This window comes from Salvelinus namaycush, chromosome 16 (assembly GCF_016432855.1).
Source record: "Salvelinus namaycush isolate Seneca chromosome 16, SaNama_1.0, whole genome shotgun sequence".
Taxonomy (NCBI): domain Eukaryota; kingdom Metazoa; phylum Chordata; class Actinopteri; order Salmoniformes; family Salmonidae; genus Salvelinus; species Salvelinus namaycush.
The window spans coordinates 35,405,565-35,477,653 of record NC_052322.1 but is presented as its reverse complement, the minus strand read 5'-3'; the positions used below and the strand labels follow the sequence as shown (position 1 = coordinate 35,477,653).

General features: G+C 43.3%; 1 protein-coding gene across 1 annotated transcript; it reads left to right on the top strand.

Annotated features, from left to right (window-relative positions):
- Positions 1 to 12,122: 12,122 nt before the first annotated feature.
- LOC120061649 (dedicator of cytokinesis protein 3-like) lies at positions 12,123 to 64,449 on the top strand. Its single transcript, XM_039011548.1, is given in 53 exon segments — positions 12,123 to 12,132; positions 13,014 to 13,097; positions 13,275 to 13,315; positions 23,482 to 23,537; positions 25,581 to 25,677; positions 28,517 to 28,665; positions 29,612 to 29,696; positions 34,648 to 34,689; positions 35,062 to 35,216; positions 39,413 to 39,494; positions 39,678 to 39,738; positions 39,840 to 39,987; positions 41,728 to 41,816; positions 43,017 to 43,142; positions 45,040 to 45,164; positions 45,324 to 45,486; positions 45,638 to 45,744; positions 45,851 to 46,022; positions 46,156 to 46,253; positions 46,598 to 46,681; positions 46,950 to 47,050; positions 49,299 to 49,380; positions 50,251 to 50,421; positions 52,071 to 52,263; positions 52,517 to 52,644; positions 53,203 to 53,349; positions 53,443 to 53,541; positions 53,641 to 53,735; positions 53,908 to 53,983; positions 54,388 to 54,488; positions 54,729 to 54,787; positions 54,892 to 55,040; positions 55,357 to 55,442; positions 55,818 to 55,844; positions 55,977 to 56,072; positions 56,184 to 56,244; positions 56,393 to 56,486; positions 56,603 to 56,751; positions 57,207 to 57,293; positions 58,317 to 58,421; positions 58,906 to 59,047; positions 59,143 to 59,309; positions 59,442 to 59,528; positions 60,302 to 60,481; positions 61,639 to 61,722; positions 61,844 to 61,967; positions 62,114 to 62,204; positions 62,312 to 62,465; positions 62,468 to 62,612; positions 62,776 to 62,888; positions 63,110 to 63,194; positions 63,595 to 63,677; positions 63,781 to 64,449. Coding segments are annotated over 53 exon segments (6,204 nt in total).
- Positions 64,450 to 72,089: the final 7,640 nt, after the last annotated feature.

Here is a 72,089-nt window from a genome sequence, read left to right as displayed (position 1 = left end):
GTTAGGGGTAAAGATAGCTGTTGATATGTTAGGGGTAAGATAGCTGTTGATATGGTAGGGGTAAAGATAGCTGTTGATATGGTAGGGGTAAAGATAGCTGTTGATATGTTAGGGGTAAAGAAAGCTGTTGATATGGTAGGGGTAAATAAAGCTGTTGATATGTTAGGGGTAAAGAAAGCTGTTGATATGGTAAGGGTAAATATAGCTGTTCATATGGTAGGGGTAAAGGTAGCTGTTGATATGGTAGGAGTAAATAAATGTGTTGATATGTTAGGGGTAAAGATAGCTGTTGATATGTTAGCGGTAAAGAGAGCTGAAGATATGGTAGGGGTAAAGATAGCTGTTCATATGGTAGGGGTAAAGATAGCTGTTGATATGGTAGGGGTAAATAAAGCTGTTGATATGTTAGGGGTAAAGATAGCTGTTGATATGGTAGGGGTAAAGATAGCTGTTCATATGGTAGGGGTAAAGGTAGCTGTTGATATGGTAGGGGATAAGATAGCTGTTGATATGGTAGGGGTAAAGATAGCTGTTCATATGGTAGGGGTAAAGATAGCTGTTGATATGGTAGGGGTAAAGATAGCTGTTGATATGGTAGGGGTAAAGATAGCTGTTGATATGGTAGGGGATAGGATAGCTGTTTATATGGTAGGGGTAAAGATAGCTGTTGATATGGTAGGGGTAAAGATAGCTGTTGATATGGTAGGGGATAAGATAGCTGTTTATATGGTAGGGGTAAAGATAGCTGTTGATATGGTAGGGGTAAAGATAGCTGTTGATATGGTAGGGGTAAAGATAGCTGTTGATATGGTAGGGGTAAAGATAGCTGTTGATATGGTAGGGGTAAAGAAAGCTGTTCATATGGTAGGGGTAAAGAAAGCTGTTTATATGGTAGGGGTAAAGAAAGCTGTTTATATGGTAGGGGTAAAGAAAGCTGTTTATATGGTAGGGGTAAAGATAGCTGTTTATATGGTAGGGGTAAAGAAAGCTGTTTATATGGTAGGGGTAAAGAAAGCTGTTTATATGGTTGGGATAAAGAAAGCTGTTTATATGGTAGGGGTAAAGATAGTTGTTCATATGGTAGGGGTAAAGATAGCTGTTGATATGGTAGGGGTAAAGAAAGCTGCTTATATGGTAGGGGTAAAGATAGCTGTTTATATGGTAGGGGTAAAGAAAGCTGTTTATATGGTAGGGGTAAAGATAGCTGTTGATATGGTAGGGGTAAAGAAAGCTGTTTATATGGTAGGGGTAAAGATAGCTGTTTATATGGTAGGGGTAAAGATAGCTGTTGATATGGTAGGGGTAAAGCTAGCTGTTGATATGGTAGGGGTAAAGATAGCTGTTGATATGGTAGGGGTAAAGAAAGCTGTTCATATGGTAGGGGTAAAGAAAGCTGTTTATATGGTAGGGGTAAAGAAAGCTGTTTATATGGTAGGGGTAAAGAAAGCTGTTTATATGGTAGGGGTAAAGATAGCTGTTTATATGGTAGGGATAAAGAAAGCTGTTTATATGGTAGGGGTAAAGAAAGCTGTTTATATGGTTGGGATAAAGAAAGCTGTTTATATGGTAGGGGTAAAGATAGCTGTTTATATGGTAGGGGTAAAGAAAGCTGTTTATATGGTAGGGGTAAAGATAGCTGTTGATATGGTAGGGGTAAAGAAAGCTGTTTATATGGTAGGGGTAAAGAAAGCTGTTTATATGGTAGGGGTAAAGATAGCTGTACACATACTGTACTGTATGACTGCCACTTCTCACTCTGCCTCAGAAACATCTGCCCCTCGTGGCTCTGACATTGGCCTGCCCTTGCACCTCCACATGTAATGGCTCAAGTGCAACACAATACAGCAATAAACTTGAAAGTCATGGAAATTTGGAGCAATGCCATCTTGGACAATGATGTGGATGGACAGCCATAAGCAAGTACATAATGCAGGACATACAGCTACTGTTCCATTGTGAGGGGGATTACAGAGATTAGAGTACCCTAAGCACCATTTTTTCATGGTTTTAACCCCCTGAGGACACAACCATTGATGCTCTCCACCGCTGCAGGTTGGCCGAGCAGCCTTGTGGTCATCTAAAAAGTAATGAAAGGTAATGAGGTCATCATCAAGTAGTCATGTGACCTCCACTGCAGATGGGTGCCATGCTCACTCAGATAGCTGTGGCTGCTGTTCTGGAATCAGATCTGACAGAAGCGCTAGGGCACTCCTGTGGCACAAGGTTAGCTTAGCAGAACCTGCGAACAGCGATACAATGTGTGTCTGAGTGAGTGAGCGTTCATTCAGGTCATGCTGAACAACATGACTCATTGGCGACCAAACAGAAAAGGCCCATTTGTAATTTTTAACTGAGCCATGTGGATCTGGGAAAGGGTTTCTCAAACTAGGAAAGAAGTAGAACTGGAAATTACCAGTATGTGATACAAGGAGCTGATATGATATGTATTGCAATTCTCACGATTCTATATTGCGATTTTATATTGCTCACTATATGTCTTCTGCAGAGAGACGAGAGAGCATGAGAAAACAAGTTTTGATCAGTCAGGGAAATAGAAGTGCTGAAAACATGTTGGCTCACTATTTAAAAAGAAGATGGTGAACAAGCTATAGAATGAAAAATACCAGAGTTTTGGCGCAGGTACAGCTGAAAAACTCTAGCTAAGGTTACCTACAGTAGCAAACATTTTAAAATAAAATTTAAAAAAATCTGTATATATACACTATAAATACAAAAGTATGTGGACATCCCTTCAAATTAGTGGATTCGGCTATTTCAGCCACACCCGTTGCTGACAGGTGTATAAAATCGAGCTAACAGCCATGCAATCTCCATAGACAAACAATGGCAGAAGAATGGCCTTACTGAAGAGTTCAGTGACTTTGGCACCATCATAGGATGCCACCTTTCCAACAAGTCAGTTTGTCAAATTTCTGCCTTGCAAGAGCTGTCCCGGTCTGTCCTCGGTTGCAACACTCACTACCGAGTTCCAAGCATGCCTCTGGAAGCAAAGCATCATCAGCACAAGAACTGTTCGTTGGTAGCTTCATGAAATGGGTCTCCATGGCTAAATAGCTGCATACAAGCCTAAGATTACCATGCGTAATGTCAAGCGTCGGCTGGAGTGGTGTAAAGCTCGTCGCCATTGGACTCTGGAGCAGTGGAAACACATTCTCTGGAGTGATGAATCACCCTTCGCCATGACTGGTACTGTGTGTATGTATATATATATATACACACAGTACCAATATATACATACACACAGTACCAGTCTCAACCAGCTTCATGAGGTCCCTACCTTGTCACCTGGAATGCATTTCAATTAATAGGTGTGCCTTATCAAAAGTTAATTTGTGGAATTTCTGTCCTTAATGCATTTCAGACAATCAGTTGTGTTGTGACAAGGTAGGGATGGTACACAGAAGATAGCCTTGTTTGGTAAAAGACCAACTTCATATTATGGCAAGAACAGCTCAAATAAGCAAAGAGAAACGACAGTCCATCATGACTTTAAGACATGAAGGTCAGTCAATCCGGAAAATGTCAAGAACTTTTAACGTTTCTTCAAGTGCAGTCACAAAAACCATTAAGTGCTATGATGTTACTGGCTCTCATGACAACCACCATAGGAAAGGAAGGCCCAGAGTTACCTTTGCTGCAGAGGATAAGTTCATTCGAGTTACCAGCCTCAGAAATTGCAGCCCAAATAAATGCTTCACAGAGTTCAAGTAGCAGACACAGCTCAACATCAACTGTTCAGAGGAAACCACTACTAAAGGACACCAATAATAAGAAGAGACTTGCTTGGGCCAAGAAACACGTGCAATGGACATTAGACCGGTGGAAATCTGTCCTTTGGTCTGATGAGTCCAAATTTGAGATATCTTGTTCCAACCGCCATGTCTTTGTGAGACGCAGAGTAGGTGAACGGATGATCTCCGCATGTGTGGTTCATGGAGGAGGAGGAGCATGGAGGAGGAGGAGGTGTGATGGGGTGCTTTGCTGGTGACACTGTCAGTGATTTATTTCGAATTAAAGGCACACTTAACCAGCATGGCTATCACAGCATTCTGCATCGATACGCCATCACATCTGGTTTGCACTTAGTGGGACTATCATTTGTTTTTCAACATGACAATGACCCAAAACACACCTCCAGGCTGTGTAAGGGCTATTTGACCAGCAAGGAGAGTGATGGAGTGCTGCATCAGATGACCTGGCCTCCACAATCACCTGACCTCAAACCAATTGGGATGGTTTGGAATGAGTTGGACCGCAGAGTGAAGGAAAAGCAGGCAACAAGTGCTCATCATATGTGGGAACTCATTCAAGACTGTTGGAAAAGCATTCCAGGTGAAGCTGGTTGAGAGAATGCCAAGAGTGTGCAAAGCTGTCATCAAGGCAAAGGGTGGCTACTTTGAAGAATCTAAAATATGTTTTGATTTGTTTCACACTTTTATGCATACTACATGATTCCATGTGTTATTTCGTAGTGTTGATGTCTTCACTATTATTCTACAATGTAGAAAATAGTAAACATAAAGAAAAACCCTTGAATGAGTAGGTGTACAAACTTTTGACTGGTACTCTATATACTGTATATAAACAAAGCAAAAAAAGAAACGTCCTCACACTGTCAACTGTGTTTATTTTCTGCAAACTTAACATGTGTAAATATTTGTATGAACAAAACAAGATTCAACAACTGAGACATAAACTGAACAAGTTCCACAGACATGTGACTAACATAAATTGAATAATGGTCCCCGAACAAAATCAAAAGTAACTGTCAGTATCTGGTGTGGCCACCAGCTGCATTAATTACTGCAGTGTATCTCCTTCTCATGGACTGCACCAGATTTGCCAGTTCTTGCTGTGAGATGTTACCCCACTCTTCCACCAAGGCACCTGCAAGTTCCCGGAGATTTCTCGGGGGACAACAAGCTCAGTCCGATGATGCTGTGTCACACCGCCCCAAACCATGACAGACCCTCCACCTCCAAATTGATCCCGCTCCAGAGTACAGGCCTCGGTGTAACGCTCATTCCTTCGACGATAAACGCGAATCCGACCATCACCCCTGGTGAGACAAAACCGCGACTCGTCAGTGAAGAGCACTTTTTGCCAGTCCTGTTTGATCCAGCGATGGTGGGTTTTTGCACATAGGCGACGTTGTTGCCGGTGATGTCTGGTGAGGACCTGCCTTACAACTGGCCTACAAGCCCCCAGTCCAGCCTCTCTCAGCCTATTGCAGACAGTCTGAGCACTGATGGAGGGATTGTGCGTTCCTGGTGTAACTCGGGCAGTTGTTGTTGCCATCCTGTACCTGTCCCACAGGTGTGATGTTCGGATGTACCAATCCTGTGCAGGTGTTGTTACACGTGGTCTGCCACTGCAAGGACGATCATCTGTCCGTTCTGTCTCCCTGTAGCGCTGTCTTAGGCGTCTCACAGTATTGTAATCTGTAATGTAATATGATTACTTTCCTGTTAAGAGGCATTAGAAGACATAAAGGATCCATCAAATGCATTCGGTGTGTCATCATAGTGGTCACTGACTTGTGGTCAGACTCGCTCAGGTGGAAAAAACTTTAACTTGCATCTATTTTCAATGCTGAATTAAACGTCATTGAGAAAACATCCTTTCTGAATTTAAAAGTAATCCTCTAGTTTTACATAAGTATCTGTAATCTTATTACAATATTTTTGCTGGAAACGTAACTGATTACAGTTTGTTTTTTTGTATTCAGATTACTCCCCAACCCTGTCTGTTAGTATACTCCCTTGTCTACATTCATCATGGTACCATAACGCCCCCTTAGAAACAATGTCCACCCTCACTGTACTGTCCTTACGCTGACCTTTCCAATATAATTACTATGTAAATACATTGCTTTAGCCTCTGATTTAGCGTCAATTCATATTGTACTGTTGTTATGCTGTCCCTGTCAATATAATTACTATGTAAATATTGCTTTAGCTTAAATTCATATGAGGTACGCCCAGCAGTTCTAAAATAGAGGGTTGTAATTTACTCTTGCTGGTGGGGTTTGATGCTTGCTGCCCTTTACACTGCAGAGTGTGTCAGGTCTACAGGGCATATACAGTACAGTCTTGTACAGTCTCTCTCTCAGCTGCATGTTCTCCTGACCTGGTGTGCTAAATTATTCCATAATCAACACAGAATAAACATTTAACAGAGAAAACAGTAATCTAACTCCTGCATTTTCAATAAAGCTGTCTTTACAATGAGTGATGTCTGTCTGTGGTGAAAGAATAGATCATTCTTGGAAGACTGTGACTTCTGTCTGGAGTTCATTATCTATCTAATCACCAGAGAGACTACTTTGATTTTCATTTTGATTTATCATTTTGTATTTCACATTTTTTCCACGTTGTGGCATTTTGATGACCACAAAAATTGTTGGATAATAATGATGATTTTGTGCGCTGTGCATATTTAAGTGAAGCTATTTGCATGGTTGATTGAGCCTGGGGACTAAGAGAGTGACACACACCGTAAAGGCCTAGATTCACTGGGTTGAAGAGATAGAGTCAACTGTACAAATGGCTTTGTAGATAGTCACTGTGATAGAAAAGTGAACAGTTCATGCACTGTTTTAAAAAAGAAGGATCACCTCAAACTGAGCTTCTTTTTTTTCTCGTTCACTTTACAAACCTAACAAAGGATGACAGATAGGAGTCTGTAACATCACACCATGAGCTAACTCATTTACAAAGCATCACTGATGTAACCTTGATCTCTGTCTTCCGTGTAACCATGTCTCTCTCTCTGTGTTTGTGTGTGTTTGTGTGCATGCCCGAGTGTGTGTGTGTGTGTGTGTGCGTGCGTGCGTGCGTGCGTGCGTGCGTGTGTGTGTGTGTGTGTGTGTGCGCGCCCCTGTTTTTGTGTGTGTGGCTTATTCCGTGTCTGTTTTCACACAACAGGGAGCACAAAACTGCAGCATCTGCCATCATCGTACATTGTCATGTGGGCCCCACTGAAATTTTACCCTTAAAAAATAGCTTCAGCTGAATCTCTGCAAAAATAAGCGGTACTGAATTCCAAAGTTGAGGAATTAGGAGCAACTCCCAAACAGAGTTATGCCATATTCAGACTTAATAGCTATCGTAAAGAGGCTCATGAACTAACACCGGTTGTGGCAAATCATCAACACTGGCACTTCATGCAACCTAATACTCCATAACTTGTTCATCAATATAAATGTTTAGGCTATAAGAAGCCCATTTAGATATCATTGTCTCACTTTATTACTACTTTTAGTATAAGACTAACATTTCCTTTATTGTTTGTGTTTTTGTATGAGCAAGCACGGCCATTACTGTTCTGTTTGTCCTTCTTTTACTCACTCCACTTGATGATTATCATTGTGGAAATGCCTTGTAGGGCTGCACAATTAATCACATTTGAATCTAAATTAAAATATTATGATGTGCAATATCCACATCGTTTCACTTTTTTTTATGCCATGAATGTAACATTCAAATGAAATAAGGGTCCCCTGGGAAACTGACCAACACTTTGGATCCTAAACTGTCACAACAACCTCTACTATACCTGTCTTTTTCATTAGTTGTCATGCCAAACGACACCAACCATAGAAATAAAATGAGTACTCCGATTCTATGATTCCCACAGTGTTTTGATCTAAATCGCAAGTACAATCGCAATAACAATATTTGGTAAAAAAAAAAAAAAAAAGATTATTTGCCCATATCGTGCAGCCCTAATGCCTTGCTTTCGACAAGAATAACTAATCACACACCATAGTGTATCTTATTCACACCATCAACATTTTCAGTAAGCATCTGAACTCTGGCTGAACTCAACTGTTTGAGTAATTGTGACACTGCACACTGAGTGAAGTAACTGTACTGTTGGGGTGTTGACGGCCGGGAACTTTGCTTCCACAGACCATGTGATCCATTAAGGTTATGGCCTCTGATCAAAGACAGTGTGTGTTACTAGTAAAGCAGCTTGAGGCAATTATTACAGTACATCATCATATATAGTAGGCCTGTAATAGAAAAGTGAAGTGAGTTCAATACTTTTAAACAATGCAGATTTGTTCGTTTGCTTGTTTTTGGGTCTGTGTCTCAAATGACACTCAATTCCCTATATAGTGAAATACGTTTGAGGCATAATATGGGGAATAGTGGTGAAATTGGAGATTTGCTTTGGAGATAACTTCGCTCCAGATTTCAGCGAGTGAATCAGAGTGAGAGAGTAGTGTCAACATGGTCTGTGAAATAAAACCACACTCTACATTGAAACAGTACCATCTTGTTCTGACATGGGTGTCTCTGTTGAGGTTCTCATAATGGTTCCACTGTAATTTAGCCATTTAAATGAAGTAGAGGATGTTAATAGAAGAGGACTTGTAAGTAGAGAATGTTTATCCCTGTATGGTAATAGCCTGAAGCAGAGTTTAAAAAAAGGTGACGAGCCCTCTTCAAGTCTCTTTCTCTCTTGTCACTTTTAGATGGTTAATGTTCAGATTCTCTCTCTCTCACTCCCTTTCTCCATCTCTGTCTCCATCTGATCTATGCCCTGTACTCATGATTGCATCACATCTATATTCCTGCCATTTTAAAATGCCCAGATCCCTGCAGCAGTTATACGTTGAAGAAACCCCTACAGTTTTGTATGTGATCTGTTGCCATAACTACCGTAGCAGAGGAACTAAGCACTCATTTCCCATAAACAGAACAGGCGCCCTGGCCCCTCCCCCCCCCCCCCCCCCCCCTCTCCCATTGGGTCCCCTGACTGGGTCATTAGCATAATGACTCACACAGAACTCTCCCCCAAGGGCCACCATTTGTGGGTTTTGGAATCATCAATGGAGCCCTGTCATCGTCAAACATGTTTGTCTTATACTGAGGCTTTGTAGACATTACAGCTATGTTCTGCTGTTAAGTTACTCTGCTACTCGACTGACATACCATTTAGACATATTAAGAGGTAGTACACTATACTGCCCTATCAAGCAAAAGAGTAGTAACTGCTCAGAGTGAAACTGAATAAAACAATTTTGTCCAGACAAATTAACTGTAAGCTGATCAGAGATGTGGTTGTCTTACTATGAGTTATTTTTTTATTTATATTGACCGTGACCTTTGACCCTAGACGGCAGTTACTGCCTTCTTGCTTGGTACACCCACTGTATACGTTTCCATGAGGATTTTTTAAAACAAACTTGTGTTCATATATTTATATGTGACTGTCAGTGTCATAGTTTGATACTTGTATCAGCAAAGAACAGTAAATAATACCAAGGTAAACCGTAGACACTGCAGCACAGAGCTCAGTGAAACCAAGGTTTTCCTTGTGTAACGAGTGCGCTGGGAGTCGGGAAGCAAGTTCAGGGAGTGAATAATTTAATAAATGAACGAAACATAATACAAAACAAGAAACACAAACGATGCACAGACAAGAAACAGAAATAATGATGACTGGGTAAGAAACCAAAGAGAGTGACATAGGGCAGGTAATCAAGGAGGTGATGGAGTCCAGGTGAATGTCATTATGCGCAGATGCGCGTAACGCTGGTGACAGGTGTGCGCCATAATGAGCAGCCTGGTGACCTAGACGCCGGAGGGAGCACACGTGACAGTACCCCCTCCCCGACGAGCGTCTCCGGCCGCAGGACGCCGACCAAGATGACCATCCCGGGGATCAGGAGCGGACCAGTCACCTCTGCTATGGCGCGGGAGCATGGCAACCTAGAGCGCCGGAGAGAGCATACGTGACAGTACCCCCTCCCCAACGCGCGGCTCCAGCCACAGGATGCCGACCAAGATGACCATCCCGGGGATCAGGAGCGGAGCGGTCACCTCTGCTAAGGCGCGGGAACCTGTCGATCCAGCTGAGGCACGGGAGCATGGCGACCTAGAGCGCCGAGAGAGTATAAGTGACAGTACCCCCTCCTCGGCGCGGCTGGCCCCAGCCGCAGGACGCCAACCACAGGGTCAATCCCGGGGATCAGGAACGGACCAGACGCCTCCGCTGAGGTGCAGAAACCTGATGAACCGGCTGAGGCATGAGAGCCTATCGAGCCCGCTGAGGTATGGAAACACGTCAAGCCAGCTGAGGCAGGGGAACCCGTCAAACCTACCAATGCATGGGAATCCAACAAACCGGCTGAGGCCTTCCAGGTAGCTCCGGTTCTGACACCTGGACCCGACAGCACCGCCAAAACAAAAACACTCCCTGATGCTTCCCTTTGGTGAGGCGTCATTCTGTAACGATGTGTGCTGAGAGTCGGGAAGCAAGTTCAGGGAGTGAGTGTTTTAATAAATGATTGAAACATAATTCAAAACAAGAAACACGAACAACACACAGACAGGAAAATGAAACAGAAACAATGACGCCTGGGGAAGGAACATAAGGGAGTGACATACAGTTGAAGTCGGAAGTTTACATACACCTTAGCCAAATACATTTAAACTCAGTTTTTAACAATTCCTGACATTTAATCCTAGTAAAAATCCCCTGTCTTAGGTCAATTAGGATCACCACTTTATTTTAAGAATGTGAAATGTCAGAATAGTAGAGAGAATGATTTATTTCAGCTTTTATTTCTTTCATCACATTCTCAGTGGGTCAGAAGTTTACATACACTCAATTAGTATTTGGTAGCATTGCCTTTAAATTGTTTAACTTGGGTCAAACGTTTTGGGTAGCCTTCCACAAGCTTCCAACAATAAGTTGGGTGAATTTTGGCCCATTCCCCCTGACAGAGCTGGTGTAACTGAGTCAGGTTTGTAGGCCTCCTTGCTCACATACGCTTTTTCAGTTCTGCCCACACATTTTCTATAGGATTGAGGTCAGGGCTTTGTGATGGCCACTCCAATACCTTGACTTGGTTGTCCTTACGCTATTTTGCCACAACTTTGGAAGTATGCTTGGCGTCATTGTCCATTTATAAAACCCATTTGCGAACTAGCTTTAACTTCCTGACTGATGTCTTGAGATGTTGCTTCAATATATCCACATCATTTTCCTACCTCATGATGCCATTTTGTGAAGTGCACCAGTCCCTCCTGCAGCAAAGCACCCCCACAACATGATGCGGCCACCCCCGTGCTTCACGGTTGGGATGGTGTTCTTCGGCTTGCAAGCCTCCCCCTTTTTCCTCCAAACATAACAATGGTCATTATGGCCAAACAGTTATATTTTTGTTTCATCAGACCAGAGGACATTTCTCCAAAAAGTACGATCTTTGCCCCCATGTGCAGTTGCAAACCGTAGTCTGGCTTTTTTATGACGGTTTTGGAGCAGTGGCTTTTTCCTTGCTGAGCGGCCTTTCAGGTTATGTCGATATAGGACTCGCTTTACTGTGGATATAGATACTTTTGTACCTGTTTCCTCTAGCATCTTCACAAGGTCCTTTGCTGTTGTTCTGTGATTGATTTGCACTTTTTGCAGCAAAGTACATTCATCTCTAGGAGACAGAACGCGTCACCTTCCCGAGTGGTATGACGGCTGCGGGGTCCTATGGTGTTTATACGTACGTACTATTGTTTGTACAGAAGAACGTGGTACCTTCAGGCGTTTGGAAATTGCTCCCAAGGATGAACCAGACTTGTGGAGGTCTACCATTTTTCTTCTGTGGTCTTGGCTGATTTCTTTTGATTTTCCCATGATGTCAAGCAAAGAGGAACTGAGTTTGAAGGTAGGCCTTGAAATAGATCCACAGGTACACCTCCAATTGACTCAAATGATGTCAATTAGCCTATCAGAAGCTTCTAAAGCCATGACATAATTTTCTGGAATTTTCCAAGCTCTTTAAAGGCACAGTCAACTTAGTGTATGTAAACTTCTGACCCACTGGAATTGTGATACATTGAATTATAAGTGAAATAATCTGTCTGTAAACAATTGTTGGAAAAATTACTTGTGTCATGCACAAAGTAGATGTCCTAACCGACTTGCCAAAACTATAGTTTGTTAACAAAAAATTAGTGGAGTGGTTGAAAAACGAGTTTTAATGACTCCATCTTAAGTGTATGTAAACTTCTGACTTCAACTGTATATAGGGCAGGTAGTCAAGGAGGTGATTGAGTCCAGGTGAGTGTCATAATGTGCTGATGCGCATAACGATGGTGACAGGTGTGCCCATAACGAGCAGCTTGGTGACCCAGAGGCCGGAGAGGGAGCATATGTGACACCTTGTTTTCACTGTAACTTTTTGCAGTTACTGCAAACATGAACCCCCATTTTCTCCATAACACAACACAATGGAGGCAGAATATTTGTCCACATGAGAAAGCATGTATTTAATGTATAAATTTTTTAAATATTCAGCGAGCAGTACTCTGTATAATTTAAAGGGCATTGGTTGAATTTATGCTGCTGCAAGAACACATTGTAGGCACACAGTTCAATTCAGCATGGAAGATTTATGCAAATAAAAATATATGATGGAGGAGCTTTTACCCCTACTACTTAGCAGCAGAATGTGTGCTTTGTGTGTGGGGTCTATATTTGGAGACAGTGTAATTAACTTAACATTGCATTAAAATCAGGACTGTTTAATAATGAATTGCCTATTAAAATGCCTACACTCTTAAGGGAGGGGAGTCTGTTTACAGTTGGGTGAGCTGTGTTGTTTAGATGTTTGCACAAAACAGCTTATTAAAAAAGCTGTTATCACCGCTCAGCAACAAACCAAAACACATGACATTGATGGGGAGGGATGCACCTTGTGGAAAGTAACATAAGGACAAAGCCAAGGACAGGGTACTGTTTCTCATCCTCAGGCTGGGTACCTGTCTACCTGATGTTTACCTGATGTTTACGGGAAAGGGATATAGGGATGAACAGAGCTTTGTGTAATTTGAGCTTTGAGAAATCTCTTTTCACTGAAAAATAAACAATTGATCACAAAAAAAACAATGTCACAACTTTACCTTGACAACATGTTGGCTACAGCAGAAACGGAGATGACTTCATGAATGTAACATTGTTGACCCTTTACTTTCTCCTCTCAGTGATCTGCAACTTCCGGAGCTCAGTATGTCAGGCCCTGGTTCTGGAGATAGGAGAGACTGTGCAGATCCTGGAGAAGACTGAAGGTAAGAGCTGCTGAGTAACCCTTTATAGAGAATACTAGTGAGTAACATTGTAAAGTTTAACCACTTTACCTTAATCTAAAAACAGCACTTCAAGTTCAAAGTGTGTGTATGTGTATTAAGGGTAATAGTCAAAGTCCTTGTTCAGCTGGTTGATATGCATCTTTAATCTGTCTTTAGGCTGGTACAGAGGGTTTTCCACCAAGAAGCCTTCCATCAAGGTAAACATATCAATCAATCAATCAATCATATTCTCTTCATTTTGCAGAGGGGTCCTTTTAGACCAGGCAGCTATCAGACATCGTTTGTTTGAAGCTATTTATTTACAGCAACGTGCTTCCTAATGAAAACCTCCATACCAGCACAACAAGCTAAGAAAAGTAAGCATGTTTGGGTGCAGCAATTAGTATGTGTTGTTAGGTGCAATCAAGGATATTTTGTCTCTCTTTCCTCTATGCAGCAAAGAATACAATACACATTTAGATTTCTGGAGGCGTTGTATTGGACGAGTAGTGGTTAACGTACAATAAGAGTTACACAATTTATTTTCTCAGTTCACCACCTTACAGAGCCACCCACATATACTATTAATTTACTACAGAGCAAGGGCTCGATTTTTGTCTGGTGTTAGACGGTGCCAGTGTCAAATGCAGGTTAGTTTGAAATTTTGTCATGTAAAAACTGGCGCACGGACATTTTCCAGCCCTAACGCCAGGTTCGGCAATTTACCTGTCTTACAGTATATCAGTTCCTGAAAAACGGATATACTGTTCCTATATAGTGTATCCTTAAAAACATGATCAAAAGTGCTAATGTCAGGCAGCGCTGATGTGGATATTTAAGACCAACCAAAAGCTGGTTTTAGCGGTAACGCAGTTGGTTATGGCATGAATTTGGACAGCGGAAACACAGCCTATCCAACCGTGACGCACACTGCCCATGTGCGAGTAGTGCTTTTGGTGCCTGTATACTTCTTACTTAGAAACCCAATTCGTTTGATTTGATTAAAAAGCAAGCATAGCCTCCTCTTCTCAATGAAGGCTTTTTTTGTCTGCCCAATCCAATCGCGAAGTAGTCAAGACTGTCGATAAAGGAAGGGGTTGGCTCCTGAGACAGCTTGGAAATACATCTTAATCCCCAAAGCTTTATTAAAATATCAAATTTGAGAGGTGTAAAACAGTGAGCTGACATTCCCTTTTTATCTATGTATTGTAGGCAGGCCAACATTATTTTTGCCATGCAGGTCCCGTTTTGGACGTGCGTAAAACCCGCTCCATGATGTAGGCTACGTGTCTATGCCCATCATGAAACAAAAGATGAGAACCTCGGTGAATACCGGTGACCCTCAGTATTTAGAAGTTATCTGTAACCTGTCAAAATAGCTTGTTTTCTGTTTCATATGTTCAAAACCCAAGCCCTCCCTTAGACCTACTTTAACAAAGGCTGGTTCATCAGCAACGCGTGTCTTTTAGATCCTGGCGATTCTATGATATCATGAGATTTTACATACATTTCTTCTTGTTGTTGTCAATAAAAAACACAGCTTGTTTTTTGTTTAATTTTATTACAACCAAACTTATTAGAATGATTCACCTTCCTGATTTTATGGTGACAATGTCCGTGGCGCGCTTGCAATGCAACTCTTGGAGATGTGTGAATGCGATCTGATGTGTAAAATGGTTCCGATTATGTTCAGAAAACAGGCCTATTTGTGAGCAGTATAACGGGGAGTGGACGGGTATAACGGGGATTGGATCTTTGTCCAGCTACTGTGAAACGTTTGGATGTGTGTAAAACCCTCCATAGTCTGCGTTGTTTTAATGTTATATGCCCAAGGGGAGAAATTATGGTGCCTGTGAGTGAGACATAGCCTATTTAAAACAAGTTGTTTTGTTTAGAATTTTATTCGAATTATTCATTCTTTTTAGGCCTCATCAATAATTCATGTAATTTTGCTTATTGACAATGTTTGGCTGGTCCATGCTCAGCAATAATGCAATTTACAATAGGTCTAGGTGCCTCGTAAGGATCCGGAGAAGGCGAGTGGGAAAGCTGCCGTTACCGTCAATATCACTCGGCAACGTACAATCATTGGACAATAAATTAGACGAGGTACGATCACGAATATCCTACCAACAGGACATCAAAAACTGTAACATCTTATGTTTCACGGAATCGTGGCTGAATGATTACATGAATATTAAGCGAGCAGGATATATGCTGCACCGGCTAGATAGATCAGCACACAGACCGTGCATATTTGTAAACAACAGCTGGTGCACGGAATCTGAGGAAGTCTCTAGATTTTGCTCTCCTGAAGTAGAGTATCTTATGTTATGATAAACTGTAGACCACACTATTTGCCAAGAGAGATTTCATCTATACTTTTTGTGGCTGTTTACTTATCACCACAGACAGACGCTGGCACTAAGACCGCACTCAGTCAGCTGTATGAGGAAATAAGCAAACAGGAAACTGCTCACCCAGAGGCGGTGCTCCTAGTGGCCGGGGACTGTAATGCAGGGAAACTAAAATCAGTTTGACCTATTTTCTATCAACATGTTAAATGCACAAGCAGAGGGAAAACAATTCTAGATCACCTGTGCTCCACACACAGAGATGTGTGCAAAGCTCTCCCCTGCCCTCCATTTGGTAAATCTGACCACAATTCTCTACTACTGATTCCTGCTTACAAGCTAAAATTAAGGCAGGAAGCACTAATGACTCAGTCTATAAAAAAGTGGTCAGATGAAGCAGATGCTAAACTACAGGACTGTTTTGCTATCACAGACTGGAACATGTTCCGGGATTCTTCCGATTGCATTGAGGAGGACACCACATCACTCACTGGCTTTATCAATAAGTGCATCGAGGACGTCGTCCCCACAGTGACTGTACGTACATACCCCAAACAGAAGCCATGAATTACAGGCAACATTCGCACTGAGCTAAAGGGTAGAGCTGTAGCTTTCAAGGAGCGGGACTCTAACCCGGCAGCATAAGAAATCCTGCTATGCCCTCAGACGAACCATCAAACAGGCAAAGCGCCAATACAGGGCTAAGATTGAATCGTACTACACCGGCTCCGACGCTCGTCTTATGAGGCAGGGCTTGCAAACTATTACAGACTACAAAGGGAAGCACAGCCACGAGCTGCCCACTGACACGAGCCTACCAGAAGAGCTAAATCACTTCTATTCTCACTTCGAGGCAAGCAACACTGAGGCATGCATGAGAGCATCAGCTGTTTCGGATGACTGTGTGATCACGCTCTCTGTAGCCGACGTGAGTAAGACCTTTTAAACAGGTCAACATTCACAAGGCCGTGGGGCCAGACAGAATACCAGGACGTGTGCTCCGGGCATGTGCTGACCAACTGGCAGGTGTCTTCACTGACACTTTCAACATGTCCCTGATTGAGACTGTAATATCAACATGTTTCAAGCAGACCACCATAGTCCCTGTGCCCAAGAACACTAAGACAACCTGCCTAAATGACTACAGACCTGTCGCACTTACGTCCGTAGCCATGAAGTGCTTTGAAAGGCGCTGGTAATGGCTCACATCAACACCATTATCCAAGAAACCCTAGACCCGCTCCAATTTGCATACCACCCAAACAGATCCACAGTTGATGCAATCTCTATTGCACTCCACACTGCCCTTTCCCACCTGGACAAAAGGAACACCTACGTGAGAATGCTATTCATTGACTACAGCTCAGCGTTCAACACCATAGTACCCTCAAAGCTCATCACTAAGCTAAGGATCCTGGGACTAAACACCTCCCTCTGCAACTGGATCCTGGACTTCCTGACGGGCCAACCCCAGGTGGTGAGGGTAGGTAGCAACACATCTGCCACACTGATCCGAAACACGGGGGGTCCCTCGGGGTGCATGCTCAGTCCCCTCCTGTACTCCCTGTTCACCCATGACTGCGTGGCCAGGTACAACTCCAACACCATCATTAAGTTTGCAGACGACACAACAGTGGTAGGCCTGATCACCGACAACAACGAGACAGCCATAGGGAGAAGGTCAGAGACCTGGCCGGGTGGTGCCAGAATAACAACCTATCCCTCAACGTAACCAAATCTAAGGAGATGATTGTGGACAACAGGAAAAGGAGCATCGAGCACGCCCCCATTCTCATTGACGGAGCTGTAGTGGAGCAGGTTGAGAGCCTCAAGTTCTTTGGTGTCCACATCACCAACAACCTAGAATGGTCCAAACACACCAAGACAGTCATAAAGAGGGCATGACAAAGCATATTCCCCCTCAGGAAACTAAAAAGATTTGGCATGGATCCTCAGATCCACAAAGGATTCTACATCTGCAACATCGAGAGCATCCTGACTGGTTGCATCACTGCCTGGTACGGCAACTGCTCGGCCTCCGACCACAAGGCACTACAGAGGCTAGTGCGTTCGGCCCAGTACATCACTGGGGCTAAGCTGCCTGCCATCCAGGACCTCTACACCAGGCGGTGTCAGAGGAAGGCCCTAAAAATTGTCAAAGACCCCACCCACCCCAGTCATGGACTGTTCTCTCTACTACCGCATGGCAAGTGGTACCGGAGCGCCAAGTCTAGGACCAAAAGGCTTCTCAACAGATTTTACCCCCAAGCCATAAGACTCCTGAACAGGTAATCAAATGGCTACCCGGACAATTTGCATTGACCCCCCCCCCCCCCCAACCCCTCTTTACACCGCTGCTACTCTGTTTACCATTTATGCATAGTCACTTTAACTATACATTCATGTACATACTACCTCAATTAGCCCGACTAACCGGTGGCCCCGCACATTGGCTACTCGGACTATCTGCATTGTGTCCCACCACCCGACAACCCCTCTTTTACGCTACTGCTACTCTCTGTTTTGTAACGGCAGCCTTCCTCCTCTTCGTCTGAAGAGGAGGTGTAGCAGGGATCGGACCAAGACGCAGCGTAGTTCGTGCTCAACATGTTTAATGACAGACGATAAACGTGAACACTATACAAATACAAAAATAACAAACGTGGCAAAACGAAACAGTCCTATCTGGTGCAGAGAAACACAAAGACAGGAAACCATCACCCACAAATCCCAACACAAAACAGGCTACCTTAATATGGTTCCCAATCAGAGACAATGACAAACACCTTCCTCTGATTGAGAACCACATCAGGCCAATTGACAATCCCCACATAGAAACACAAAACATAGAATGCCCACCCAGCTCACGTCCTGACCAACACTAAAACAAGGAAAACACACAAGAACTATGGTCAGAACGTGACATGTTTACCATATATGCATAGTCACTTTAACCATACCTACATGTACAGTTGAAGTCAGAAGTTTGCATACACCTTAGCCAAATACATTTTAAAATCAGTTTTCACAATTCCTGACATTTAATCCTAGTAAAAATTCCCTGTCTTAGGTCAGTTAGGATCACCACTTTATTTTAAGAATGTAAAATGTCAGAATAATAGTAGAGAGAATGATTTATTTCAGCTTTTATTTGTTTCATCACATTCCCAGTGGGTCAGAAGTTTACATACACTCAATTAGTATTTGGTAGCATTGCCTTTAAATTGTTTAACTTGGGTCAAATGTTTTGGGTAGCCTCTCACAAGCTTCCCACAATAAGTTGGGTGAATTTTGGCCCATTCCTCCTGACAGAGCTGGTGTAACTGAGTCAGGTTTGTAGGCCTCCTTGCTCGCACAAGCTTTTTCAGTTCTGCCCACAAATTGTCTATAGGATTGAGGTCAGGTGTAACGATCGTCTTCGGGAGAAAGAGAGGAGGACCAAAGGGCAGCGTGGCAAGTGTTCATGGTGATGTTTTTAATTAAACTCAGAACACTAAACAAAACAATAAACGATGTGAACAAACGAAACAGTACCGTGTGGCGACAAACACTGACACGGAAGATAAACACCCACAAACCAAAAGACAAAACAGGCTACCTAAATATGGTTCCCAATCAGGGACAACGATTGACAGCTGCCTCTGATTGAGAACCATATCAGGCCAAACACAGAAATACAACACAGAAACAAAACATAGATTACCCACCCAACTCACGCCCTGACCACACTAAAACAAAGTAAATACAAAAGAACTATGGTCAGAACGTGACATCAGGGCTTTGTGATGGCCACTCCAATACCTTGACTTTGTTGTCCTTAAGCTATTTTGCCACAACTTTGGAAGTATGCTTGGGGTCATTGTCCATTTGGAAGACCCATTTGCGACCAAGCTTTAACTTCCTGACTGATGTCTTGAGATGTTGCTTCAATATATCCACATAATTTTCCTACCTCATGATGCCATCTATTTTGTGAAGTGCACCAGTCCCTCCTGCAGCAAAGCACCCCCACAACATGATGCTGCCATCCCTGTGCTTCATGGTTGGGATGGTGTTCTTCGGCTTGCAAGCCTCCCCTTTTTCCTTCAAACATAACGATGGTCATTATGGCCAAACAGTTCTATTTTTGTTTCATCAGACCAGAGGACATTTCTCCAAAAAGTATGATCTTTGCCCCCATGTGCAGTTCCAAACCGTAGTCTGGCTTTTATATGGCGGTTTTGGAGCAGTGCCTTCTTCCTTGCTGAGCAGCCTTTCAGGTTATGTCGATATAGGACTCGTTTTACTGTGGATATAGATACTTTTGTACCTGTTTCCCCTAGCATCTTCACAAGGTCCTTTGCTGTTGTTCTGGGATTGATTTGCACTTTTCGCAAGAAAGTACGTTAATCTCGAGGAGACAGAACGTATTTCCTTCCTGAGCGGTATGACGGCTGCGTGATCCCATGGTGTTTATATTTGCGTACTATTGTTTGTACACATGAACGTGGTACCTTCAGGTGTTTGGAAATTGCTACCAAGGAAGTACCAGACCCTTTTTTTTCTGATGTCTTGGCTGATTTCTTTTGATTTTCCCATGATGTCAAGCAAAGAGGAACTGAGTTTGAAGGTAGGCCTTGAAATACATCCACAGGTACACCTTCAATTGACTCAAATGATGTCAATTAGCCTAATCAGAAGCTTCTGAAGCCATGACATAATTTTCCAAGCTGTTTAAAGGCACAGTCAACTTAGTGTATGTACATTTCTGACCCACTGGAATTGTGATACAGTGAAATAATCTGTCTGTAAACAATTGTTGGATAAATTACTTGTGTCATGCACAATGTAAATGTCCTAACCGACTTGCCAAAACTATAGTCTGTTAGCAAGAAATTTGTGGAGTGGTTGAAAAACAAGTTTTAATGACTCCAACTCCAAAGTGTATGTAAACTTCCGACTTCAACTGTACATACTACCTCAATCAGCCCGACTAACCGGTGCCGGTAAATAGCCTCGCTACTGTTATAGCCTCGCTACTATATATAGCCTCGCTTCTGTTATTATTCACTGTCTTTTTACTGTTGTTTTTTATTTCTTTAGTTATCTATTGTTCACCAAATACCTATTTTTTACTTAAAATTGTACTGTTGGTTAGGGCTTGTAAGTAAGCATTTCACTGTAAGGTGCATGTGACAAATTAACTTTGATTTGATTTAGCCCCTGTATCAGTGTGAATGCCATGTGATTCCTTAGAACAAATGGGTTCAAGTTAACATATTTAGCAAAGATAGGTCTACATTTTGTTATTTTCGTTTCTGTAAGCCATTTAAGAAACTATAAACTAACATCTGAAATGGAGTTAATTCCAAGGCAATACATTAAAAAGTACCATAAAATACACAACTTGAAGCAACCACATATTTCGCCATGGAGGACGTTCAGATTGGCCAGCGAGGAGCCAAGCCTCGACACACCCACAACCCAGCCCTTTTGCGTCAACGCCATCAAGTGCGCGGGTAATTGTGATAGTGAAAATAGCAAAACTATTTCTGACACACCCCGCTACCGCCTGCACTTAGATTTACCATTGCATTAGGTTTTGTTAAAATACAGCCACACGTGTTTTACCGCTCATACAAAGAGGCCTATATTGTGGCATCAAGTGTACTTTTCACCATTCATCTCTCTTCCAATGAGATGAGTATAGGGTTGTTAAATTCCTGGAATTTAAATTTCCTGGTTTTCCCCGAAATCCCAGTTGGATGGTTCCCTGAATCGGGATGGAATATGCATGAAATCCGGAGTCCTCTAACCAAGATTTCTGGAAAACCAGGGAATTTATTGAAAATTCCAAGAATTTTGCCACCCTACATGAGTGTAAGAGGAGAGTATGTTGGAGCATCTAAGATAAAAGCCTGCAGCAGTTTGTGTTTAGCTGGGAGATGAGTTAGAGGGGAGGAGGATGTGGTCTGAACCAGCAAGTATCTCCTGCCATCCCATCCAGAGAGCCTGCTCAGCTGTTGTTCTGACATGCAGCTCCATGTAAATTGGCACACTTCTCCTCCAGATTGAGCTCGATTAACACAAGGCCTAGATAGGTACAGTAAAAAGAAAATACCCTTACAGCTGCTAAAATGATCCTATATTTTAATAGCAATGTTTTGATTACTAAGTGTCTCTTTGTCAGGCTGACCACATTACTTTCGAAATCAAAGAGCATTCAAACATTGTGCAGGTATTCATCTTATTTTTTCTATGGTATCATTACATTTTACATTAACATTTTAGTCATTTAGCACAGTAGTTCCCAACCGGGGGTACAAGGACCCCTGGGTGTACTTCGCCTATCCACAGGAGGTACAGTACTTAAGAAGACTCTTGAGACCATAGACCTACTGGTAAAATGCACAGGAGGGGGTACTTCAGGAGTACGCCAGTCAGAGCAAAATTCAGTTTGTGCTACAGTAACCAAAAAATGCTGGAATCCACTGATTTAGTAGACACTCTCATCCAGAATGACTTACTGTTAGTGCATTCATCTTAAGATAGCTAGGTGAGACAACCACATATCACAGTTGTAGTAATACATATCACAGTTGTAGTAATACATGCAAAAAAACATGTACTAAATCAGCAAAGTCAGTGCTAGTAGGAAAAGTCAAGTGCAAGTTTATTTGTTATTTTTTGGGGGTAGGGATAAGACTGAGATTTCTTATTTAAGATACTCGTTGAAGAGGTAGGGTTTCAGACATTTTCAGAAGATGGGTAGGGACTTTGTTCCCCTAGCATCAGGGGGAAGCTGTTTCCACCAATGGGGTGCCAGGACAGAGAAGAGCTTTGACTGGGCTGAGTGGGAGCTGACCTATGGTTGGGGTGGGACAGCCAAGAGACCAAAGGTGGTACTATACCTGCCTGCAGCTGTGGAAGTTTATTGGATGTGTGTACCTTGCGTACACTATGTTTGAACTAAATATGTACAGTACCTCCAAGCAATGCACCACCTTGGTTGCTGCCAATGATCAATATTCTGCACTGCAGTAAATTATTATTAAATATTACTGACACATCCTCTTCCGATCCAATCGATTGTTTAGTAAACCATGTCTATTACCGTACCCCTTCCTCCGGCTTCATATTCCAACTCAAAATGTCTGACATCTGATACCAGTCACTCAGTCAGTATCTTAATAAGCTGGGAAACCAGTGATGCCTTAGCCTGGCCCCGGTCCCCGATCTGTATGTGGTTTACTCGTCTACAATGTCATGACAGTGCTGGACAGAGGGATAAAGCACTAACCTACAGATCTGGGACCAGGCTACAGATACCTCTTTTGTCTCATCATTCTTTGAAACTGACCTGAAGTCAAAGGTCAGTAAGATTTAGAGTTATGTCAGATAACATACTGTTCCAGAAAGACACACAAAAACTTCTCACAATCCTGGCAGATCTCTCAAGGTCTTATGTGATGCTAATGCCCGTCCTGCTTTCACTACTTTCATGAGCTATTTACAGTTCCCCACCAACATGCCTCCATTTTGTTATGTACTCTTCCTCCCACGCTCCCTCGCTCATACTCTCCCTGAGCTGCCACAATCAGCTGTGCTCACTGTGGCCAATTTATCACATCTGTCAGATTATAGCAAAAAGAGGAACTGCACGGGGGGCAGTTTGCACTGTTCTGTCGTCCCCAGCTCAGCTACAATTGGGCTGGCACTTCTGCATATGCAGCTTGTGTGTGTGTCTGGGTTTGTGTGTGTGCATGCGTGCTAGTGTATGTGTGTATGTCAGAGAGAGTTAGAGCAGTATTAAAATAGCCACAATCTAAGAGTAGCTTGTTGCTACAGTAGTCTGTCTCTGTCAACACAGCTCTATTCCTCTAACAACTGCTCCACATTACAGTTGACCAAAGCATAACAAGTACAACATAGGACACACATGCAACATGTGGGACATACTGTTTACATGCATGTAGACCACAGGACTATGGTCTTCAGTTGCAGGACCTTGCTACTCTCTTTTTAACACTTCTGCCCTATCCATCCAGCAGGGTATATTCCCAGCCAGTTATGTCCACCTGAAGAAATCCACAGTCAGCAACAGAGGGTGAGTCTCTTCCTGTTAAGTCATAAGACCACTGTGATAGATGAGATAAGTGGAACAGGAGCATTGGTTCATGGAAGTCAAAGGAAGCGTTGTCTTTCCCACAACATACTGTCGTGCTGCCATTGGGTCAGATTCAATGATGGGTGGTGTGTGCATGTCTTGCCCATTTCTGTTGCCTAATTTCCCTCATCACTGATCTGTGAGGATCTATACTTAAACAGCATTAGTTCTGCTTTGCCAGCGAAGCATGCCAGCACACACACACACACACACACACACACACACACACACACACACACACACACACACACACACACACACACACACACACACACACACACACACACACACCCTCCAATGGACACACAAGACAGTAGTGGTCATCAGAGCTGTTCAAGGCACAAAAGCTGTTCATGGCAGTGGAAGCAGAGAGCAGGCAGAGCAAAGACAGGCAGGCAGGCAGCTATTTATCAGCTAGTGTTGATGGAGATTAGGATAGGATCAGTGACTTTACAGTGTGGACTGGGAGGATATTTCACAGTGTGGACAGGGAGGATACTTCACAGTGTGGAATGGGAGGATACTTCACAGTGTGGAATGGGAGGATACTTCACAGTGTGGAATGGGAGGATACTTCACAGTGTGGAATGGGAGGATACTTCACAGTGTGGAATGGGAGGATACTTCACAGTGTGGAATGGGAGGATACTTCACAGTGTGGAATGGGAGGATACTTCACAGTGTGGACTGGGAGGATACTTTACAGTCTGGAATGGGAGGATACTTCACAGTGTTACACCAACGCCCTCCAGTGCCGCTATAGCACATAGGACCTAGTCAGAGAGCTCTCGTTTGCTTTTAAAACAATTACATTTTAACATTTAAATTCACATTTCTGTCATTTAGCAGACACTCTTATCCAGAGCAATTAGGGTTTAGTACCTTGCTCAAGGGAACATCGACAGATTTTTCATCTAGTTGACTAGGGGATTCGAACTAGCGACCTTTCAGTTACTTGCCTAACGCTCTTAACCGCTAGGCTACCTGACGCCCAATCATCAATTAACGGTGCAGAAGTTGGTATTGTGACACTTCCCCGCTCAGAGTTGCACTTGAGATATGTGCATTGCTGTTCAGTGTGGTTAATGATATGAAACACCTACAGATGTAGGAACTTAATTTGATCACTCTTTTGTTGCTGAGAACTTTCCTACACAGCATGAAATTGGAACTTGTAGTGTATTCAAGGTTTAAGAAGGCTTCTAAAGTTTGTAATTTCCACTTTAAAATGTCAGACTTGATTTGCCCTAAAGAACAATTTATCAACCCCTACAAATAATGTCCATGAATTAGAAACCACATAATAATTCACATTTCATGTTGCTGCAAGATTATTTTCCTACTGTGGAAAACTGGCTCAAATTAACATCATACATCTGTACGGTTTCTCCTCAGTTCTCCCAAAGCATCACATCTATGCTGGAGATATAGAGTATCATTCTAACTTGTTATGTAATGGATGGACTGTCTTATGATTTTAACTAGACCCATTTTATAAAGAACAAAATGTAAAAGGTAGGCCATGCATAGTTGTACATTATGGAATACAAAACCACAGTGCAGAGAACCACATCTCACAACAACCTGGTGTCTTCTCTCTTTGTCTTGCTGAAGGTCTTTCTCTTGTCTTACATGTAGTCTCATGGTTGGCACTCTGAACAATAAATGTCTATTGTGTTTTTGCTCTAATGATCCATTGTAATCCTCATTTCACAAAGTGAAAAGCTCATTACTGTGTAATGTTTTATTATTTTGAATCATGAGTTATGTCATTACAGTGTCAGCTCAGGGCAGTGATCTAAATGTCTGTGTATGTGTGAGTGAGTGTGTGCATACATGCTTGAATGTGTGTATGTATCCATGTGTGTTTGTGCGTGCGTTCAATCATTTGTGTTTTTGTTTCTCTATTTGTTTCCATCTCTGTCAAATCTGAATGTTTCTGAGTGTCTGACTCTGTTTCTATAACTGTGTGTCTCACCCTAGGGTGTGTGAGACGGTGGTGCCTCTGGAAGACCCTATCATCACTGAGACCACCTCCACCCTGCAGGAATGGGGCGTGCTGTGGAAGCAACTCTACGTGGTGAGTACCGTTTCACCTCTCACTGCGAGACCTCTGTCTAGTGGCGAGGAAACACTGGGTCCGTTTAGATGCAATATGCAGGGTTAGAAGATCATCAGAAAGGGAACAAGAAAAGAGCTGCATCCATCCTTGCATTACATACACAGCTCAAGGGATTTGATGAGAGACATTTTTAGCTACAGTATGCAGTTTTCATCCACCTCATTCAATACCTGAAAAACCCATGTCTATTTACAAGATACTGTGGGATAGTAAGAAACAATTGGGGTTGAACACACTGTACTGCAAATACAGCCCCTTCCCATGAATCCCCATAACATGTCCTAAAGGCTGTCACTCCACTCTGTCTTCATATTACTGTAAAACCAAAAATAGTCATTGGCCATAAATAATGTCCTAGATAGCTAGCTGTCATAGGCAATTTCACTATATGTCACTCTGCTCTTACCACAGCTCTTTGTCTAGCCTCGTCCCAGATCTCTATGTGCAGTAGCCAACTCCTCTATCATTGGCATGCCATTCATACCAATGATAGTCAGAGGAGATAGCTAAAGCCCACACAGATCTGGCCCAGGCTAATGTTTACCTGTCATGGTCTATTATAACATCAACTTAAAACCCAATACAGTTCTGTAGATTCAGCCAGCATCCTCATCCTCCTCTCACTTTATAAATGTTCCATGAGACCTAAATAAACCCTTATCATGCTAAGTGTAGAGGGGGCAGGAGGATGTAGCTACTGAATGTAGCTGCAGCTTGAGCTGAGAGGAGGGAGATGTTGTCGAGCTGGCAGCGTGTTTTTACGTAACCTCTCACTGAGGACTGCTCATGCTCAGAGGAGCCAAGGAGCCTGGGGCAGGACTGTGGTGATGTAACTTCCTGTCAAGCACGACTAATACAAACCATTGATTTAACACTGCACTCATTCTGCCCCCTGTTTGGTAGCCAGTGTAGCCAGTCACCACCACGGTTACCATCCATAAAAAGCAGGATGTATCATTGGCTAGATGTTGACACGTTTATTAGATTTTTCCTTGAATGTTTTGCCCTCGAGGCATTTTGCTGCCAATTAGAATTCATAGTGGTACTTCAGGGAGCGATGGCTTGAGCATTAATGTGTATCTGTTGTAATGTACATAATTAGGCCTTACAGAACAGCCGTCCGAGATGCCTCATCAACTCTGACTAAAATCTTTGTTTTCCTACAGCCATGAGCAGTTTGAGAACATGGAATGTTTACCCTCATTAAATGTACATGAACGTTGTGGATGCGCTTAATCTTTGCACTTATTTAAACAAACCTGGGAAGTAGTGTGCGCTGCTCAATTAAAAGTGATGTCCTTGGTCATGGAGAAAAGTTTGTTTCCATGAAGCTGTGGCTGATGAAACCCTGTATCACCTGTAGGTCAGCTGAGTAGGACTTAAAAAATATTATTTTCCTAATTAATTATGTTTGAACTCATATGGTAACTAGGTAGCCTCCAATGGAATTCATATGGTAACTAGTTAGCCTCCAGTGGAACTCGTATGGTAACTAGTTAGCCTCCAGTGGAACTCGTATGGTAACTAGTTAGCCTCCAGTGGAACTCGTATGGTAACTAGTTAGCCTCCAGTGGAACTCGTATGGTAACTAGGTAGCCTCCAGTGGAACTCGTATGGTAACTAGGTAGCCTCCAATGGAACTCGTATGGTAACTAGGTAGCCTCCAATGGAACTCGTATGGTAACTAGTTAGCCTCCAATGGAACTCGTATGGTAACAAGGTAACCTCCAATGGAACTCGTATGGTAACTAGGTAGCCTCCAATGGAACTCGTATGGTAACTAGGTAGCCTCCAATGGAACTCGTATGGTAACTAGGTAGCCTCCAATGGAACTCGTATGGTAACTAGGTAGCCTCCAATGGAACTCGTATGGTAACTAGGTAGCCTCCAATGGAACTCGTATGGTAACTAGGTAGCCTCCAATGGAACTCGTATGGTAACTAGGTAGCCTCCAGTGGAACTTGTATGGTAACTAGGTAGCCTCCAGTGGAACTCGAATGGTAACTAGGTAGCCTCCAATGGAACTCGTATGTTAACTAGGTAGCCTCCAATGGAACTCGTATGGTAACTAGGTAGCCTCCAATGGAACTTGTATGGTAACTAGGCCGCCGCCAGTGGAATTCATATGGTAACTAGGTAGACTCCAGTAGAACTCATATGGTAACTAGGCAGCCTCCAGTGGAACTCATATGGTAACTAAGTTGCCTCCAGTAGAACTCATATGGTAACTAGGTAGCCTAGTAGGACTTTAAAAAAAAAATCTTCTTAATTAATTATACTAGTATTTTAGCTCTATCATATGGTATCATATGTAACCTCTAGTAGAAAAGAAAGATCCTTGTTGGTTGTTTATAACAGAGAAATAGGCTTCACTGAACCATTTTCCTCAATAGTTGCATAATTCCGGCATAATTATTTCATGACACAGCCATGTCACAGTGTGTTTTATTAACACTCATTACACTTTCATAACCCTGACCTTCTACTCTCAGGAGGAACACCTGCACTCTGACAGTAGCTAGTTGGTTAGCTGTGTGTTTCATAATGGAAGTATATTTAAAACCAGGGATCGAATCATGAGGCTGCCTGGAGCTGGAGGTACTGGGTTCTCCCATAGCAGACCAGGGAACTCTCATCAACATAGAGGTACTAACATGGAAACGTCATTGTTCAGACCAATATACAGTAGGCATACTATAGTGTGAGAGTCTCCAAGACTCAATGTGTATTGAACCATGTAATGTCATATGCAATGTTCTATGTTTTGATCATATTGTTGTGTATGTGATCCACACAGAAGCACAAGGTGGACCTGTTCCACAAACTGCGTCATGTGATGAATGAGCTCATCGACCTGCGCCGGCAGCTCATCCAGGGTCACCTGGCCCAAGACCAGACCAGAGAGATCAAACGCCACATCACTGTGCGCCTGGACTGGGGCAACGAGTGAGTTATTGTACTGTATCGCATAGGCAAGAGACCATATTGAGTGTGACCGCGTGTGTGTGTATAACACTGTATCATGTTACAGTATATAATGTAGATGTAATGTAATGACACAGTCATTTAGCAGATGCGTCTATCCAAAGAGACTTCTAGTACCTATCATAGTACTTATGCAGTACTCTATAGTTGGCCCCAAGGGGAATGAATTGATCCCAGGTCCTTGGTGTTGCCAGCAACATGCTCTAACCATCCGACGGGTGCTCCTATGTTGTGCTCCTATCTTTTTAAAGTTTGGAGCACCAGTGCTACCAACGAAAATTGTAATTTAGAGCCCTGGACATGATGCTGTGCTGTTGATGAGAACATTGTCAACATCAGATATAAATTCCTGCTGTGCCCATAGAAGAGGAAGCAATGTGAATGATATTGTGGTTACTGAATGATGTAAAGTGAGCTATCCTTACTGATTGATCCTACGTTATCAACTAGATTAGTAGCCACCTGTAGAGAGAGCTCTCTGGGCTCCGTCCTCATCATCCAAGGAAGAGCTTAAAATGAAAAGGCCATCTGTTGGGTCAACTTGAACTTTTCCCTTAATCTTAGTTAAATGGATTTGGGTGAACTTTAGATACTTAAAAAATATGTATATTTAGCTAAACTGCATACAACATAAAAACACTGTTTAGTTGGGAAGTTGTATGAATGTTAACGTGCTGCCAATGAGCTAATTAGTTGTTCAGACAGTGCTTATTAATGAGGGTATTCTTTCGATGAGGAAATGCTTTTTGAAATAATGTTTTTGAATGTCAGTTGTGTTTTCTTGGATGGTTAATGTTATGATTTGTGGACTCCCCGTCTCTCTCTCTCTCGCGCTCTCTCGCTCTCTCGCTCTCTCGCTCTCTCTCTCTCTCTCTCTCTCTCTCTCTCTCTCTCTCTCTCTCAATAGGCACCTTGGCTTGGACCTTGTTCCTAGAAAGGAGTTTGAAATGGTGGATCCGGATCATATCAGTGTATCTGAACTCTACAAATTGGTACTGTGAACATATGAAACTTTATCTGTAATTGGTGCATTCTGTACATGGCCATATTATGTGGGTGTTATGTGTGAATGCAAATGTATTACACATCGTTACCTCTGTCAACCCCCTGGCCATTATCGTTACCTTTGTCAACCCCCTGGCCATTATCGTTATCTCTGTCAACTCCCTGGCCATTATCGTTATCTCTGTCAACCACCTGGCCATTATCGTTAACTCTGTCACCCCCTGGCCATTATCATTAACTCTGTCACCCCCTGGCCATTATCGTTAACTCTGTCACCCCCTGGCCATTATCGTTAACTCTGTCACCCCCTGGCCATTGAGAAAACAGTGATCCTCAAGATGCAGGTCATGAATCTTGTTCTAGAGGCAGCTCTGGTCACTAGCTGGCACAGCCACAAAGTCATCAATGATTACTATTTTTTTTAAACCTAACCCTAACCACACTGTTAACCTTAATGCCTAACCCTAACCTTAAATTAAGACCAAAAAGCAAGTTTTTTTTCTTTCATGAATTTTTACAATACAGTAATCCCTCGTTTATCGCGGGGGTTACGTTCCGAAAATGACCCGCGATAAGTGAAATCCGCGAAATAGAATTTTTTTTTTTTTTTACAATTAGCAACTATTACATGTATACAAATACAGTGACTCACGTGTAGGCCGTTTCGTCGACATTATGGGTTTAGGAGATGTTCGAAATTACAAGATAATTTGGCCAACTTAATGTAAATTTGCCAAGCTGTTTTATGTACGTACACATAACTGCACGAGACGACAAAATGATAGCACAATTCGTAGCATGTTTTGATACAAGAAGCGGGAGTGAGTTTTTAGCGAATCAGAATGCAGAGCACAATGCACCAAAAAAAAAAAAAAAATGCATTATGAAAATCCGCGAAATAGCGAATCCGCGATAAGTGAACCGCGAAGTGGCGAGGGATCACTGTATTGCCAATTTTGTCTTTGCAGCTCAGTTCTGCCTCCAGGACAAGACTCATCCCAATAAAAGTCAACCTGCCCTCAAGATGTGCATTTACTATGCATATACATGCATAGTGTTCTTCCACAGATATTATACATGCATAGTGTACTTCCACAGATATTATACATGCAAAGTGTACTTCCACAGATATGACTCTTGTGTGCGATAGTATTCTAATAGAAGTGTGTGGGTGTTAATTCTTTATTTGTATGGTACACTGACACAGAGAGTGTTTATGCAAATTAATGTTGGATTCTGTTTGCGTGTTTGTGTGTGCATGTACGTGTGCGTGTGAGTGTGTGTGTGCATATGCCTGTGTGCTATATGATTTTGTGTGTGTCTGCCTTCTTATGAACGTGTAAATGTGTGTGTGTGTGTCTTGTATGCATTTTCTGAGTGAGGGTGTTTTGGAGTGCATGTATGTGCATGTGTGTGTGTGTGTGTGTTAGGGAATGTGCCGATTTATCAAATCATCCATAGGAAGGTGACTCATGAGAGGCGCGACTCCGCTGTTGTGGATCTAACCATTTCATCCCCCCTATTCTTTAAGCGCACGTTGCTGTCATATTGAGTTTGTCCCTCTCCCAGCACGCACGTGACTCTCACAAGCGAGAATGCGCTGTGACAACCTAGAAGAGGTTTTGTAAAAACACACACGTTGAGTTATTGTAAATTAATTACATGTTACAGTCTGGGTTACGTAAACTAATCCCATCTCCAGTTAAGAAATAATAAATAAGTTATATCTAAATGTTCTCTTGGGATTTTCAATAAGCTGTAGTAACGTAGGAGGGAGTTCTAAGCTGTACTAATGTAGGAGGGAGTTCTAAGCTGTACTAATGTAGGAGGGAGTTCTAAACTTTAGTAACGTAGGAGGGAGTTCTAAACTATATTAATGTAGGAGGGAGTTCTAAACTATATTAATGTAGGAGGGAGTTCTAAACTATAATAACGTAGGAGGGAGTTCTAAACTATATTAATGTAGGAGGGAGTTCTAAACTATATTAATGTAGGAGGGAGTTCTAAACTATATTAATGTAGGAGGGAGTTCTAAACTATAGTAATGTAGGAGGGAGTTCTAAACTATAGTAACGTAGGAGGGAGTTCTAAACTATATTAATGTAGGAGGGAGTTCTAAACTATATTAATGTAGGAGGGAGTTCTAAACTATAATAATGTAGGAGGGAGTTCTAAACTATAGTAACGTAGGAGGGAGTTCTAAACTATAGTAACGTAGGAGGGAGTTCTAAACTATAGTAATGTAGGAGGGAGTTCTAAACTATAGTAACGTAGGAGGGAGTTCTAAACTATAGTAACGTAGGAGGGAGTTCTAAACTATAGTAACGTAGGAGGGAGTTCTAAACTATAGTAACGTAGGAGGGAGTTCTAAACTATAGTAACGTAGGAGGGAGTTCTAAACTATAGTAACGTAGGAGGGAGTTCTAAACTATATTAATGTAGGAGGGAGTTCTAAACTATATTAATGTAGGAGGGAGTTCTAAACTATATTAATGTAGGAGGGAGTTCTAAACTATATTAATGTAGGAGGGAGTTCTAAACTATATTAATGTAGGAGGGAGTTCTAAACTATATTAATGTAGGAGGGAGTTCTAAGCTGTACTAATGCAGGAGGGAGTTCTAAACTATATTAATGTAGGAGGGAGTTCTAAACTATATTAATGTAGGAGGGAGTTCTAAACTATATTAATGTAGGAGGGAGTTCTAAACTATAGTAATGTAGGAGGGAGTTCTAAACTATAGTAATGTAGGAGGGAGTTCTAAACTATAATAACGTAGGCGGGAGTTCTAAACTATATTAATGTAGGAGGGAGTTCTAAACTATATTAATGTAGGAGGGAGTTCTAAACTATATTAATGTAGGAGGGAGTTCTAAACTATATTAATGTAGGAGGGAGTTCTAAACTATAGTAACGTAGGAGGGAGTTCTAAACTATAGTAACGTAGGAGGGAGTTCTAAACTATATTAATGTAGGAGGGAGTTCTAAACTATATTAATGTAGGAGGGAGTTCTAAACTATATTAATGTAGGAGGGAGTTCTAAACTATAGTAATGTAGGAGGGAGTTCTAAACTATAGTAATGTAGGAGGGAGTTCTAAACTATATTAATGTAGGAGGGAGTTCTAAACTATATTAATGTAGGAGGGAGTTCTAAACTATATTAATGTAGGAGGGAGTTCTAAGCTGTACTAATGCAGGAGGGAGTTCTAAACTATATTAATGCAGGAGGGAGTTCTAAACTATATTAATGTAGGAGGGAGTTCTAAACTATATTAATGTAGGAGGGAGTTCTAAACTATATTAATGTAGGAGGGAGTTCTAAACTATAGTAATGTAGGAGGGAGTTCTAAACTATAGTAATGTAGGAGGGAGTTCTAAACTATAATAACGTAGGAGGGAGTTCTAAACTATATTAATGTAGGAGGGAGTTCTAAACTATATTAATGTAGGAGGGAGTTCTAAACTATATTAATGTAGGAGGGAGTTCTAAACTATATTAATGTAGGAGGGAGTTCTAAACTATAGTAACGTAGGAGGGAGTTCTAAACTATATTAATGTAGGAGGGAGTTCTAAACTATATTAATGTAGGAGGGAGTTCTAAACTATAGTAATGTAGGAGGGAGTTCTAAACTATAGTAATGTAGGAGGGAGTTCTAAACTATAGTAATGTAGGAGGGAGTTCTAAACTATATTAATGTAGGAGGGAGTTCTAAACTATAGTAACGTGGGAGGGAGTTCTAAACTATAGTAACGTAGGAGGGAGTTCTAAACTATATTTATGTAGGAGGGAGTTCTAAACTATATTAATGTAGGAGGGAGTTCTAAACTATATTAATGTAGGAGGGAGTTCTAAACTATATTAATGTAGGAGGGAGTTCTAAACTATATTAATGTAGGAGGGAGTTCTAAACTATATTAATGTAGGAGGGAGTTCTAAACTGTAGTAACGTAGGGTAGGAGGGAGTTCTAAACTGTAGTAACGTAGGGTAGGAGGGAGTTCTAAACTGTAGTAACGTAGGATAGGAGGGAGTTCTAAACTGTAGTAACGTAGGGTAGGAGGGAGTTCTAAACTGTAGTAACGTAGGGTAGGAGGGAGTTCTAAACTGTAGTAACGTAGGGTAGGAGGGAGTTCTAAACTGTAGTAACGTAGGAGGGAGTTCTGAACTCTAGTAATGTAGGAGGGAGTTCTAAGCTATAGTAATGTAGGAGGAAGTTCTATACTGTAGTAATGTAGGAGGGAGTTCTAAATTAAGTTTACACCTCCAGTGAAAGAATACTCAGCCAGATCCAGAATTAGCTAAGTGTAGTCACTGCTCAGATAGATGCCCATGTCATGTTTTGGGGGAAGCCATCTTGGAAATGGTAGACCCAGTCTGACCAATAGTAAAAGGTCCAACTTCCCAGCGGTCGCCTATTATACCTGTGCCGTTTTTTGCAGCTTTGCAGGAAGATTGTTAGTGCAGTAAGTGCTTGGCCCAGAAACAACAGCGTGGAGCATCCCTGCCAAAAAGCCTCCACACTCTGTCGATGAAAGTGAGCTTGTTTTTGGCGGGATACACAGGCCTTGGCGCCTCTTCAGGCAGGAGTAAAGGAGATCTCTAAGGTTGCAGAGCACAGTGGTGTGTGTGTGTGTGACTATGTGTGTGTGAAGGTGATACAGGCTTTGTCCTCTTGTCTCCCACGGGCTAACGTTCTACCTCGTGGGCTTATTTTAGGGATACAGCTCACTGAAGCAGCCTCTTGGCAAAATTGGTGGGCGCCTTTTTATCAGATTTCATGCATCTATTGCACTATCCTACACAACAGGTGTGGGTTCTTTGTGAGGCCCGATTTGAGGTGTACAAACAGAACTAGTTTATTGATCATGAGTAAGAAGGCAATAAAATGGGTTGACTAAACTGAAATCTCTCTCTCTTTCCCTCTGTGTACCCCACAGCATGCATCCAGCCGACACAGTGGCCAGCCAAGCACAAACCAGGTATGACCTCAATTAAATCTACAACGCTAGATAACCAGTGGAGATACAGCATATGAGAACTTGACACGCCACCATTTTTTATGATTACCAACACTTTGTCACTCATTCAATTGAAAATATAATTTTACTGATAAAACACATGGCACCATTTTGAATGATCAACTTCGCCATCAACACTGCCATAAACACAAGACAAACACAAATCCATTCAATGTGAACGATCACCTACCTTGCAAACCACATCCACTATAATGTCTACTACACGGTGACAACCTTCACAGGGTAGATACACGTAGCATGTGTGCAGCAGTCGGAGCTTTGCCCCGCAGTAAGGACCTGTCTTGTTAGTGTTCGTCGTCCGTTCGTTCTCAGGGCGACAGCATGCGTCAGCGTCATGGAGACGGTTGCCATGTTCCGGTGCAGCACCACCTCTTCATCAACTTGAAGAGCTTCACCTATAACACCATCAGCGAGGACGCAGACGTCTTCTTCTCTCTCTACGACACCCGCGACAACAAACAGATCAGGTCATTACACGCACAGTCAACACTCTATACACACACAGGACACACACACAAAGGACACATTCACACACAGGACATATTCACACACCCATTATTTTAGAGAGGGCATGAATTACACACGGGTGGGGGGATGATAGGATATCAGAGAATTTAGAATTTTTCAAACAAATGAAACAGCTTTTTCCAGCACTCTTAACGCCATAATCATTGTGGCTAATTCTATGTAAAAGAAAATATATAGCATACCTCTTTGCCTGTTCAATTGTCATTTTAATTTATCAATCAAATTGATTCTTTAACAACTTGTATGCCTAGGAGTTTCTACAACTGCCACCCTTGTATATAGTCTCATAACCCAAGAATTAAAGCACATTTTGTATTTTCTAAAGTCTAGCAACCTTGCCAGCAGGCATGGCAGCTAAGATAGTTAGACAAGCTACTCTAACTTGATTGATAGTCTGAAATGGCTTGATAGCTAGTTATGAGATTGGGAGATTGGGAACCTATCTGGGCTAGCTAAAGCCACGAGGCTAGTATTATAGAGAGACAACCAAACATTTGAATTTGATTTATTCATCAAGAAGGTGTCATTGGCTAAATCAGGGATTCCAAAACTTTTTGGGCCAACGACCCCATATCTGAATATTCTCGCGACCCCATCCATGTGAAAGAAATTATGTAATTAACAGCCGGTGTTTACTTTTTTATTTGGGGCTATGGCAGCCAATTGAAAAACATTCTAACAGTATTTCTGATTTTCTCAACTCATACTCACATACTTTTAATGTTGGGCAGTTAATTGCAAATTAGTCTGACATAATGTCTGTTATCTCACCACCACTAATGAGATGGGTGTGTTTGATGCGTGTCGCATCGGAGCTTCTCAAAGTCAGGGGGCGTGGTCGACAATGTGCACCTCATCTCTGCTGTCACATCCAGCCTGGATCAATATTGGGTATTAATGCAGATGAGAGCACTGAATCCAGCTTCACACAGATATGGGCTGGCAAAGGGTAGCCTACCATTGCATTTTCTATTTTATTATTATAATTTTTTTAACCTTTACCCCTTTTTCTCCCCAATTTCGTGATAGCCAATTCGTAGTTAGTCTTGTCCCATCGCTGCAACTCCCCTACAGACTTTGGAGAGGAGAAGGTCGAGCGTCATGGGTCCTCCGAAACACGACCCTGCCAAGCTGCGCTGCTTCTTGACACACTGCTCACTCAACCCGGAAGCCAGCCGCAAGAATGTGTCGGAGGAAACACCAGCTTGCAGGCGCCTGACCTGCCACAAGGAGTCGCTAGAGTGCGATGGGATAAGGAAATCCCGGCCGGCCAAACACTCCCCTAACCCGGACGATGCTGGGCCATTGTGCGCCGCCTCATGGGTCTCCCATGAGACCAGGTATCTTTAGGTCGGAAAGTCAGAACTCTAGAAAGAGGCACGAGTTCCCGAGTTGGAATTCCGAGTTGGGTGACTGTTCAAAAGGATTTTCTTTCCGAGGTCCCAGTGGTCTCAAGTGCACTGAAGTCAGAAGTCAGATATTTTCTAGTTTCCCAGTTCTTTTTGAACACTATTTATTCCCTTTGTGTCAGGAATTGAAAATCCTCCGTAGTGACCCATGAATGCGTTGTCTACAGCATTTGGTCCAATGACATCTCGATCAGCTGTTCGATTTCACTTACCGGCATGTCAACTGAGCCAGGATCACAGTGAAACGGATTGGGAAGTAGGTCCGTCCCAAAGTGGTCTTCAAAGCGTTGGATTTGAGCAGTCATCATACTGATACTGTTTTCTGTTATTTTCTATTCATTACACAGAAAGTCAACCAAGTCTGTTTAAAAAAAATCCATTGTGAATAACAACAGTTCCTCTCTCAATGTAAAAAATATTTCCATCACCCCCCCCCTCAATAACCACCAAGCCTCAGTGTGAAATAGAACATTATCATGCTCTGATCCCATGTTTCCACATAGTTTTGTGAACAGGCGTGCGTTCAGTGGATGTGGTTTGATGTAGTTTACAATCAAAGTTACCTGCTGTAGTATATCTCCCAGTTCTGTGCTCACAGCTCTTTTGCCACCAGTTGCTCTCAGTGGATCATACAATGCGTCCATATGGGAGAACTTGAGTGCAGAGGACTGGCCGCTCTCCCGTGATAGATGGAACCCCATCTGTGTAAAAGCCCACCATTCGATCCCATATGGAATCAGTTTTTTGTCAATATAGCCATCCAGCACACTGAAAATCCCATATGCGTTTCATGCTCAGGAATCCTGACACAAAACAATATGTCCTTGTGAAAAGCATCCCACGACATGTACAGTGCCTTCGGAAAGTATTCAGACCCCTTGAATTCTTTCCACATTTTGTTATGTTACCACCTTATTTTAAAATGGTTTAAATAAAACCATTTCCTCTGCAATATATACACAATACCCCATAATAACAAAGCAAAAACACATGTTTTTTACATAAGTATTCAGACCCTTTGCTATGAGACTCTAAATTGAGCTCAGGTGCATCCTGTTTCCATTGATCATCTTTGAGATGTTTCTACAACTTGGAGTCCATAGGTGGTAAACTCAATTGCTTGGACATGACTTGGAATGACACACACCTGTCTATATCAAATCAAATGTATTTATATAGCCCTTCTTACATCAGCTGATATCTCAAAGTGCTGTACATATACCCAGCCTAAAACCCCAAACAGCAAGCAATGCAGGTGTAGAAGCACGGTGGCTAGGAAAAACTCCCTAGAAAGGCCAAAACCTAGGAAGAAACCTAGAGAGGAACCAGGCTATGAGGGGTGGCCAGTCCTCTTCTGGCTGTGCCGGGTGGAAATTATAACAGAATATACAAATATGTTGACATCCCTGTAAGTTTACATTTCTCCTTTGCCAAGATAATCCATCAACCTGACATGTGTTGCATATAAAGAAGCTGATTAAACAGCATGATCATTACATAGGTGCACCTTGTGCTGGGGACAATCAAAGGCCACTCTTAAATATGCCGTTTTTTCACACAACATAATGCCACAGATGTCCTAATTTTGAGGGAGTGTGCAATTGGCATGCTGACTGCAGGAATCTCCACCAGCGCTGTTGCCAGATAATTGAATGTTCATTTATCTACCATAAGCGGCCTCCAACGTCGTTTTAGAGAAATTGGCAGTACTTCCAACCGGCCTCACAACCGCAGACCAGGCCCTCCACGCACAGCTTCTTCACCTGAGGGATCGTCTGAGACCATCCACCAGGACAGTTGATGAAATTGAGGTGTATTTCTGTATTTCTGTAATAAAGTCCTTTTGTGGGGAAAAACTCATTTTGATTGGCTGGGCCTGGCTCCCAAGTGGGTGGGCCTATGCCCTCCTAGGCCCACCCATGGCTGCGCTCTGCCCAGTCATGTGAAATCCATAGATTAGGGCCTAATACATTTATTTCAATTGACTGATTTCCTAATATGAACTCGAACTTAGTAAAATCGTTGAAATTGTATCATTTTTCTGTTCAGTATATATATATATTTAAATATATACAGTAAGAGTCAAACGTTTGGACTTACCTACTCATTCAATGTTTTTTATTTATTGTACTATTTTCTACATTGTATAATAAATGTAAAGGCATCAGAACTATGAAATAACACGTATGGAATCATGTAGTAACAAAATAAGTGGTAATCACATCAAAATATATTTTAGATTCTTCAAAGTAGCCACCCTTTGCCCTGGTGACAGCTTTGCACACTCTTGGCATTCTCTCAACCAGCTTCATGAGGTAGTCACCTGGAATGCATTTCAATTAACAGGTGTGCCTTGTTCAAAGTACATTTTTAGAATTTCTTTCCTTCTTAATGCGTTTCAGCCAATCAGTTGTGTTGTGACAAGGTAGGGATGGTATACAGAAGATAGCCCTATTTGTTTACACACCCCCCACCCACAACATGTCACCCTTACTAGAGGGCATAGTAGACATCCCCCCCTACACACAACATGTCACCCTTACTTAGTGCAAGGCCACTTCGCTCATGTGTCATATTTACACACGATACAGGACTGCTCAGGGTTCCTTTCACTTTGTAAATAGATGATTTATCTCAATGGGACTTCCTGGTTTTAATAAGGATTCAATTAAAAACAATGTGCCTTAATTCATGTTATATTCTGTATGTTGTATCTCCCTTCTTAGTGAGAAGTTTATGGTGAGACTAAACAAAAATGGAGGGCCAAAGAACCCAGAGAAAGTGGACCGTCTGTGTGCTCTCTTCACGGTAACTCTTCGCTCTCCTCACTCACATGATGCCACTGATAGACACTCATAGGATTTTAGTTTTGGATTAGCTATTCATGGATTATGTGATTCAACAGCAATAACAGTAAAACAGCAATAATCCAAATAAATAATGTAGTTACCTAATGTGAAAACATCCATGCACTGGTTGTTTTGTCCTTAGGATCTGAGCAGTAAGGACTTGAAGAGAGACCTGTACATTGTGACACATGTCATACGAACTGGTAAGCCTTGTGAAACGGAGTAACAGAAATATCCCAATGTGATTTCCAGGAAAGCTATTACTCATATGGAGCTAATGCATTGTTGTTGTTGTTGTATCCAGGTCGTATGTTGTTGAATGACTCAAAGAAGGGTCTGCCCCACGTGCAGTACAGGAGACCGTACGGCTGTGCTGTCCTGGCCATGAGTGACGTGTTCCACACCATCACTGACCTCAAAGAGGAGAAGGACTTTGTACTCAAAGTTTACACGTGAGTCACAGTCTACATTTTAGTCATGATCTTATCCAGAGCGATTTACAATTAACCAACGTTTTTCTAAATACTAAAGCAATATTTAGCTGACACCACATACTACATGTAGCTGGAGTCCTGGTAAATATGGATGCCATCTAAATGGATGTTAGTAGCCAGAATAACTGACTACTAACAATGTAATGTGTCATCAGCCTTTTACAAAGATATCTCCATTAAAATGACTGTGAAAAGACTCCAAAAACAGCGCCATTGGTTGGAATTCCACTGTGTTTACTGAGGCATGATGTTCTACCAATGTTCTGTGAATGTTCCCAACCAAGTGCTTGACTGTGTTGATGCGCTTTGTTTTTGGACCAGAATGATAATGAAGTGTCCTCTGGAAAATCAATATCTGTTCAACCAGGGCCTAAGATTGTGCTCCTGGCGTGATGGGAATCTGGCTCCCTCTGTTAGGCACCATGCAAGAGACACTCCTGTAACCCGCCAAGCAATGAAGGCATGAGTGAGCGACAGAGAAAGAGAGTGTGAGAGTGCAAGTCAGAGAGATAGACAGAGAGAGTTAGAGATAGAGAGAGTGTGTGTGTATGAGAAAGGAGGGAGATGACACTTAGACAAATGCACTTAGACAAAGTTAGAGGACAAAGTTTGAGGAGTAGTAGAAGGGAAAATAACACTGAGCTAAGCATTCTGAGGCAGTGACTCAACAGATAGCTATAACGCATGTGTGTCCTCCTATCCTCCTTCCCTCTTCCCCCTCTCCTCCTACTCTCCTCCTCCTCTTCCTCAGCATTCGGCCTCCTCTGTCAGGACTCTGTGTCAGGGCTTTTGGATGTGGTCTAGATAGCCCGACGCTACTGATATCTACTGTTTTCGATGCCCTTTTATCCACATTGCAGAAGGACATCTAAAGGAGCTTGCTCTACACTAAATGAATTATAGAAATGAATTGCAGTATAACGTTAACTATTGTTATGATGATGATTATTATCAGCCCTATGCACGTCTCCTCAGAGGAAAAAGCGAGCAGCGTTTTGAGTGTAGAGCAGAGCTGCCACTAAACTGTCCTCCCCTATAAGGGGCTCCCGAGTTGCGCAGCGGTTTAGGCACTGCATCTCAGTGCAAGAGGCGTCACTATAGTGACGAATCCAGGCTGTATCATATCCGGTCGTGATTGGGAGTACCATAGGGCGGCGCACAATTGGCCCAGCGTCGTACGGGTTTGGCCGGGTAGGCCATCATTGTAAGTAAGAATTTGTTCTTAACTGACTTGCCTAGTTAAATAAAGGTTATATAAAAAATACAAATAAATAAGGCTCCAGCCAGTGCTTTCCCCCCATTCCTCTCCCGGGGGCCCACGGGCCTACAGTAATGAAAAAGCCTGGTGGAGAGGAAAGGAGAGGAGGAAAGGAGAGGACAGAGAGCTGTCTGTCAACTCAGCTTAGAGGCCTGTGCTTTTGGGGTAATGTGCTGCTTGATAGCATGTCCCCCCACTGGTATCTTTTCTCCAGGAGGAAAACGCTTCAGGGACACAACCGTCCACATCTGTCCATCTCTCCCCCTCTAATGTGTGTGTCATTAATGCTTCTCTCTATTTTCTCTCTATTTTCTCTCTTTCTTCTCTGTATCTTCTCTGTATCTTCTCTCTATCTTCTCTGTCTTCTCTCTACCATCTCTCTATTGTCTCTCTGTCTTCTCTCTGTCTTCCCTCTGTCTTCTCTCTATCTTTTTCTCCAGATGTAATAATGAGAACGAGTGGTTTCAGATCCACGAGAACATCATACGCAAGTCCAGCACAAAGTACTCGGCCCCTAGCACCAACTATGGTACATATGATGATCATTCATCCTCTGGGGCCAGGGTTTTGGTCCGTTCCATTTCAATGGCAATCAATTCAGGAAGTAATTGTAATTCCATTTCAAGAACTTGAGAAATCCTAATTGAAGAAAAATGTCAGTTTTCCATTTTTTTAAATTGAAATGCCAATTAGTCTCCTAAATTGACTGAATTGAAATGGACTTCTAGGACATTACATGTTAAAGGATGTGAATAACCAACTGACAAAGAAGGTAAAGTATATAGAACGTTTCGTTTCAGCTTTGAGACATAGACGTTACCGGCCATATCTGTCTTAGAGGTCCTCCAAGGTTAAATCAGATATTCATTGTCATAATGGCGTCTTGATCACCATGACTATGTCAATCAGCATTAAGGACAAGCTGAAGGAAAGGGCTCTCATTATTGACGTTTCACTGCACATGTACAGGATACATCCACAATGTGATGATGCAGAGGAAATGTGCTCTGTGGTTCCACATGTCAGTTCAAACAGACCTCCATTTTAGTTAGACTGATAGAATGTCTGTGTTGCATGCATCTTCATGTTGCTCAGTGTTGTCTTTCTTGTGTTTCACACTGGTATATTTCTGTAGCATAATATGAGTCACTGAATTCCGTCATCTTGTCTTGTTCCATACCCTTCTCTCTTTTTCTATTCCTAATGCCACCCCACCTTTTTTTCTCTCTCCTTTCCCCGCTGTGACTTTATCTCTCCATCCATGCTCCTGTCTGTCTCTTCCTCCCCCGCACTCTGACTAATGTCCCTTAAATACCCCTCTATTCCTCCCTCCCCTCGTTCTCTCTTTCATTCTCTCTCTCCTCTCTCTTTCTCTATCCCTTATCCTTCTCCTCCTCTTCCTATTTCCCTCCCTCCCTCCCCCCTGCCCCTGTCCATGCCTCCTCTCTCCATCCCTTCATTCCCTCCCTCCCTTCACTCCCTCCCTCCCTCTCCATCCCTTCACTCCCTCCCTCCCTTCACTCCCTCTCCATCCCTTCACTCCCTCCATCCCTTCACTCATTCTCTCTCTCCTCTCTCTTTCTCTCTGTCCCTTTTAATTCTCCTCCCTCTCCCCTCTCTTCCTCTTTCCCCCCTCTCACTTCCTCCCTCCCTTCCCCCTTCCCCCTGCCTCTCTCCATCCCTTCACTCCCTTAAATCCCTCTCTCCCTCCCTCTCCATCACTTCCCAGGCCTCATCATCTCTCTACAGCTGCTGCGGGGGGAACTGGATCAGATCAGGAGGGAGAACCAGGCTGTGTTCAGCAGGTCTCTGGCCATCACACGCAAACTGGGCTTCCCTGATGTCATCATGCCAGGTGAGGGGTAGGGGATAGGGAGTAGTTGGTAGGGGATAGGGAGTAGAGGGTAGGGTGTAGGGGGTAGGGAGAAAGGAGGAGTTCCAGAAAATATGGCTTGTGTTTCATTCAAGGGAAGTGATTATTTAAGGGGGAATAAGCAGATGTTCAGAAGGACACCAGTTGCATTGACACAGTTGGACACCAGTCTCAGTCCAAAATGCTCAAAATCAGATGTTTCACTTGAAATAAACACTCAGCAGGAGTTAGGCCTGTACTGAAGAGAATGTAGGCTAGGTGTTTCCTACTTTCGACAACATTTGGGTCAGAGGCTGAAAGAGATTATCTGGTGCTTTTGTATACTTTTTAGCCAGTAGTTCTGACAGTAGCACCCACGAGCCAAAAGTGGTCTCGGAAAATTGCGGACTATGTCACATATATGCAGATATGTTCTCTCTCTTTCTGTCACATATATGCAGATATGTACTCTCTCTTTCTCTCTCAATTCAATTTGCTTTATTGGCATGACGTAACAATGTACATATTGCCAAAGCTTACTTTGGATATTTACAATATTAAGATAATAAGAATCAAAATTGTCAACAGGACAACAGTAACAACAATAACCAAGTGTCAAAATAACCATACACTGAATAATAACAATAAGCATACAGTAGAGGACATGTGCAGGTTGATTGGTCTGTCAGACACTGTCCCTCATCTTATGGCAGGCAGCTCCCTCTCTCTCTCTGCTGTGTCCATTGAGCCGTTGGGCCTGCCCTGCAACCTCATTGGATAACGCTGGGCAGCCGTCTTGATTACTGTCACTCAAATTCTGTCACTCATTGGCTATAACTCAAATTACTAGGGGGCTGGCCCACGTGGGGGGGAACGTAGGGAAATGGCGTGGCACAGCTTTGGGAAATCAGTTGCTTTCAAACTAGGGATTTTGTGGCTAAATGAGGTAAGACAGTAATTATTATCATGGATTATGCATGTAGGAACAACACATTGACACATCCAGCCCAAAGCGGGAGATTTAAACAATTATTTCTTAGTCTCCAAAGTACCGGAGCATGTCTTTAAACTGTGACCATTTGTAAACAAACAACAAAGATCTTCAAAGATTCTGTCAAAGGAGTGAAGGGCCATAAAGTGTGTGTTTGTTTCTTCATTTGGCATCACTCTTTTAGGGTTCCACTTGGATGAATACTACAGTGTACACACACACACACACACACACACACACACACACACACACACACACACCCTTTCACTCCGATTTAAAATACCTCCCAATACCCCTGTCAGTGACTCATCTGTCCCCAAGGAAATGAGTAAGATATAAATAACAGTAATCTGATCTTATAAATAACTGCAATATCTTCTTTCACTGTAGTCATTGATATCTTTTCCATTAAGCACTGACTCACATAGGGTGCTGAGACAGTTATTATGAGCTACTGTGTATATTAGAACTCAGGAGGGCCATTTTTTATTGACAAGAACAATAATGTTTGGTGTCAGCGCCGCATCCTAATTCATAATGTCCACACTCATCTGAGCTACCCCAGGATCCCTTAGTTTTTCCAGCCAGATGGCTTACTTCCGCAATTTTTTTAAGACGTTGCCTATAGGCATACGTAGCTCCACGTTCGGGGATATCCCAGACTTAGGATCACTTGAGGCTGAGGTAAATTATAGAAGGCAAAAACCACAGAGTATAAAGTAAAGATAAACTAACAATTCCGTGCACATGAAACATTAATTTGGTTCTGTCATAGGCTTCGAACTTGTGGAGATGTTATTGTCTCGTGGGCATTCTAAGGCCTGTTCCTCTGAACTGTAGGGACACTGTAGAGAGAGAATTCTCTAGAACAGAACACTGTCATGGCTTGACTGTGTGTCCTTATCCTAGGTGACACTCGTAATGACCTGTACCTGACCCTGGAGCGAGGGGACTTTGAGAGGGGGGGCAAGAGTGTCCAGAAAAATATTGAGGTCACTGTGTATGTGCTTTACGCCGATGGGGACACACTCAAGGTAACAGAGAACATTTCTGTTGGTTTGTCGTAATTGATTTGGATTTCATGATTTAAACCATTTGACAGACCATTACACCATTATCCATCTATCTATCCATTCACCCACCCATCCATCCATTCTAAAGAGTGCCTGTCCTCTCTCTATTCCCCACATCAGGACTGTATCAGTCTGGGTAGTGGGGAGCCCAACACCAGTGAACACCGCTCTTTTGTCCTGTACCACAACAACAGCCCTCGCTGGAGTGAGATGATTAAACTACCCATCCCCATAGACCGCTTCAGAGGATCACATCTGCGCTTTGAGTTCAGACACTGTTCCAGTATGTCAACAACACTGGACAGGATTTAGAAATTAAGTTATTATTGTTATCATTATTATTAACTTGATAGCAATACAGAATTGTGTCTGGTATTGTTTATGCTGTGTAGATGGCATAAACTATACAGTAATTCCTTTGTGTCTCTCCTCAGCTAAAGACAAAGGGGAGAAGAAGCTGTTTGGTTTTGCCTTCACTCCTCTTATGAGGGAGGATGGGACCACGCTGTCAGACGAGAGCCATGAGCTCTATGTCTATAAGGTGGGGTCATAGGCGACACAGACATGCACACACAGGCTTACATATTCTACATTATTCTCTGTAATTTCTATCTAACACGTTTCTCTGTTGTGCCTCTGTTGCCCAGTGTGATGAGAATGCAACGTTCAGCAACCAGGGCCTGTACCTGAGCATGCCCTGCTGTAAAGAGGACTTCAACAGCTGCCCCAACCTGCCCTCCACCCTGCCCTTCCAGAGGAACCCCAAGGAGACCTTCTGGGTCTCCACACAGCTCTGCTCCACCAAGCTCACTCAGAACGGTAAGGCCAGCTCACTACACTGTATTGTACATCCCACCACACTCAATAACAGAGAATTCACTAGCCTAGCCTCGAACTTTACCCAGAGCTTCACACATGTTTTTGTGTCTATTCTATTCTGCTCTTTTTCCAGTGGACCTCCTGGCTCTGCTGAACTGGAAAGCCCACCCTGACAGGGTGTTAGACATCTTGGGTCAACTACGCCACATCAATGGAGAGGAGATTGTCAAGGTAACACTCTTATTCAATCAATACATCTAGGAAAGACTCCTCTTTGTTGTTTGGCCAAACACTAACAGATCTGTGACTAGCCTATGTTATTGGGTTTGGGGAACTATGATGGTGTAATGCACGTGTCAAACTCATTCCACGGATGGCCGAGTGTCTGCGGGTTTTTGCTCCTCCCTTGTACTTGATTGATGAATTAAGGTCACTAATTAGTAAGTAACTCCCCTCACCTGGTTGTCTAGGTCTTAATTGAGAGGAAAAAACAAAAACCTGTGGACACTAGGGCCTCCATGGAATGAGTCTGACACCCCTGGTTTAATGATTGAGCTGGCTCTTCTCCCCTGCAGTTCCTACGAGATGTCCTGGATACACTATTTTGTCTCCTGGATGACAACACAGATAAATACGGACCACTGGTTTTCCAGTCATTGGTATGTCAAGATGGAGAGACCAACCTCATTCAATGTAATGGAATGTCGTGTGTGTGTGTGTGTTTATGTATGTGTGTGACTCACATGTGTGAGTGTGCACACATGCGTGAATGCATGTGGTGTGGCTGCAGCATACTCACATTTTCTCCAGTATGGCTAAACCCTATCTTATGTTTAAACCCTATCTTATGTTTAAACCCTATCTTATGTTTAAACCCTATCTTATGTTTAAACCCTATCTTATGTCTGTCTGTCTTTGTGCACTCAGGTGTTTATCATCAACCTGCTCAGGGACAGTCGTTTCTACCACTTCCGGCCTGTTATGGAGGCATACATACAGAACCACTTTGCAGGAGCTCTGGCCTACAAGTAATGTACCACTTACGGTCAGGTCCAAAATTATTGGCACCCTTGATAAAGACGAACAAATAAGACTGTATAAAATACATTATTAATATACTGAGCTATAGTGCATTAGGAAAGTATTCAGACCCCCTTGACTTTTTCCACATTTTGTTACATTACAGCCTTATTCTAAAATTGAGTAAATTGTTTGTTTTCTCATCAGTCTACACACAATACCCCATAATGACAAAGCAAAACCAGTTTTTTAAAAACATTTTTGCACATTTACAAAAATTTTTTTTTTTTAAATATCACATTTACTTAATTAAGTATTCGGTCTGTTGACAGACCCTTTACTCAGTACTTTGTGAAGCTCCTTTCGCAGCGATTACAGCCTCGAGTCGTCTTGGGTATGACGCTACAAGCTTGGCACACCTGTATTTGGGGAGTTTCTCCCATTCTTCTTTGCAGATCTTCTCAAGCTCTGTCAGGTTGGATGGGGAGCGTCGGTGCACAGCTATTTTCAGGTCTCTCCAGAGATGTTCGATCGTGTTCAAGTCCAGGCTCTGGCTGGGCCACTCAAGGACATTCAGAGACTTGTACCGAAGCCACTCCTGCATTGTCTTGGCTGTGTGCTGAATGTCATTGTCAGACCAGAGAATCTTGTTTCTCATGGTCTGAGAGTCTTTAGGTGCCTTTTGGCAAACTCCAAGCGGGCTGTCATGTGCCTTTTACTAAGAAGTGGCTTCCATCTGGCCATTCTACCATAAAGGCCTAATTGGTGGTGCTGCAGAGATGGTTGTCCTTCTGGAAGCTTCTCCCATCTCCACAGAGGAACTCTGGAGCCATGTCAGAGTGACCATCGGGTTCTTGGTCACATCCCTGACCAAGGCCCTTCTCCCCCGATTGCTCAGTTTGGCCGGGCAGCCAGCTCTAGGAAGAGTCTTGGTGGTTCCAAACTTCTTCCACTTAAAAATGATGGAGGCCACTGCGTTCTTGGGGACCTTCAGGTCCAGGTTTTTGGCTAAAATGTCCGGGTACAGGCTGATATCTCCTAGCATGTTCCTAGCATGTAGACAAAGGGCATTGCCAAAATCCTGAAGTATCCCTTTAATAAGGGCCCCAGGACCAGTGGAAACAAAAGAGCCCAATAACATCAAATATCCAACACCATATTTTACAGTAGGTATGGGGTTGTTTTCTGCTCATGCGTTCTCATTTCGATGCCTTATCCCCCCCCCCCCCACCCCCCCACAGGGCACAGACGTCAATTCCACACAGACGTCAATTCAATGTCTATTCCACATTGGTTCAACGCAATTTCATTAAAATGACGTGGAAACAACATTGATTCAACCAGTGTGTTCCCAGTGTCATCCAACAAATATAAATGCCTGGAGTTTGCTAAAAGGTATTGGCACTTGGATTGGAAGCGGTGCGTGCTATGGTCAGATGATATGAAAATAGAGCTCTTTGCCCATGCACACCAGTGGTGGGTTTGGCATCAACATGAGAATGCATGAGCAGAAAACAACCCCATACCTACTGTAAAATATGGTGTTGGATCTTTGATGTTATGGGGCTATTTTGCTTTTTAAGGTCATGAACTTTACTCTGTACCAGGACAAAAACCTGATTGCCTCTGCCAGGAGGCTAAAACTTGGCCGCAATTGGATCTTCCAGCAAGACAATAACCCCAAGCACACATCAAAATCCACAAAGAAATGGTTCATTGGCCGGAAAAATAACATTTACAATGACCATCTCAGTCTCCGGACTTGAAACCCCTTGAAAACCTGCGGTTTAAATTGAAGAAGGCAGCCGGAGGAAATCAAGGATCTGGATGGATTCTGTATGGAGGGAGGGTCTAAGATCCCTCCCAACGTGTTCTCCAACTCAGAAAACTTTAGACATTATAATCTAAAGTCACAGTGGATCAGAGGAGGTTTCCAGATGGAGGAAGAGTAGAGATATCTTATGACAGAGAGTCATCAATATGTATTGATATGTTTGCATTGCAGAATACTGACATGAATTATGATACAGAGGTTTGCGCTTTGATACTGTAATGGTCATGTAAAGGGATATTGTAAGGCCTAAAGAAAGCACACAACCAAACTCAAACCACCACACTACACATAATATATAATAATATCTTTATCAAGGGTGCCAATAATGTTGGACCTGACTATGACACCAGTGTACATTTTCTTTGTCTTATATGGCCATGGAATACCCCATGTTTAACACTCTTTACTCTGTGTTCTTGTAGAGAGCTGATTCGCTGTCTGAAGTGGTACATGGACCGCTCTGCTGAGGTTGTCAGACAGGATCACATCCAGGAGGCCATGAGGGTAAGGCTCACATCACATCTGTTGTCAGACAGGATCACATCCAGGAGGCCATGATTGTAAGGCTCACATCACATCTGAGGTTGTCAGACATGATCACATCCAAGAGGCCATGAGGTTAAGGCTCACATCACATCTGTTGCCAGACAGGATCACATCCAGGGGGCCATGCTGGTAAGGCTCACATCACATCTGAGGTTGTCAGACAGGATCACACCCAGGAGGCCATGATGGTAAGGCTCACATCACATCTCATCTGAGGTTGTCAGACAGGACCACATCCAGGAGGTCATGAGGGTAAGGCTCACATCACATCGAAGGTTGTCAGACAGGACCACATCCAGGAGGTCATGAGGGTAAGGCTCACATCACATCGAAGGTGGTCGGACAGGACCACATCCAGGAGGTCATGAGGGTAAAGCTCACATCACATCAGGACATGAGAGGAGGTCTGGACAAACAGAGTGAACCCACACACTGTTAGACTCCCAACATGTATTTCTTTACCAAACATGGAACGTTTAGACCTCACACCTATAGATGAAAGGAAATATGACATGAATGTCAAAATAGACAGTATAATCTAAAGCCACGGTAGATCAGGGGAGGTTTCCAGATGGATGAAGACTAGATATATCTTATGACAGGGAATCATCAATATGTATTGATATGTTTGCATTGCAGAATACTGACATGAATTATGATACCAAGGTTTGCTCTTTGATGCTGTAGTGGTCAAATAAAGGTATATTGTATTACAAGGCCTAAAGAAAGGAACACAACCCAACTCAAACCACCACACTACAGATAATATAAAGATACTTGTATTTTACAGGTAATTGTATCCTGTTTCGTCCTCTGTCCACCCTCCAGGCTCTGGAGTACCTGTTGAAGTTTATCGTCCAGTCTCGGATCCTGTACTCGCGAGCGACCTGTGGTATGGAGGAGGAGCTGTTCAGGGCCAGCATCCAGGAGCTCTTCCAGTCCATCCGCTTTGTGTTGAGTCTGGACAGCCGCAGCTCAGAGACCCTCGTCTTCACACAGGTCAGAACATCAGCACTTCCGGTCTGTCTCTAGCTTGTCTTTATCCCCGAAGGCCGAGATGCCCTCATATTCTACATAGACAGATCAGTGCATTTTGACTGGACTATTATGAGCTTATCGGCTCCTTTGTTCTATCTTTGTGGTAATTTAGCTTTGATTCAATTGATTCATTTATTACTAATTTGTCATTAATTTAATGTAGTTTCATTTCTTTCTGTTGCTTTCCTGTAAAGCACCTTAAAGGTTAAATCTGGGAACGAAAAACGGTCCACCTCTTTCTCCAATTGTATTTTTTATATTTTAATTGTATTTTGTAAAAAAAAAAAAAATCCCCCTTCTTGTGATATCCAATTACGATCTTGTCTCATCATTGCAACTCCCCAACGTGCTTGGGAGAAGCAAAGGTCAAGTCATCAGTCGTCCGAAACATGACCCACCTAAACAGCGCTTCTTAACACCCACCCGCTTAACCCGGAAGCCAGCCGCACCAATTTGTCGGCGGAAACACCATTCAACTGACAACCGAAATCAGCCTGCAGGCGCCCAGCCAGGCCAAATCGAGTCGCTAGAGCGCGAAGAGCCAAGTAAAACCCCCCCGGCCAAACCCTCCCCTAACACGGATGACGCTGGGCCAATTGTGCTCCGCCCTATGGGACTCCTGGACACGGCCGATTGTGACACAGCCTGGGATCGAACCCAGGTCAAGCACCTCGATGCAGTGCCTTAGACCGCTGAGCCACTCGGGAGGCCCCTCTTTCTCAATTTTCAAACAGAAATGTGGTGTGCCTTTGCCTATGCTATGATCAACATAGCTAGTTCATTATCTACCCTAGCCACTGTAGCTAGCCAGTAACTCCTCCAGTATGTGTTGATGTCATTTCACAGGATTTGTTTTTGAACAGAAGCTGTAGAGATCGATGTGGCACTTCTGTAGCCAAATATCTTATTACTCTTTTTTTTAAAGCATTAAATTACCTGGTATAATGGTGCATTGATCAGTTATACAGTTTAAAGCTGTTATTTTTGAATTTTTGCCCAAAGTCGACCTTTAATGCATATATAATTCAGTGGAGGCTGGTGGGAGGAGATATAGGAGGACAGGCTCATTGTAATGGCTGAAATTGAATAAATGGAACGGTATCAAACATATGGAAACCACATGTTTGACTCCGTTCCATTAATTCAATTTCAGCCATTACAATGAGCCTGTCCTCCTACAGCTTCTCCCACCAGCCTCCGCTGATATACTTTGTATAATTTTATTTTTGTTCTGATCCCTCTTTTTAATGTTGTGATCAACTGCATGGTTTTCTATGGTAGACATGCTCCAGGTCTCTCTCGTCTCAGTTAGCAGTTGCTCTCTGTCAGCTGTCAACCTCCCTCGATAAGATATTTGTTACCCTGCCCTGTTTTGGCTTACATTCTTCTTATGGTCCATTTAAGACGTATGTATCCCTGTTTGGATGTTATAGTCCTATAACTCCCTTATGGCATAGTGTCATTTATAGAATGGAGGAATACAATTGATCTAGACCTGCTTCTCCCTGTCTCTCTGCCCTTCTCTCTTTGCCTCTCTGTCTCCCTCTGTCTGTCTGTCTGTTCTCCTTGTCTCTCCCTCCCTTCTTGTCTCTTCTCCTTGACCCTGTCAGGCGGCGTTATTGAACAGTTTCCCAGACATCTTTGACGAGCTGCTGCAGATGTTCACAGTGCAGGAGGTGGCTGAGTATGTCCGGGGCACCCTGGGGAGCATGCCCAGTACGGTGGACATCGGTCAGTCTATGGACGTGGTCAAACTGCAGTCTATCGCCCGCACCGTCGAGAGCAGGCTCTTCTTCTTCCCTGGTAAGACTGAAGACTACAGGACAACTTTACTAACACCAAATGAAACTGTGAACACTGTTAGATGCTCCTAAAGTGGGAATGTAATAGATTGTTTTACCTGTAACTGGTTCTTTGTCAGGACAAAGAATCTAAAAGGCAAAGGCTAAAGCTGGTTAAAATCTTTCTACAATTGATCCTTCACTCTCTCCCCCTCTCCCTCTCTCTCCATACTCCTCCCATTCTCTTCCCCTCTTCCTCTCTCTCCCCCTCTCAGAGTCTCGTAGTATTTTGCTGCCGGTGGTCCTGCATCACATCCACCTGCACCTGCGCCAGCAGAGGGAGCTGCTGATCTGCTCAGGAATCCTCACTAGCATCTTCTCCATCATCAATACCAGCGCTATGGTACATCACATCACCACTGAATCTACTGCAGTAGAAGAGATTGGAGTTGAAGTTGTCCTAATCCTCATCATTAGGGGGATGAAATTATGTCTGACCCTGTATCAGTGGTTAGGGGCTACTTCTCTGTAACAAAAGCTGGTACCATAACTGGTTACTATAACACCTACAGTATTGTATCTATAGTATCCCAGCTAAACAATCTTTTCACATTTCTTGTATCAAATGGAATTAAAGATGGGATGACAGACTAGTTGGTAAAACTTTATACACTGCCAAGGCTGGTTAAGGCAATTATAATACCATGTCATTGTTCAGACATTATTGTCAAGACATTATTTTGTAGGCCACTTTACGTTGTGTGCTGAATTAATATTTTAATTGGTCTGTCGAACGGCTTATACAAATTAATGAATTATTCATTCAATTCCTTCTCACTCGATCTCTCTCTCTCTTTCCTCCTCTTCTCTCCTTCTCTCTATCTCTCTCTCTGCCCCTCCCACTCTCTCCTTCCTATTTCCTCACCTCTCCCCCATCGTTTCTCTCTCCCCCTCTTCCTAGGAGTCTTCTGTTCAGGAGGAGGTAGAGATGATGGTGGAGAGCCTGTTGGATGTTCTGCTCCAGACTCTGTTGTCCATCATGTCCAAGTCTCAGTCTCTGGAGACAGCTAGGGGGCAGCGCTGTCCCCAGTGCACGGCTGAGATCACGGTCAGAGACTCTCCTCTCCTACACTACATGAAAAAGATAATGTTTTGTAATGCATGGAACCTCACTGATATGGAAGTGTTTCTGCCTGTCCAGGGGGAGTATGTGTCCACTCTGCTGTCTCTACTTAGACAGATGACAGAGGTCCACTTCCACCACCTGCTCAACAACTTCCACAGCAAAGAGGAACTCAAGGTGAGAGCTACAGTCTCAGTCTGATTTAGGAACCCGGGGCTGAGCTATAATATGTAGATGATAATGTACACAATACTCACTACCTCCATTGACTTCCAGGAGTTCATGTTGAAGATCTTCTGTGTGTTCCGGAACCTGATGAAGCTCACCATCTTCCCCCGAGACTGGAGTGTCATGAGGCTTCTGACCAGTCAGTAAGTCTGACTCACATTAGCTGTAACACTGCCTTCATATGGCCTCCTATAGGAGATAAGGGAAAATATGCAGCTATGAGATGAAAGTCCTTACGCTGATAGCACGGGACGTTTGTGTAGACGTTGCATCGTCTTTTTTTATCCTAACGTTTTGCTGTGACTTCTTCTGCAGTGTCATTGTGGTGACAACACAGTACCTGTCCCCAGCGTTACACAATAACTTCTCTGAGGCGGATTTTGACTTCAAGGTGCGTGCCTCAGTAGAGAAACGAGAAGTGTCATGTTGAACAACAGCAGTAAGCAAGTAAACAATAGAGCCTTAAATATCCCGGAGAAGTCGACCCTGAACCTGCTGTTCTCTCCATGTCTTTCTCTGTTCACAAAGGACTCTGTCTCTCCATGGTTTCCTAACAACATTATGCTGCCATTCTGTGTTGCACCTGTCTCCAGTCTTATGTGTCTGAGTTGGTTCAACCTGGATTTATGACTGCAGAGAAACTATGGAAATGCATAACCTGATGGTGAAATGTATAAAGTGACAACACTGCTAAGATGTAGGCCTACATGGATAGATGGATAGATTAACAGATAGATAGATCTATGCCGTTAAAGGGAATTTGAACACGTGTCTGATGTGCATGTTCTCTCTCAGGTGTGGAACTCTTTCTTCAGCCTGACGGTCCTGTACATCAACCAGCCCAGTCTGCAGCTGGAGCCCCTCACACAGGCCAAGAGGAAGAAAGTCCTGGACAAGTAAGAACCTCTCCATCACGTGTGTTTGTGTGTGTGTGTGTGTGTGTGTGTGTGTGTGTGTGTGTGTGTGTGTGTGTGTGTGTGTGTGTGTGTGTGTGTGTGTGTGTGTGTGTGTGTGTGTGTGTGTGTGTGTGTGTGTGTGTGTGTGTGTGTGTGTGTGTGTGTGTGTGTATTTATCTGTGTGTGTGGTCAGTAGTTCTACGTTTTCTACATTACCCCCCCCTCTTCCTCCCTCTGTAGGTATGGAGACATGAGGGTGATGATGGCCTATGAGCTCTTCAGCATGTGGCAGAAGCTTGGTGAGATAAAATGACATTCAGATGCTTTGTTGTCATTCTAGCCTTCATGGGTAATGTCGTGTGTTTCTATAACATCTGTGTTGTGCCCTCTCTGTGTGCTCCAGGTGAGAATAAGCCCCACTTTATCCCTGGAATGATGGGTCCGTTCCTGGGAGTGACGCTCGTGCCTCAGAGCGAGGTCCGGAATATCATGATTCCCATCTTCCATGACATGATGGACTGGGAGCAGAGGCAGAACGGCAACTTCAAACTGGTCAGTGCTGTCTGTCCCCTGCTGTGTGCCACCACTCATCCTCTGTAGGCCTTGTTTAACTTCATGTTATAACCCAATACCATATCTATGTTATGGATCTATGATTTTAGTGCTACTGTAGAAGTGTGGAGGTTGGTTCCTTATGCACTAACCTCTCTCTCTGTGTGTGTGTGTGTGTGTGTGTGTGTGTGTGTGTGTGTGTGTGTGTGTGTGTGTGTGTGTGTGTGTGTGTGTGTGTGTGTGTGTGTGTGTGTGTGTGTGTGTGTGTGTGTGTGTGTGTGTGTGTGTGTGTGTGTGTGTGTGTGTGTGTGTGTAGGTGGAAGCAGAGTTGATGGACAAGCTGGAGAGTATGGTGTCAGATGGGAAAGGGGATGGCAATCACAGAGAGCTCTTTGGTCTGCTGTAAGCACCAACAACCTCAGTCGTATTCATACACAATGTTACCTGAGTCAGTGTGCTGTAGTACAGATGTAGGATCTTCAGTTGAGTCAGTTTGCTACAGCAGGAAAATTATCTTGCAGCAACAGTGTATTATAATTAATGGCATTTTTTGTAAGAGTTGATACTTTTTCATTAGGGCAAATCAAGTCAGACATTTCAAAGTGAAAATTACAACATTTAGAAGCCTTTTTAAACATTGAATACACAAAGTTTGCATTTCCTTCTGTACAGGAAATTTTTCAGAAACAAAAGAGTGATCAAATGAGTGATTCTACGTCTGTAATGTTCTTTTGTATGCTCCTGAGTTCTTGTGTCTTTTTCTGCTGCGTCTTTCAGGACCCAGTTGTTTGGGCCTTACCCCAGGTAAGATATCAGTTTCCCCACAGCCCAAGCTTTTAGCTCTACCACTATCATGGTCCCCAAACAAATAAGTATTTATGGTTTACTGTCCTTATAATAATGTGCACGTGTAACATAGAGCTTGTTTGTCTGTAGCCTACTTGAGAAAATTGAGCAGGAGACGTGGAGAGAGACGGGCATCTCATTTGTCACCTCCGTCACGAGACTGATGGAGCGGCTGCTAGATTACAGGTAGATTGGATTACTCATTACAAGCAACATGTTAATATCATAACATTGACTATTGATACATGGATGTACTGTAAAGACTGGAGAGACATTAAAACCCTGCTCTACTTTTAGGGAGTGTATGAAAGGAGATGAAATGGAGAACAAGAAAATTGGTGGCTCTTCCAACCTCATGGTGAGACATCGTATGATTTATTATACCTTATAATTTATATACCAGTTATGCCAGAGATGTGTTGAGACAAGTGCAAATGTACTTTGGTTTTTGGTTCTTGGTTCTTGTAGTAATCTTGCTTCCTGATAACATTTCCTGCCCTCCCCAGAATTTCTACAAGTCTGAGATGAACAAGGAGGAGATGTACATCCGCTACATCCACAAGCTGTGTGACCTGCATCTGCAGGCAGAGGACTACACAGGTAACACACTTGTCAACCTGCTCACACTGTATAGTATTGGAACCCTGTGACAGTCAGGTTTACCACGTAAGGTCAATGTGGTGAATTGTGATGACCTTTGTGTTCCCCACCAACAGAGGCAGCGTTCACCCTGCTTCTGTACTGGGAGCTGCTGCACTGGGAGGACCGCCCCCTCAGAGAGTTCCTCCACTACCCCACACAGAGCGAGTGGCAACGCAAGGAGGGCCTCAGTCGCAAAGTCCTCCACTATTTCAACAAGGGAAAGGCAAGTCAAGCTAAAACAAGTCAAGCTAAAACAAGTCAAGCTAAAACAAGTCAAGCTAAAACAAGTCAAGCTAAAACAAGTCAAGCTAAAACAAGTCAAGCTAAAACAAGTCAAGCTAAAACAAGTCACGCTAAGTCAGGTCAAGCAAAAAAATACAAGTCAAACTAAAACAAGTAAAAATAAGTAATTCAACAAAGGAAGTGCAAGGCTTTGTCTAGCCACTTCAGGTAGTACTTAAATGTGAGATCCTTGAATTTGGCCCAAATTAAACCATCATTTTATTTGATAAAGTCCCAAATGGATATACATCTCAAGTCAAAATCTCAAGTCTAAGCACTTCTGCATGTGTCATGATTTCCCTTCAAAACCTCCTGAGATTGATATTCCATAGACATGATATTGTATACCTATAATGAGAGATTCCATATGAGAGCTCTGTCTCTGTCACTTTCCAGTGTTGGGAATATGGAATATCACTCTGTCGGGAACTGGCTTTCCAGTATGAAACCTTATATGATTACCAGAGTCTGAGCTGGATAAGGGTGAGTCTGCCTGTCTGTCTGTCTGTCTGTCTGTCTGCCTGTCTGTCTGTCTGTCTGTCTGTCTGTCTGTCTGTCTGTCTGTCTGTCTGTCTGTCTGTCTGTCTGTCTGTCTGTCTGTCTGTCTGTCTGGCTCTCTGGCTCTCTGGCTCTCTGGCTCTCTGGCTCTCTGGCTCTCTCTCTGGCTCTCTCTCTGGCTCTCTCTCTGGCTCTCTCTCTGGCTCTCTCTCTGGCTCTCTCTCTGGCTCTCTGTCTCTCTGGCTCTCTGTCTCTCTGGCTCTCTCTCTGTCTCTCTGGCTCTCTCTCTGTCTCTCTGGCTCTCTCTCTGTCTCTCTGGCTCTCTCTCTGTCTCTCTGGCTCTCTCTCTGTCTCTCTGGCTCTCTCTCTGTCTCTCTGTCTCTCTGTCTCTCTGGCTCTCTCTCTGTCTCTCTGGCTCTCTGTCTCTCTCTCTCTCTGGCTCTCTGTCTCTCTCTCTCTCTGGCTCTCTGTCTCTCTCTCTCTCTGGCTCTCTGTCTCTGGCTCTCTGTCTCTCTCTCTCTGGCTCTCTGTCTCTCTCTCTCTGGCTCTCTGTCTCTCTCTCTCTGGCTCTCTCTCTCTCTGGCTCTCTCTCTCTCTGGCTCTCTCTCTGGCTCTCTCTTTCTTTCTCTCTTTCTCCCCTTGTCTCTCTGTGTTCTCCCTGTCTCTTTAAAAAAATAGTTGCATCAGAGCCATTACTTTATCCCCCAGTCACTACTCATCATCACAAAGATGGAAAGTAAATAGAAAGGAATGGAATATAATATCAATATTTTATTGTCCTCACGTTGTGGAAATATATTTACATTGCAATACACTGACAAAATATCAAAACCATTATGACCACTTTGTCATCTCCACCACGTAGATGGCTCACCTCCACCTGAACACACACACATAGATTTTAATCCATAATGACACTTACGAGAGATGGGAACCTCGTTGATGTGTGTTGCTGAGAAAGATCAAGACGCTCTCTGAGGGTTGAATCAAGTATTTTTGTCTTTATAGAAAATGGAAGCTGCGTACTATGACAACATCATAGAACAGCAGAGGATTGAACCAGAGTTCTTCAGGATGGGCTTCTATGGCAGGAAGTTTCCTTTTTTCCTCAGGGTGAGATGAACACACACACACGCATACGCACGCACATTGTCTTGTTTAACTAACCTTGTGGTTTTCCTATACCCTAACTCTAACCCTAACCCTAACCTTAACCCCAAAACCTAACCTTAACCCTAAACCTAACCCTAGCTCCTACTCCTAATTCTAACCCTAACAATAATTCTAACCTTAACCCTAAACCCCCTAGAATAACATTTGACCTTGTGTGGACTAACAAAATGTCCCCCGTTGGTCCAATTTTTGTTTGTTTACTATTCTTGTGGGGACTTTTGTTTTTGTAGGGACATCTGATCCCCACAAGTATAGTTAAAACATGTGCACGCACGCACGCACGCACGCACGCACGCACGCACGCACGCACGCACGCACGCACGCACGCACGCACGCACGCACGCACGCACGCACGCACGCAGGATCTTTTATCTATTTGCTATTTTTTTGTACCTATCAATTGGATGACAACTCTTCTCTCCAGAATAAGGAGTTTGTGTGCCGGGGTTATGACTATGAACGACTTGAGGATTTCCAGCAAAGGATGCTGGGAGAATTCCCACAGGCCATTGCCATGCAGCACCCCAACCAACCAGATGACGCCCTCCTACAGAGTGATGCTCAGTGTATCCTAACCTAACCATGATCTGTGTGTGTGTGTGTGTGTGTCAACTCAACTGTCAGCCTATTTGGCTATGTTTACCTTAACACGTGGCCTCAGACCTGCAGATCTATGCGGTGACCCCAGTGTCAGACATTACTGACGTGCCTCAGCTGGAGCGCGTCCCAGAGAGGATCAAGAGCTTCTACCGCATCAACAATGTCACTCGCTTTCACTACGACAGACCCTTCCACAAGGGACCCAAGGACAGGGAGAATGAGTTCAGAGTATGTGTGTGTGTCTTTTATGTCCAAGTTGTTGCTTTGTAGGTCTAAATAGAATGAATGACAATGGAAGGTAATTATATTGTCTATATACTATACAGAAGGTGATTCAGTGTTTTGTGTGTGTGTTTTCAGAGCCTGTGGATTGAGAGAACCACCCTGATTCTGTCTCGTCCCCTCCCTGGAATCTCCCGCTGGGCTGAGGTGGAGAGGAGAGAACTGGTGAGGAGCACTGTCATCTCATACTGTCGTCTCATAGGCTATTGTCATCTCTTGCTGTCATCTCATGATGTCATCTCAAACTGTTGTCTCATACTGTCATTTCAAACTGTTGTCTCATACTATCGTCTCAAATTGTCATCATCATACTGTCGTCTCAAATGTCATCTCATACTGTCGTCTCAAATGTCATCTCATACTGTCGTCTCAAACTGTCATCTCATACTGTCGTCTCAAATGTCATCTCATACTGTCGTCTCAAATGTCATCTCATACTGTCGTCTCAAATGTCATCTCATACTGTCGTCTCAAATGTCATCTCATACTGTCGTCTCAAACTGTCATCTCATACTGTCGTCTCATACTGTCGTCTCAAATGTCATCTCATACTGTTGTCTCATACTGTTGTCTCATACTGTTGTCTCAAACTGTCGTCTCAAACGTCATCTCATACTGTCATCTCATACTATCGTCTCATACTGTCATCTCAAACGTCATCTCATACTGTCGTCTCATTCTGTCTTCTCATACTGTCATCTCATACTGTCTTCTCATACTGTCATCTCATACTGACGTCTCATTGGCTTCTGTCGTCTCATACTGTCGTTTCATGCTGTCATCTCATAGGCTGTCGTCTCAATACGGTCGTCTCATACTGTCGTCTCAAACTGTGACATCAGACTCCTTAGGGAGATGATGCAAGCGAGTGCATCATTTGTGTTTGTCTCTCTCTCGTAAGTGTCATTATGGATTAAAATCTATGTGTGTGTGTTCAGGTGGAGGTGAGCCCTCTGGAGAATGCCATCTACGTGGTGGAGAATAAGACCCAGGAGCTGCGGACCCTGATCAGCCAGTACCAGCACCGGCAGCACCATGGCAACATCAACCCCCTCAGCATGCTGCTCAACGGGGTCATAGACGCTGCAGTCAACGGGGGCATCGCCAGATACCAGGAGGTACTGACAGAGAATGATGGAGGGAACATTCAGTGTTATCTGCTATAGACCCAGTTGGTATTCGATAGAACGTTGCGACCCTGCCCGCCTGTGGGGAAACCAGGCAGGTTTTGAAACTGCAGTAAAAGTGCAGTTACTGCAGTCGACTGTAGTATTTTGGATACTGTAATTGCAGAATAACTGCAGTGTACTGCAGTTGAAGTACAGTTATACTGAACTCTAACTGTAGTTACACTGCAAAATTACTGCAGTAAAAAAGGTGTTATTTTGGATGCAGTATTTGTAGCATACTGCAGCTAGTGGACTGAGTGGAGTTACAAACGGACTGTACTAAACAAGTTAAGTGTCTTACTTGTGGTGAAATGTTTTCCACACACATAGATACGTGTAGTCTACTTCGACACAGCGTCCCTCCATTTCCCACACCGAATAGCTTGAAGCCACAGGGCTCTTCTTGCAGGCTCTATTTCCCTATGTGGGAGCATTCGAACCATTGGTCGAGATTTTTGACCTGGCTTCATGTACATTGAATAACACAGCAGCTTTTCGGCATGTTTTGTTCTTTCTGTACAACAAAAAATCTACGACCAATAGGAAAGAATGTTTATTTCCCCAATTTGTGGGCATATTATTATTTTTTTTTTTTTTTTATTTATTTATTTTTTTTTTTATATATTTTTTTTTTTATCTTTTTTTTTGGGGTGGATCAGCTTAATATTGCGGAAAGAATGTTGCTTCCAATGTAATTGTCTGCATCATTTCCAATCCCCCATATTTTTTTGGGTAAATATATATATCCATACACGCATGCATACATATATACATATATACATACACATACCTATATAGACATACATACTTTTTTAAAGAATATACCTTTATTATTATTCCCAGCAACCCTACCACCGCTCCCCCAATTGGAGTAAACTAATAAACACTTCTGCTTTTACCTTCAATTTATACATCTTATACCTATTTTACAGACACAGACTACTTTATAATAGTTCTCTCTTGTTTGTTCTTAGTCCTTCCTCTATTTCTGTTGTTTCTGTTGGCATATTATTATTATTATTATTATTATTATTATTATTATTATGTGAATATCGACTTGGAGTATGCCTTGTAACTCATTCATATCCCATCTTCCTCCTCCACAGGCATTCTTTGATAAGGAGTACATCAACAGTCAACCAGAGGACACAGAGAGGATAGCTCAGCTAAATGACCTGATGCAGGAACAGGTCAGACGCAACTCTTAGCTCCTCACTGCCCACTGGTCAATGGTCCATACAGTGTACATGGGTATAGAGGACAGATAAACCATATGTTCTCTCTTTCCTACATGTTGTTTCATTGTCACAGGTTCACATCCTTGGAGTGGGGCTGGCTGTCCACGAGAAGTTGGTGCACCCAGAAATGCGTCCTCTGCACAAAAAGCTGATAGATCAGTTCCACATGATGAGGGCTGGTTTACACCAGGTAAGTGGTTCTACATGCTCTTCTGTTTGTGTGTGTGTGTGTGTGTGTGTGCGTGCGTGTGTGCGTGCGTGCGTGTGTGCGTGCGTGCGTGTGTGCGTAGTCAGTGTAAATATTCAGAGCAGTCTTTATATGTGGCCCAACAGGGGTTGCCAGCGGCCTACACAGGGGTCAACTCTCCCAGAGGCATCCTGACCACTCACAGCCACATGAGCCCAGAGAGCGTTCGTCTGATACACAGACACAGGTCAGTCACACATTATACCAGGTTTCACTTGAGAAAGAGATGTTACAGTAATCTCAATGTGACCACCTTTTAAAACATGATTTTCTCTCTCTCTCCCTCTATTTTAGCCCTATGAACCTGCAAGGTTCTATCCGCCAGTCCTCCTCCTCCCTCTCTTCTCACACCTCCAGCGAGGCGGGAGGAAACTTGGTCATCCTGACAGATGGCCTGATGGGAGAGCCCCCTGAGGATACAGCACACATGCAGGTGGGTTTAACATGCACGCATACACACACGCAAGTTTTGTACATTTTGAAATACGTGTGAACAGATGTTTTATTTTCCAGCCAAGCCCCTCCTCCTCCAGTCTGAGCTCCATTCGCTCTACCTCCTCCCAGATAATCAACTCCACCCCTTCCAGCGCTAGAGGTGAGTGACTCCTGCACCAGAAAGTAAGTATTTTATTTAGGAAACATGCTAATTCACAGTTGTGACTATAACTGTCAGTCAGTGTATATCCAGTGTTTATCAGTAGGTCTCTGGTGTCCATACAGTCTACAGCAGACCCGTCCTATCCCCCTCCCTCCCCCAGGCTCTCCGTCCCTACCGGATAAAACCAAAAACAACCGGGAGGTGATGATTCTGCTGCCCCCTCACCAGAGAACTAACAACACCATGTACTACAGCATGACTGACAACGGACAGGTACTGACGTTACAGGCCAAACCATTCAATTACTGCTGCCAAATGGACTGACGACATTGCTGCATTAGTTATTTAAGGAGAAGAAGACAGTTAGTTCACTGAAGCATTGGAGCAGCAAATTGGCCCGAAGCAGAAATATACTGGTACTGAGACTACAGAGCATACGGTTTGTTCTTCTACTTTACCCTTATCTTTAGCCTCTGTTGTCTCTCGGTTTGCAGAGCAACAATCTGCAGCGTGCCTTACTCCAACAAGTGAGCCCCTGTAAGCCATGCATTGACCCTCACATGGGCTTGCCAGAGAAAGGCAAGTATACTGAATGTATGTGGTAAAATTGGTTAATGATGCTTTTCTCTAGTGTTGAGCTAAGTAGGACACAACTACACATACAGTAGGAGGATTTCCTAGCTCTGTAGTGAACATGTGGTTTTCTGGTGTTCCCCCAGTGTTCCCTAGTGCCCCCAGCAGCTGGAGTCTAGATGGGGAGGGTAGGGAGACAGTGCCCTACATCCAGGGACCTACAGGGGGTGTTATCATGCCCCCCGTCCCGCCCAGGTCCTTCCCACCAGGTAAGAACAATCATGTCATAATATACACCTTATTTATGGGTAAGAGTCCCTTAGCTGTCATGTACACTAGATAGGAGGTTTTCTAAAGTACATGGGAAGTTTATTCTGATGTGAACGTTTTTACTTCCTCTCTCTAGGTCACTTCCTGATGCACTTTGATGCGTTCCACCACCAGAACAGTGACCCACCCCCAGCACTGCCCATTCGCTCTCTCAGAAAGGTTAAAGACAGTCATGCATACTGCAGCAGTAAATAATGCTATTCTCTTAACTTGGTCAACAGATGTCAACTCATTTCTTATCTTCCTCTCTCTCTTTATCTAGTCTCCTCTCCACCCCATACCAGGCTCCCCTACCAGTCCTCAGTCAGCCCTGGGGGGCAGTAACTCCACCCTCTCGGGCAGTGCCAGCAGTGGCGTCTCCTCTCTGAGTGAGAGTAACTTTGGGGGCCAGTACCCTGATCCCCCCGTGCGAAATGATGCCATGGAGCCCGTCCCCAGCCACCTGTGGACCCCTGATGAGTACTTGGACTCTCCTTACCTCCACATCCACTGCAGCGGGCCAGAAGCAGAGTCCCTCGACCAGGTCCGACCCTTCCACTACCGCAACCCTGTCTCACACCTCCACCCTCACTCCCACCCCCACTCTCATCCCCAAACAGCCGGCCTCGACGGTCACTCCCACCCCCAGTCTCACCCCCAACCGGCCGGCCTTGACGGTCACCCCCACCCTCACTCCCACGGGCCCACCCACCACCAGGTACCACTCCACGGTCCCCACCGCATTCCTTACCGGCGCCCCCAACCCCCGGCTGTGCCCCCCAAGCCCTACCTGAGGGAGGGGTGCATCCCTGAGGAGGACCTGAGCTCTCTGTTGCCCCAGCCCATCCCCCTGCCTCGGAGGATCTTCCACTCCCCCCACAGCCACAGAGAGGAGCAAGCTAAGGCTGCATGGGAGCAGTGCATCAGCGAGGAACACGAGGAGACACCATGAGGAGACCATCTTTGGCTTCATCTTAATAGTCTATTATATTATAGTACTAAAGTGCTGGGCCTCTTGGAGATTTCAGTCACCTCGGTGCATCTAAATAGTCTGAAGTGACTCCCTCCCCCCTGTCTCCTTTCCTTCAGCTGCATTGATGTGAAAGATCATGGGCTGTGGAATCATGCAAATACATTGTAGTCATTGACTATATTTTTTTCATGCTTACATCCATCCCATGTTTTCATATCAGTACAGGTAAAGGGGAGGAAACAAGGAGAGGAATCCACTTTAGACTATTGAGATACGCCCTCACTCTTCTCACTGTATTCAGACGGTCTGATTCTGAATGGAGGAAGCAGCCTCATAGGAATTAATAAGGGAAATATTATCTGTTGGACAGTGTGACCGATAATAATGACTTTGTTTAAATTAATATTGATTGTACACTCTTCTACAACTAGTATGTGAGCATGTTTAGTTTATTTTCATTTGAGAACAATATACAGCCGTTTTGTGAAACATGACGATCTCGATCAACATGATCAAACGATACAAACTCCGAAAGGACCTCCCCTCTTTTCCACAACAAAAGGCACCTACAGAAAGTTATATTCTTAGTAAAGTGATGTTGTCTTTTCTGCTTTCAATGCTACATATATCTAACCTATTATTTCCATAGCTTTGCTACAGTGTGTATGGGGTTTTCAAGTACACTTTCCATGCTCTTTTTTTACAAAACACTGTTTAGTCCTTCACCATATGGCATTCTCCAATACTCTGTTCTGATACCTGGTTCTCATTGAAAGCAAGTCTGTTATTTGACCAGGGTCGCTCTTCTCAACCCAAACCTCAAAGGACATATAGACCTCAGTTTAGGAGTATTCATCCTTACGGTACGTATGGAAAACCAATGTGAATGTATTTAAACAATATGTGCTATTTGTATTACACAAGTGGCAGGTCGTATTTTCTGTTCAAGTGCTTTTATATTTAAGTTATGTCTCTATTCCAGTCTTCTAATCTTTTGTGTGCCAGATAGAAATATCTCATGAGAGGAGCATGAGTGTTCTCTGACTGACAGATCTGATCAATCCTTGGGAGGAGTACAAGGAAGGGGTAAAATTGTCAGGTGCTGGAACAACAGTGAGTTCCAATTTCAGTTGCACAGGTTGAGCTGGATCCAATAGGACTGGATTGATCCCTGAAAGTAGATGGTGATGGAGACTAAGATGCAGTAAGATGAGAAGTAACGAAGAATAACGAAGAATAATGACTTAACAGTACCTCAATCACCTATTGGACTAACTATACTCAGAAAACCAGTATCACACCCTCTCTCTGCCTCTATATGTTTCAGGCCAATGTCAACCAACAAGTACTAAATATGGACCGTGTGTAAACGGACTGATGGCAATGACATTGCTTCTGTCTGATTTACAGTACATCTTACCTGTTCTACTCACCCCAACACCCTCTGCGCACCCCCCTCCGCCCACCTGCCTTAAGTGCACTGAATTGCAGTATCAATCTCTCGCTCAGACAACTCACTTGACTGGTTCTGAGACACTCATGAAAATGACAGCTCTCCTTTCTCGTCACTTTCTCAACACTCTCCGAACAAAGCAGATAATATCAACGTGTGACATCTGTTTTGTCCTGCCTTGGTTGACGATGTGGTGCTACAGTAATACTTTCTGCCTGCATCTCCTCTTCACCCTGATCTGCAATATGGACATGTTTGTGTATAGAAGATGAGTATGAGAAGCTCAGACAGGACCATGAGTTTGATCTCCTTGGGGAATGAAGGTACAGACAGTTATACGAGATGTAACCCCAGTGGGTTGGAAAGTGGAGGTCATTGTTCCAACGACAGCTCTTTGTTTCACACAGTCGTTTTCTGCAGGTAAATGCTTGGTTTTGTGTTCTTGTAAATCAGGTTCTCCACTGATCAGACAACATCTATTTTTGTATGCAGGTTCATCAGTGTTGACGTTTTTCACTGAAGTACCATGAAAGGATGCAGGGTATGTTTAGCAGTGGAATTAGTATGGAACAGCAGAGCTATAGATTAAATAAGATGAATATCAGGTGTAGGGGCAAGCTGATGTTGAGAGGTGTGATACTCAATCAAATATAGGTACAATAGAATTGTTCAATGTAAATTCTGTTACTGTACATACAGCGGTATTGTGAAATATTTTTGAGAATTATTGCAGACTCCCCTAAAATAAGTGTATTGTTGTTTTGTGTAAATACATCTACTCCAGAAATGGATATAATTGATGAATATCTATAATCAATGTTTAAAGAAGACCAATCCATTAGACTGTGGTTGTCTGCATTGTTGACTTCAAGTCTTCAAATATAAATACTTTATACACTTTTCAATGTGCTTTCTTGTACATATGGTGTTAGCATGATCAAACAGTGTTTGGTTGTAAAAGTGGTTTGCCTACTCCCATAACTGCTGTGGTATGGATTCATTAACAATGCCAAACATTAAAGACAATCTTTTATCATCCTCGTCTCTGTCATTTCCATTGCTTGCTGCTCTGTGGAAAATAGCAACAATGATTGGCAGTATGTTTGGCTGGGAATGGAATTTGACAGAGGCAGATCTATACACAAAGGCAGGGTAAAGTGTCTAGGCATCCGGATAATAATACGAGTAAAATAAGAGTAGCAGTAGCAAATGATGAGTGTACAAGTGTGGTAGTTTCTCCTATTCTTTTCTGCAGATCCTCTCAAGCTCTGTCAGGTTGGATGGGGAGCGTTGCTGCACAGCTATTTTCAGGTCTTTCAGAGATGTTCGATCGGGTTAAAATACGGATTCTGGCTGGGCCACTCAAGGACATTCAGAGACTTATCCCAAAGCCACTCGTGCGTTGTCTTGGCTGTGTGCTTAGGGTCCTTGTCCTGTTGGAAGGTGAACCTTCACCCCAGTCTGAGGTCCTGAGCGCTCTGCAGCAGGTTTTTGCCAAGGATCTCTCTGTACTTTGCTCCGTTCATCTCTGCCTCGACCATGACTAGTCTCCCAGTCCCTGCCGCTGAAAACATAGCCACAGCATGATGCTGCCACCACCATGCTTCACCGTAGGGATGGTGCCAGATTTCCTCTAGACTTGACGCTTGGTATTCAGGCCAAAGAGTTCAATCTTGGTTTCATTAGATCAGAGAATCTTGTTTCTCATGGTCTGAGAGTCCTTTAGGTGACTTTTGGCAAACTCCAAGTGGGCTGTCATGTGCCTTTTACTGAGGAGTGGCTTCCATCTGGTCGCTCTACCATAAAGGCATGATTGGTGGAGTGCTGCAGAGATGGTTGTCCTTCTGGAAGGTTCTCCCACCTCCACAGAGGAACTCTAGAGCTCTGTCAGAGTGACCATCGGGTTCTTGGTCACCTCCCTGACCAAGACCCTTCTCCCCTGATTGCTCAGTTTGGCCAGGCGGCCAGCTTTAGGAAGAGTCTTGGGGGTTCCAAACGTATTCCATTTAAGAATGATGGATGCCACTGTGTTCTTGGGGACCTTCAATGCTCCAGAAATGTTTTGCTACCCTTCCCCAGATCTGTAAGTCGACACAATTCTATCTCGGAGCTCTATGGACAATTCCTTTGACCTCATGTCTTGGTTTTTGCTCTGACATGCACTGTCAACTGTGGGATCTTATATAGACAGGTGTGTGTCTTTCCAAATCATGTCCAAGAATTTGAATTTACTACAGGTGGACTCCAATGAAGTTGTCTAAATATAAAGTATGATCAATGGAAACAGGATGCACCTGAGCTGAATTTCGATTCTCATAGCGAAGGCTTTAAGTACTTATGTAAATAATTTATTTCCATTTAAAAAAAAATGTCATTGTGGTGTATTGTGTGTAGATTGCTGAGATTTTTATTTATTTAATCAATTTTAGAATAAGGCTGTAAAGTAACAAAATGTGGAAGAAGTGGTCTGAACACTGTATGAACTGTATGTATTTAGGGCAGCAGCCTGGTGCAGGATTGAGTAACCGGGTGGTAGCCGGCTAGTTAAGGCTATTTAAAAGTCTGATGGCCTTGAGATAGAAGCTGTTTTTCTGTCTCTCGGTCCCAGCTTTGATGCACCTGTACTGACCTCGCCTTCTGGATGATAGTGGGGTGAACAGGCAGTGGCTCGAGTGGTTGATGTTCTTGATGATCTTTTTGGCCTTCCTGTGACATTGGGTGCTGTAGGTGTCCTGGAAGGCAGGCAGTGTGCCCCCAGTGATGCGTTGGACAGACCGCACCACTCTCTGGTGAGCCCTGCGTTTGTGGGCAGTGCAGTTGCCCTACCAGGTGGGGATACAGCCTGACAGGATGCTCTCAATTGCGTATCTGTAAAAATGTAGGGGCCGAGACGAATTTCTTCAGCCTCCTGAGGTTTAAGAGGCGCTGTTACGCCTTCTTCACCACACTGTCTGTGTGGGTGGAACATTTCAGATTGTCAGTGATGTGTACGCCAAGGAACTTGAAGCTTTCCACCTTCTCCACTGCGGTCCCGTTGACGTGGATAGGGACATGCTCCTTCTGCTGTTTCCTGAAGTCCCCTGTGTTGAGGATCAAATCAAATCAAAGTTTATTTGTCACGTGCGGCGAATACAACAGGTGTAGACCAAACAGTGAAATGCTTACAGCGAAGTGGAGGTGTTGTTTCCTAACTTCACCACCTGGGGGCGGCCCGTCAGGAAGTCCAGGACCCAGTTGCACAGGGCGGGGTTCAGACCAAGGGCCCCAAGCTTAATGATGAGCTTGGAGGGTACAATGGCTTTGAAGGCTGAGCTATAGTCAATGAACAGCATTCTTACGTAGGTGTTCCTCTTGTCCAGATGGGATAGGGCAGTGTGCAGTGCAATGGCGATTGCATCGTCTGAGGACAATAAGCAAATTGAAGTGGGTCTAGGGTGTCAGGTAAGGTAGAGGTGATATGATCCTTAACTAGCCTCCCAAAGCACTTGATGATGACAGAAGTGAGTGCTACGGTGCGATAGTCATTTAGTTCAGTTACCTTTGCTTTCTTGGGTACAGGAACAATGGTGGACATCTTGAAGCATGTGGGGAGATCAGACTGGGATAGATATACTCTGGTACCATTTGTCAGATGGTAGCAGAGTGAACAGTCTATGGCTTGGGTGGCTGGAGTCTTTGGCAATTTTAGGGGCCTTCCACCACCTGATATAGAGGTTCTGGAAAGCAGGGAGCTCAGCCGCAGGGATGTAGTGGGCTGTCTGCACCACCCTTTGTAGCGCTTTGCGGTCAATGGCGGTGGAATTGCCATGCCAAGCGGTGATGCATCCAGTCAAGATGTTCTACTATAGATCAGGGGTGGGGAACTCCTCGAGGGCCTGATTGGTGTCACACTTTTTCTCCATCCCTAGCAAACACAACTAATTCATCAAATTGCATTCTAAACTGAAGATCATGATTAGGTGATCATTGGAGTCAGGTGTGTTAGCTGAGGCTGGGGCAGAACTGTGACACCAATCAGGCCCTCGAGGAGTTCCCCACCCCTGATCTATAGTAGAACATCTTGACTGGATGCATCACCGCTTGGCATGGCAATTCCACCGCCCACCCCTGTTCTAGATGGTGCAGCTGTATGACTTTTTTAGGATCTGAGGGCCCATGCCAAATTTTTTCAGCCTCAAGAGGGGGAAGAGGTGCTGCCGTGCGGGTGTGTTTGGACCATGTTAAGTCCTTAGTGATGTGGACGCCAAGGAACTTAAAGCTCTCGACCCGCTCCACAATAGCCCTGTCGATGTGGATGGGGGCGTGCTCTCCCCTCTTTCTCCTACAGTCCACGATCAGATCCTTGGTCTTACTGACTTTGAGGGAGAGGTTGTTGTCCTGGCACCACACTGCTAAGTCTCTGACCTCCTCCCTGTGGTCTGACTCAAAACAGGAATGTCTAAAGTTGTCCCAAGTGTGCCAGGCCGCATGCGAGGGAGAGGCAACTGCTCCGACAACATACCTAGGGAGAATCTATTACATACTCCTCATGTCCTCCCTCTCAACGGAAACGGTACTGTACTGAATGAACAGTTGAAAAACTTTATTATGGTGGCCCAGAGGGCGATTACCGTATGGTGTGCTGCATGAGTTTTGCGATTTCAAATGGTCACACCCATATTGCACATGCCACACACACAAAATGAGACCAAACCAATGTGTATATATAATTCACTGGAGGAAACGTACCTCAAAGCAGGGAGGATGAGGCGAAGGCAGAGTATTTACTCTGCCCAAAATCTGTCCAAGTGAGAGAAGCCCTTTTTTTTGGAAGTCTATGAGAGTGTTGAATTACGTGAGGCTTGTTTGATCAAATAGAAGTTTTGTAATATTTAGGCTGTTACAAACGTACTGATATAAGTGGATGCAAGTGGCAATCCGGCAACTTTGAGAAAAACAACTTAGTTGTAACTCATGTTCACACAGGTATCTGCCCTCTGATTGGCTAGAATGTTCCCACCTGATCTCACCTTCCATAGTAGAGGACATACTTCCCCTTCCCCTTAGAGCGATCTCTTGAATATCTTGTCAATATAATAGATAATCTTTGCTCAAAGACTGTTGAAGAACGGTGCGCACCGTTTTGGGAAAACGTGCTGTTCAGTTGGCTACAAAACATCACAACGTTACAAAGGCTGAAGCAAACTAAACGCACCCCAGGTAAATAAGTCACATGATTACATCTTTTAACCTTTACTTAATACCCATCCCGGATCCGGGATCCTCCTCATCAAAAAAGCTGACTAGCATAGCCTAGCCTAACGGGACAGGGATATCATATAATATAATTTTCATGAAATCACAAGTCCAATACAGCAAATGAAAGATAAACATCTTGTGAATCCAGCCAATATTTCCGATTTTTTAAGTGTTTTACAGCGAAAACACAATATAGAATTATATTAGCTTACCACAATAGCCAAACACACAAACGCATTTATTCACCGCAAAGGTAGCTTTCGCAAAAACCAGCAAAAGATATAAAATTAATCACTAACCTTGAACAAATTCATCAGATGACAGTCTTATAACATCATGTTATACAATACAATTATGTTTTGTTCGAAAATGTGCATATTTATAGCTACAAATCCTGGTTATACATTGTGAATACGTAGCATCGATTCACCAGAATCTCCGGAGATATTTTGGACACTCACCTAATCTGACCAAAGAACTCATCATAAACTTTACATAAAAATACTTGTTGTATGGCAAATGAAAGATACACTGGTTCTTAATGCAACCGCTGTGTTAGATTTAAAAAAAATAACTTTACCATAACACACTTTACCATAACACATAATACAGCTTGCGTTATTGTGAGACAGCGCTCACCAAAATGGCGGAGAATAGGAGTCAACATTTTACACAGAAATAACATCATAAATGTTTTCTTACTTTTGCTGAGCTTCCATCAGAATGTTGTACAAGGAGTCCTTGGTCCAGAATAAATTGTTGTTTGGTTTTAGAATGTCAATTTCTTCTGTCGAATTCGCGCCACAATGCTAGCCAAGGTTGCTAACATTCCCATTCTCTCTTGACGCAAAGAACGGAAAACTCCAAAATTCCCAATAAACGTTGAATAAACTGATAAAACTCGGTTGAAAAAACCTACTTTATGATG